Source organism: Lynx rufus, unplaced genomic scaffold (assembly GCF_022079265.1).
Source record: "Lynx rufus isolate CCGP_SWC_20201006 ecotype Redwood Valley unplaced genomic scaffold, mLynRuf1.p SCAF_9, whole genome shotgun sequence".
Lineage (NCBI taxonomy): Eukaryota > Metazoa > Chordata > Mammalia > Carnivora > Felidae > Lynx > Lynx rufus.
The window spans coordinates 57,480,950-57,551,452 of NW_025814897.1; the positions used below are offsets into that span (position 1 = coordinate 57,480,950).

Consider the following 70,503-nt stretch of genomic DNA (forward strand, 5'->3'; position numbering starts at 1 on the left):
CTGACTTTTGAAAGTGAAAAGGAATTCACTAGATAGAGAAGGAGAAAGATGATGCAGGCAGGAGGAAAGCATATACAAACATGTGAAGGTGTGGGAAATCACAGCCAATTTGGGGAAGTGAGTAGTGAAGTGTAGGGTCGATGGGAGTGGTAAGTAGGAGCCAAAATGCCCACAGTCCTGAATCCAACGTTACCAGTTTTGGATTTTATTCTGTATATGATAGGAAACCAATAATTTTTTTCTGTTATTTATTTAATAAACTTTTCATTTTGGAAAGGCTTTTTTTTTATTTTGGAAAGATTTTAGATTCATAGAAGAGTTACAAAGATAGTAGAGTCTTATCTAAGAACCCTATATCCTCTACCCTACTTCCCCCAATGCTAACATCTTACATAGCCAGGGAACCTTTGTCCAAACGAAGAAACCAAGATTGCTACATTACTATTAACTAAAGTATAGACTTTATTCACCAGTTTTTCCACTAATGTCCTTTTACTGTCCCAGAATCCAATCCAGGGTACCACATTGCATTTAATGTTATATATTTATCTATTTCCAATCATGGATTTTAAGGGGAAAGTGATGTGATCAGATTTGTCGGTCGAAATAATCAGAATAATTCTTAGGGCACATGGGAGGAACATAAATTGAAGGGGCCCAGTTTAGGGGTGGCAGCCTTGCTTAGAAGCTGTTGGCAAAATCCAGGTAAGGGATGACAATGGCCCCAACTCTGGGAGCAGTGAGGATGGAGAGAAGGATTGAGACATTTTGGGGTTTCATGGTAGAGACCTTTCCTGAAGTAAAATGGGCAGGATATAGGACAGGCCAATCTTAATTCGTCTCTTACAACTAAGACACAGATATATATGTATAGCAGACTTTAAATAAAGATGGAGAGGGGCACCTGGGTGGCTCAGTCGCTTAAGTGTCTGACTCTTGATTTCAGCTCAGGTTATGATCTCATAGCTTGTGAGATCAAGCCCTGTGTCAGGCTCTGGGCTGACAGCACAGAGCCTGCTTGGGATTCTCTCTCCCTCCCTCTCTCTCTCTCTCTGCCCCTTCCCCATGCACACTCTCAAAATAATAAACATCTAAAAAAAAATAAAGATGGAGAAAGGAAAAGATCTCTGACTCAGAACCTTGGGATGAGACTATTTCTGCAATTAAGCACTAAATTTTACTGTGCTTCCTGAAAGGCAAGGCAAAAAGGGAAGCACGATGACACGCATAGCTCTCATTATCTGTTAAAATAAGGTATACTCAAGGGAGAGAAAGAGACTGGCCGGATTGGAGTGGGAGAAATTAAGCCTGAAGGGCACCTTTGGGGCAGATCATGCTTGTCCCTGATTCGGAGAGCCCCGGGGAAGTTCTGTCTCTGAGATCACTGGTTCCTCCCCCCTGCTCTCTGTTCTGGAGGGGATGGCCTGGCAGCACTTGGGAATGGGGAGCCCAGCCTTATCGCGGGAAGCTATCTTTCCAGAAGTGTGCAGAGCTAGAAATGATTCTCTACCAGAGTGGGATGTGGCTTGGCCTCCCATCTCACCTCTCACTCTTCTGGGTGCTCACTGGGCTTTCCAGTAGCTCTGCAAGAGAAGCTGGGCAGGAAGCTGAGATCCAAAGCAGGATGGATGAACTTCACCAAAATGGCCCAGCAAGCTAGGGAGAGAGCCGGGAGAGACCCAGGCTTTGGATTTCAGAGCCTGGGTGTTTCTTATCTGGAAAGCTCAAGCGTCCTACTAATTCATGCACTCATTCCACACAAGGCATGGAGCATTAATCATGGGTTTCAGGGCGGCACCCACAGGGAGCTCACGTTGGTGGGAAAGGTGACTGACAATCAGCTCTCACTGAAGAGGAATGAAGGCGGTCATCACTCTCAGAGAGGTGGGAACCTTACCTGCAGAGACAAAGGAGAGACCATGTCCTCCTTTGGGAGTGGGAGGGGGAAAGGTAGAGAAAGACTTCCAGAGGAAGGGCCAAGAATCCAGCTGGACTGGATTTCAACCTAGGCACCTAGCGTGTGGGTAGGAAGGGGAACTGGTAAGGGTATTCTAGGTGCATGGGATTACGACCCCTTCTTTTTGAGATGTGAGTACTTTGACGTTCATTACCTCATTTCATCTTCGCAAAAAGAAGTGGGAAGATATTAAGATCCGCATTTTAGATCCTGAGATGGCGTGTCCAAGACCACAAACAGAATTAAGAATGGCAAGTGTCCTGCCTGACTCCATCGAGAGTGATGTGCACGCACCGCCCAGAGCCCTACCCTGAGCGCCTCGCGGGTCCCGCAGCTCGCTTCGCTTCTCCCACCCGAGCATCTCATCCTTCCCCGCCCCCAAGTTTCACCTGAAGCCTAACTGGGTTGCGTCCTCCTGCTCTCTGGGCGCCTCGGGGAGTCAGGGGTTAAAGCCCGTGGCCCGGGTGGCCCCTTCCCCCTCCCCAGCCCTCTCGCCTCCTCTCGGCGCCGCGCCTGGAGCGTGCGTCCCAGAGACCCGCACCAGAGAGGAGGGGTAAAGTGGGCCTGTTTCTCGGGTGGCCAATCCACCGAGCCCGCGGTGCCCCAGAGGAGGCGCCAGCGCTAGGCCAGCGCCAGGCCGGGGCTGCCTGCTTCCCGCGGCAAAGTACAAATGCGCCCGAGCGCGGCGCCTGGCGCCCTTGGCGTGCACAGCCGGCCCGCGCTCAGCCAGCCCCCGTGGCCGCCACGCCGTCGCCGCCGCCGGTACCGCCGCCCCGCCGGGCCCCAGGACCCCGCAGCCCGACCCCGAGCCCACCGAGCAGGGGGCGCCGGCCGATTCTAGCCTGCGCGCCGGGAACCGCCCGCTGCTCCCGCGCGCCTCGCCCAACGCTGCGCGCTCTGCAGACCCCTGTCCTCCCCGTCTTTCTCCTCCTCCCCTCCCTCTCACCTTCTCCTTTGCTTTTATTGCTTTCCCTTCTTGCCGTACCTTCCTCCATCTCTCCATCTCTCTGTCTTTCCTTTTCCCTTGTCCTCTTTCCTCCTTCCTCTTATTCCCACCTTGGACCTCTCTTTCTGTTCTCACCGCCTACTCGACCCTTCTCTGACTCTCCACTGTAGCAGCAGCCCCCCCTGGTTGCTTTTGTGCCCCTGTGCCTCAGTGTCCTCATCTCAGTTTCTCCCGACGCCCCTCCTGGCTCAGCGCCTGGCGGCCTGGCCCCGGGGGAAGGAAGGATGGTTCCCGAGGTAAGGGTCCTCTCCTCCTTGCTGGGACTCGCGCTGCTCTGGTTCCCCTTGGATTCTCACGCTCGAGCCCGTAAGTAGGGGAGGGGAGGGCTGGATAAGCAGAGGAGGGATGCGAGCCCCTGGGATGTGCAGGGAAAGTGCCAGGACTTGGGACCCCACACTGTTCTGGCAGCCTTCCAGGCAGCACCTGTGCGGGGAGAGTGGAGACTCCTCTGCCGACCAGTATGGGCTGATGAGTCTGGGATACTGGGGGGAACTTGGCAAAACTCAGGGCCAGGGGGGCTGCTGCCAGGGACCTGAGGAGAGGGGGACTGAGGGCAGTGGGAGAGAAGGCAGGACACTGTGCGCATGTGTGTAGGCTGGTGGTGGTGCTTCATATTCTCAGCAGAGAGCAGGGTATGTTTGGCTGCAAGGGTGTGAAGAAGGTGATGGAGATGTAAAGACTATTGTATTCAAAGGCAGCCGGTGCAAAGAAAGAAGAGCTCGCTAGGTAACCTCATTCTGTTATCCGCTGTGATCCTCACGTGACTCCCAAGAGGTGGGTACTATCATTTGCATTTTACAGATGAGAAAACTTAGGGTAACAGAAGAAACTTGCTGAAGTTTACAGAGCTAGTAAGCCATCCAACGCCAGAGCTCTCCAATTCCAAATCCTATGCTTTTCCCCCTGCTGCACAGCAAAGCATCTGGAAGGAAACCTGATTTGGAGCTGTAAGACCCTGGGAGGCAGCAGGGCACAGGGAGATAGACCAGTCTTCACTATCCCAGATCTTCTGAATACCAGCTGATGGAGGGCACCTCTCTAAGCCTCAGTTTCCCAATCTATAAAATGGGAGTCAAAAATCCCAGGACTGTTGTGAGAATTAAATCGGAGAAAATATAATAAAGCAACTAGCTGGTACATGGTAGCGTCTTAAAAAAAAAAATCAGTTCCCGAATTCATGCTTCTCCACTTAGACAGTGTAACCTCAAACAGTTTATATAATCTCTCTGCAGCTCAGTTCCCTCACTGCCTCTGCCAGAGGCTCCTGGACCTCCTCTCCATCCCCAGTCTCTTAGAATACTGTGAGGATGGAAAACAAAACCAAGATTCTCTTGATGAGAAGGAAGGAGTTTAGTTCAAACCCTGAAATACCTGATAAAGAAACTGAGGACAAGGAGGGGCAGTGGTTTGCTCCAGGTTACACAGCGCAGAGCCTGGGATGAAGACCCCAGGTTCCCAACTCCCCGCCTAGCGCTCTGCCCTCCCCACAGCTCCACTCCCCCATTGCTGCCTTTCTTGGGCACATGACTTTCCTGAGCTGGCAGTGCTGGATTTTGTTTCATTCTTGTCTCTGCTTGTGAGGGCAGGCTGCAAGTCTGGTCGTCTCTGGGCTGCCCTTAGCATGAGACTCATAGAAGTCCTTAGTAACAAGTAATGGAAGGAACTCTGTTGGGTTCAAGTCCTGCCTCTGCGCCTTAGCGGCTGTGTGACTTCTCATAAGTCACAACTTCTCTGAGCCTCGATTTCATCACCTAAGACACATACTTACCTGGAACCCAAAGAGTTCTTGGGAGGATTAAGGGAAGTGACTGTGTTCAGTCAGCCAGCACAATGCCTAGTACTCAGTAAATTCCTCCTCCCCTTCCTTGGGCCCTGGAGGTTTCCTCCTAACACTTACCTGTTGTTTCTTAAAAGGGACTTAGTACAGAATGCCCTTAATGCCTGCCTCCCTTCCTCTTGGCACATCGTTCTTAGCTCCCAAGGTGTTTCTCCGGGTACTGTTGCCCCTGATGCATCTTGGAAAGATGTCCTAGAATCAGATCGTTGTGCATTGCTCTTGTCCTACCCACACCCCTGCTCTTGGCCTCCCATATCTTGCCAGGCCTTCACCACCTTGCCAGGTCAAACTTCTTCCAGCAAACTTTCCCTGGCCACCTGATCCACTCTGCTCTCCTTCCTCTGTGCCTCCACTGACCTTCAGGCAGTGTCTTAGGGAGAGACACACAAGAAAACAACTCAGAGAAGACTTGAGTTAAAGTGAGGTGGACTGGCATTCAGAGGGGTATGTTCAGATTCTGGGATGTCAGAGCTGAAAGAGCCTTTGAATATCACCTGCTTCTGGGGCACCTGGGCGGCTCAGTCGGTTGAGCACCCGACTTCAGCTCAGGTCATGGTCTCACATTTTGTGAGTTTGAGCCTCACGTTGGGCTCTGTGCTGACAGCTCGGAGCCTGGAGCCTGCTTCGGATTCTGTGTCTCCCTCTCTCTCTGCCCCTCTCCTGCTCATGCTCTGTCTCTCTCTCAAAATAAATAAACATTAAAAAAATTTAGAAAATAGTCTGCTTCTACCCCCCCCCCAATTTTCCTATAGTTAAACTGAAGCCCAGAAAGTGGGAGTGACTTGCCCAAGTTCACACAAAGAATAGATTTGTTGCTTATGGGTTGTGTGAATTTGAACAGATCACTTCCCTGCTCGGAGCCTCACTTTGTCTAGTGCTGACAATCTATGAATCTAGGAACAATCCTATTCTTTTTTTTTTTTAACGTTTATTTATTTTTGAGACAGAGAGAGACAGAACATGAAACGGGGGAGGGGCAGAGAGAGAGAGGGAGACACAGAATTGGAAGCAGACTCCAGGCTCTGAGCCATCAGCCCAGAGCCCGACGCGGGGCTCGAACTCACGGACCGTGAGATCGTGACCTGAGCTGAAGTCAGAGGCTCAACCGACTGAGCCACCCAGGCGCCCTGGAACAATCCTATTCTATAGTCATTTGCCAGAGTCCTATTTGGAGGTCTCTTATGATGGTCCTTGTGTTAGTTCAAGTAAGATCTAAGGCCCGTTGTACATAAGAAATCTCCTGGTGACACCTTAGGTGCTTTCAGAAGTGATACCAACGGATGGGAATTCTCAAGTCTGTGTCATGTCAGACTCCTGAGGTGGCTCAGCCCTGCGGAATGCCAAAGGCCTGTGAACACACATGGCAGTTTGCTCCTCAGTTACAGTGCAAAAAGGCTATTCAAACAAAGGTTATTCTGTCCTTGGCTCCGTTTCCAGCCACAGATTGAATTCAACCCGGACTGAGTCTCAGCTCTGGCCACAGGCTGAGCCCTGATCCTCAAAGCCCTGACCACGGACTTAACCCCGATTCCAGGTCTGTGACCTGGTCACTGACTGGTACTGACCCCAGCCCCAGGTGAAGACACATACATGTATGATGTTAGTCAGTTTGGGTATCCATTTCTCTGTGGAATGAGAACCGGCCTAGTATCTTGATTCCCTCTCCGGTGTTCTTCCCCCTATGTCAGCGCCTCTTCCTTGTGCTCCTCCCTTACTATTGCCACCCCCTTCCACCCGCAAGGTATCCGGCTCACTTCTGCTTTCTCTTCCCTCCCGCTGTCCAGTCCTGCTTTCAAGAGACAGTCAGTTATCAGGTAAAACCATCAATTGCTCTAGCCTCTCTCCAAAGGTGATGTGAACTGTGGGAATTGAGGCTCTGTTCCCAAGTGACAGAATCCCAGACTGCAGAAGCAGAGATAGGGCAGGAAGGGAGCTCCCATCGTATGAGTAGTACAGAGGACAAACTTGGAATCAGAAGGTCAGGGCCTCAGCCTGGCTCTGCTACTAATTCCAGCCACGCAGACACCAGACAAGTTGCCTTTCTCTCCCCCTCAGTTTTCCCAGCGGTAAAGAGAGATGGTTGACCCCAAGAGACAATCATTGAGGACACTTCTGGCTTTAATATCCCGTGATTCTAAGACTCTAAGATCCAAAGATGCTGTTGCCTTGATTCTGAGCCTGTTCTGGGCTTTGGGAAAGGAAGTCAGGGTGTTTAGGTCTGCAGCCTTGTACTCCTGTCCTGCTAGGGAGGAGTCAATAGATCCTCAGACACCAGGAGTGGCCCCTCCAGTACTTAGGAGGCCTAGAATAGTGGGTGTGTAGGGGGACCCACCGGCAGGGACCCTGCCCTGCTTTTCAGCTTAGTTGCATCCCCATCTACCTGTCCAGATTTACACGGGGGAGGGGGACACCTGAGTGAAGGCTTGACATCTGGCTCCAGGCAGGCCCCTCTCTGGGTCTGTCTAGGTGGTTCTGCACTTCCTCACTCCCACCAGTAGAGGTCTCTGTCTCACTCACTGGCTAGCTGGCTGCTGAGCAGGAGCTGGGTAACAGCTGCGCAGTTGTTCCAGCTGTTGCACCTGTTCCAGGACTGGCCTCTCAAGTTCCCCCCGCCACCAGCCATGGCGCCGGTCTCTGGGAGAGGGATCCTGAATCCCTTGGACTCCCAAAGAAAAGGACTGGTGTGAGAGCGGTGCCCCTGGGAGATGCAGTGCTGAGATCATTTCAGGCAACCCCCTGGAGGGGATCTCATCCCATCCCAGAGAAGGCGGTTCCAGTCTTCTTATGTTACCCATTCTTACAGCTGGGATTCTTCCTTATATCTCACCTGGATCCTTTTTTCGCAATTCAAAGCCATTTCTTCTGGTCCTTCCCCCTTAGGGAAGGGGTGTTCCTATAAGCACCCCCTTCAGATCTGAAGACTGCCACTGGAGTTTGTGCTGGCATAAATCAATGATCTTAGGCAAGTCCCGACCTCTCTTCTCGGACTCAATTTCCACATCTGTAGTAAAGGATTGGATGTCATCTCTCAGTCCCTGACTTTCTAAGATTCTGTGAATCTAAGTATCTATGTCCAAGGCAGAACACAATGTAAACGGTCTCATCTCTGCCCACCCCCCCCCCCGCCCCCGACACTTGCTGGTAACAGAGCTGCCTTTCCTGGTTTGACAGGTCTCTCATTTCAGGTCCTTCTGTACTCCTGAACATCCATCATGTGCCAGAGAAGAGGAGTCAGGTTCAGAGAAGTGAGGGCCCTTTCCCTAGGTCATACAGCTTAGCTACTGAGGACCTGAGGTTTTCACTTCTGATTCCCTTAGGAGGCCTCCCCCATTGGGTGCCAGTGCCCAGAGCAGAGCTTATGTCTTAGAGGGAAGCAAGTTTGTTTGCATGAAAGGGAACTATAAATAAATAATGGCTGTGTGGGCGCAAGGGAAAAGATGTAAACTTTCTCACATTCCTGCGCAGCTGGCTCGCTCAGGTTTCTTGAGTTCTTGCAGGCTGGGGACAGGCCAGCCACAGTCCCAGGCCTCTCTCCTCACACCCCAGATCCCCTGGTCCCTTCCAGCCTCCCCTGCATCCCAGAAGCTTCTTTTTGGTTGTCTTTTCTGTTTCTTCTTGGAAGAATTCCTAATCACACTACCCACTCCTAACTATCCCCTATGAGGCCTTGATAGCATGAGAGTTTCAAAGCAGACTGTGGGATGACCTTGGATGGAACAGATTGGAAACTTTGACTTACATGTGAAGATCATGGAATTGCTCATCCCCTTACCTACCCGGGCTTCTGCCCTTTTTTACATGGTATTTGGCTTGGGAGTTTAGATGGTGAGGGCTGGAAAGGGGAGGTCAAAGGCTAGTTCCGGTTAGGTGGCAGGGTCAAAGTGCTAAGGGTCAAAGTGCTAAAAGTGCTATCTTACCACATGATGAAGTATTTTCTTTGTTAAAGAGGTTTCCAGGATTAAGGACCATCAATCACCTCCTCTTCCAGAACTTCCCCTCTCCGCTGACTCAATTCTTTCATAGCACGTTCATTTATTGAGCACCAACTCTGTGTAGGACCTGTGCAGAGCACTGGAGACCCAAAAAGTAATGAGATGTGGTCCCTGCTCTCAAGAAGCTCACAGTTTAGTAAGGAAGAAGAATGCACTTAATAAGTACTTCAAACCCAGTGACAGGAGTTGTCACAGAGGGCTGAACTCTGTTCTGTGGGAGCCCTGAGGAAGGACTGGCAGCTGGCCTGGAAGGGTGGGGTGGCTTCACCAAAAGGGCAGCATCTAGACAGGCTTTTGAAGAATGAAAATGAGTTGGCCAAACATGGAGTTGGAGAATCACATTCCAAGTGAAGGAAACAGCATGGGAAGGCGCAGAAGTGCGAAAGAACCTGGTGGGGTGGTGAAAGAGTGAGAGATTCAACAAGAGGAGGGGAGGCTGAAAACGAGGCCACCACTGACAGTGTTGCTGGAAAAGCAGGCAAGAGCCAGCTCATGGCAGTCTGAGGTGACATGATAAGATTTAGAGTCTATGTGGTAAACGCTGTTGCCCTGAAATCAGATGGGACCAACTAAGTCCAGCGACTTTAAGTCAGTGTCAAGCTAGGGAAGAGCTTTGGCTATGGCCTATTCAAGTGGATGCTTCGAGCAGGAAGGGGAGCTAGCACCCGGCACGTCCCAGCCACCTGCAGCGGCCTTGCGTGAACCACAGTCACCCCCACCTCTGTGCCTTTGCACGTAGCTCCTGACCTGCCTGACAGGTCCTTCCCCTCCGTCTGCACCTTGTTAACCCCTCCAACATCCAGGTCAGGCATCTTTTCTGGGGGGAAGCCTTCCCCAAAGACTCTGTGCTTTCACTGTCATAGAGCTTGTCACACTGTATGTACAGTTGATGCTTGAACAATGTGGGGGTTAAGGGAACCAAGCCCCTCAGAGTCAAAAACCTGCCTTTAGCTTTTGACTCACCCCAAAACTTAATAACTGGTAGCCTACTATTGACTTGAAGCCTTACCGATAACATAAGCAGTCAATCAATACATATTTTGTGTGTTATATGTATTACATATGGTAATCTTACAATAATGTCAGCTAGAGAAAAGAAAATGTTATTAAGAAAATCATAAGGAAGAGAAAATACATTTACAGTGCCGCGGTGTAAAAAATCCACATATAAGTGGACCTGTGCAGGGCAAACCTGTGTTGTTCAGGGTCAGCTGTATTATATCTATCCATCTTCTTCATTAGGCTGTGAGCTTCTTGAGAATGGGGATTGTGTCTTACTTAGTCATGGCCCAGGCCCACAGACTTGTAGAAGACTTGATACACGAAAGCTCAATAAATGAATGAATAGCAGGAAGTAACATTACTACACCTAATGATAATAACACTTTCTGTTTTTGTGTCAAGTGCTCCCCATTCACCTGGTTGTTCAGGCCTGAAACCTCAGTCCTACTGCTGTAGACTGTTCCTTTATCCTCCCCGCCCACATCCAGCCTGCCCCAAAGCCCGCCCACCATACCTCCTAAGTGTTCCTCAAATCTGCACTTTTGCCCGTGGGCACAGCTTCCGTCTTGGCCCAGGCCAGCATTCTCTCACAACCAGTGACTGCAACAGCCTCCCTGGTCTCTCTGCCTCCAGTTTTGCCCTCCAACTCCTCCAACCCATTCTCCACTCCTGTGGCCACACTGATAATGCTAAAATGCAAACCTGACCATGGGCATGCCCCGGTTTAAAACTTTTCCGTGACTTTCTTTTGCCCTCTGGATTCTCAAGGCCCCTTGTGAGCCTCTCCCTCCCTCTCCAGCCTCCTGACCCCTTTCATCTCTGTATCCCATCCCTGAGGTCTGTGTAGGCAGAGGGGGCGTTGAGGGAATCTGGCTTGTGAGTGTGGCTAGGAGAGTGTGGGGAGCCACAGGAAACAGGGTTGGTGAGGTTGTAAATGACACCTGGGAGATGTGACCTCAGTGGCAGGTACCCTGATATTCATGCCCTAATGGGTGTCTGGGGGCTGCCCATAAAATTGTGGGAACAAATGGAATACCATGACAAACAGACTGTTAGGGAAGTTTGGAGTCAGCACCCAGATCTGCTTTTTGTTTTTAACCTACCATTTACATTTATTTATTTTTGATAGAGAGAGACAGAGCACAAGTGGGGGAGGGGCAGAGAGAGAGGGAGACACAGAATGCGAGGCAGGCTCCAGGCTCTGAGCTGTCAGCACAGAGCCCGACGCGGGGCTCAAACTCACAAACTGTGAGATCATGACCTGAGCCAAAGTCAGATGCTTAACTGACTGAGCCACCCAGGTGCCCCTAACCTACCATTTAACAGAGCATCTAATACATGTCAGGCACTAGGCACGTTGCATATATTATCTGATTTAATTCTACAATAACCGTGAGAGGTAGCCAAAACTGATCCCGTTTAACAGATATGGAAACTGAGACCTGGAGCGATTAAGTAATTTGTCTAAACTCAGGCTACAGATAAAAGCCAAATCCAGTTTGAATCCTGACCTATCTGACTCCAAAGCCAGGGTCTTTGGACTATATACACATACTTACATGCATTTTGAGGTGTAGGAAGCTTGTCCAACTTTAATTCTTCTCTATCTAAAGCCTGGAACAGGGCCAACTGTCCTTTTCCTCCACTGCTGTCTTTTCCCTGAGTTAGACATCACTGCTAGGGGCCATTAACTCCAAAAGATCCTCAAGAGCAGGCCCAGTTGCCCCCTGAGTTGGGGAGAGGAATGTGGGTACAGGTGGATGGGATGAGGTACGGTGGTGGGTGGAGAGGGGCAGCGGGGCAGGCCCAAGGGCAGGGCAGGTGGGAGAAGGCCACAGAAGATCAAGGGAGCAGATGGGAAAGGAGGGGATGTGAGAGACAAACTTGGCCTCCTTCTTCATGTTACTCACTGGCTCCCTGAACCTTATCCTAGCCCACCTTGGAAGCCCCGAGAGCTTGGGTGTGTGGCACCACCAATATATCCTAAATCATGGAAGCTTGAAATGATCAAATCTTAGAACCACAAAATCACAGAAGCTTCATGTTCTCATGAAATGTAGGCTCTTAGAAGCACAGAATTCTCAAATCTTCAATCTTAGAAACTTGCAGTCTTAGAATTGAGAAATCACAGACTCATAAGCAGTATCTGTGCAGAAACCTTTGGAGATCAAAGTTCGCCACCCCCCTTATTTTGCAGAAGAGAAACTGAGGCTGAGAGAAGGAAGAGCAAGGCTTCCTCATTGTCACAAGGTGATTTGGTGGCAAAAGGAGTTACAGCTCCTCCCAGCCATAAGCAAGGATGGGTGCTAAAGCCAGGACTGCAGGGATGGAAGAGGCTGCAGCCTGGCCGGTCCTCTTTCTGCTTGGCTTTGGCATGGCCTTGGGGCACTCACCTCCCTGGTATAAGAGGGAGCCCCAGGCAATGCCACCCTTCCTTGTGCCTCTCACCTTGGAAGGTGTGGTTGGGTGGGGTTGTGGCCACAGGGCCTCCTGGGGTTGAGGGACCGGCCTGCCAGGCCCCACACGTTCTCAGCCACTGCCAGGTCTGTTGGTGGGGCAACCGGCTTCCTGGCCTGGGCATGGGCTGAGCCGTTCCCTCTGTCTCCGTGCTCTGAGCAGGCGGCAAGGGGGAGGGGTGCCAACTGGCACAGGGGCCAGGCTACAGGGCCGCCCCAAGGAAGGTGGGAGTAGAGGGTTTCTTCAGCAAGGAGGCTCAGACCTAAGGCTTCTTCGAGGTTGTGTTGCAATCGGCCCCCTCCCGGGTGGGGGGAGGGGACTGAGGAAGAAAGACATTATTCAATCCTTGGAGAGTTGGGCTGGCTCTGACAAGCACCCCAGCTGGGGCTGTGTCCCGCCTTCTCTGCCAGCGGGGGCTGAGAGATAAACACAGCTCATTTGATACGGGCCAGCCTGGGCCTTGTTGGGAACAGGATCTGCTGTCTGATCCCCCCTCTACTTTAGGGAGCTGGGGAGGGGGTGGGGAGAGAACCAAGCCTTGTGCTGCTACAATCCCCAGCGGCCACTGAAGCACTCTGAGGGCATCATGACCGGGACTTCAAATCTTTGTTCCTGGAGGCCTGAGAGGCAGAGCAGCAGTCATGCAAGGAACCAGAGGGAGGCCGGTTCCAGCTTCTTACAGGGGAAACTTTCTGCAGGTTAGGAATGGCCCCTGAGCCTCTCTCCTCTGGAGGTGTGTGCCAGGGACCCGCCCCAGCACCCCTGACTTGGAGAGGGGATTTCTGCATTGCACGAGCTGGCCCTGCTGGTGTGCTGCTTTCAGCTCTCTGTGATTCTGTGTGGTCCAATATCTAACAGGAAGACTCTAGGAAGTGGGCAGGAGGAGGTATGAAAGGCACCTTCTAGATTCTAGACCAGTAGGGAACAGGGAAAGAAAATAGAGAACAGGGTAAGGTGGCGGCTGAGGCAGAGAGAGGAGCCCCTAGGCCCTGGGATTGGGCAAAAAGCCATGGAGTGGGGAGGTGAACTGCGGAGGGCTCTGCCTGGGAGTAGAGTCCTGGATTTAAAACACTAGCTGGATGGCCTAGACAAGTGCATCCTCAGTTTTTCCATCTAGTTTTCTCATCATTACGGTAACAACCCCACGACCCTGTTAGAGGGACACTATCATCTATTCAAGATGACCCATCTTACAGGGTCATTGTTACCACAATTATCATAATCCTAGCGCTCGACTAAGTGTTAGGAACTGGGCTAAGTAAGCCCTTGACCAGCATCATCCAATTTAACGTCCAAAACAATAATGCCAATGAGAGAATTAAGTAGTTTATGTAAAGAGAAGATAGTCAATAAATGTTGGCTCCTTTTTCCATAGCTCAGTCTCATCTAATTCCACAAACCTTGGGGACAGCTTAGCTTGTGCTAGGCATCCCAGTTCCTCCCTAAAAGAGTTTTCCTGTAGGACTGACAGCATCCCTTCTGGGTTGTAAAAATCACCAGGTACCTGTGAGGAGGAGATTCGGCGGGGACAGGGCAAAAGGCAGCAGGGTGAGGCACGGGGCTGTGAGCCAGACCTGGAGCCCTGACCCAAGCCTAGGTGGTGATCTGGTAAGAGGTGGGGGCAGGCGGGGAGACTGATTGGCTGTGTGAAGTGAGTGAGGAAAGCAGGATTGCAGGAGATATATCTAACCCACCTGGTGAAACAACCATTTCTCAGTCATTCCTGGAAGCATTCATCTGCATATAGACAACTGACATGCAGATCACAAAAGTAATCAACCATAGTGCAACCATAGTAGTCGCAATGACCATTGTTAAGGAAATTTAGGTGTCAGCTTTCTAAGAACTTTTCACTCCGTAGCCCTTGTTTTCCCAGTTCAAACACTTTCCATCACAGCTTGCTGAGCTGTAAGGACACAGTACAGTATGAACACAGAAAAATTGCTCTGAGTGGCTTTATTGAAAAGGTGGGTCATAGGACCCAGAGATGGTGTGTGTGTGTGTGTGTGTGTGTGTGTGTAGGGAGAGGCTCAGCAGTGGGAAGGGGTGGGGTGCAGAGATGTAGTAAATAAATAAGCAAAATGGGACCAAGGGAAAGGAAGCCAGTGTTATTATGAGGACAGAAGGAACTCTGGACTGAGAGTCAGGAAGCTTGGGCTAGCATCCCTCCTTGGTGACTGACCTTAAAGGTGTAATTTATCCTCTCAGGGCCTCAGATTGTTCATCTAATAACATTTATACCACAATTTAAATCTGTAAACACTTTCACTGTCTGATCCCCCAACTGCCCTATGAGAGAAATGTTAAGGTTCAGAAGGGGGAAGTGACACATCCAAAGTCACACGGCAAGTGTGTGGACAAGCTAACAAACTCAGATATTCTGGGCCCCTGACTGGAGAGCACTTCTGGTGGATTCCCTTTCACCTAAGTGGTCCAGATGACGTCCTTCCTAGAGCCAGAAAGAAGAAGGGATGAAGCAGGGTCTTTGGGCTGGAGACTCCTATAGGACTGACAAAGTACTGGTTGGTTTGCCAGGCCCAGACATGTTCTGCCTTTTCCATGGGAAGAGATATTCCCCTGGTGAGAGCTGGCACCCCTACTTGGAGCCACAGGGCCTGATGTACTGCCTGCGCTGTACTTGCTCTGAGGTACGTTCCTTTGGCCACGTGACCACCTGTGACAGGTACGTCCGGGAGACCCTAGAGAAGTCACCCCAGAGAGAGGGTGGGGCCATGCTACTTCCCTAGCGAGTACGCAATACGTGGGAACAGACAGCTGTGTGCGCCTCCCAGAGATCAGTCACACCACGGGTCAGTGGCTGGGCTGGGCTGGGGACCCGGCCCCTCCATCTTTCAGCCCAGCCTTCCTTCCATGTTGGCTGCTGCCAGCCTCCTTGTGTCCCATGCAGCAGAGGACAAGAGCCTCCCTGTTCTGACCTCCCATTCCTTCCTTTCCTTGTGCTATTTCCTTCCGGCCACCTCTCTTGCTGCCCTGCCTTAGGATGTGCTCTCCCAACTCCATTGGCTCAAATACTGACTCTTTAAGGCTTCACCCAAATGCCCCCCTCACCATTAGCCTTATTATTGGATGCCTCGCCTGCAAGTGTGTCTCCTTCTTGGATGCCACATAAGATTCTCTGTCCCTTTCTCCTGATCACTGTTGGCCAAGTATAATAATTATCTGTGTCTGTCAGTTACTGCCCCTTCTACATGGGGCCCCTGAGAGCAGGTCTTCCTGGCTGCTACTCATGCCCAATTTGGTGTCCTGCCAGAGGCTGAACAAACTGGGGCAGAGACCAGATCTTTTTGTTCACTTCTGTGTCCTTTCCCCCACCCCACCCCAGCACCCTCCACAGAGCCTTGTACTATCAACTGGGTGGAATAAATAAGATCCCCCGGGTGGCCCAGAATTCTCAGGCCAGGTATGAGGGTGGAGGGGTGAGGATGGAGGGGGAATGATTTGGGAGGCTTGAAACACCCCTTCAGCTGCCTGGGCCCAGCCTGGTTGGTGCGATATCCTCAACAGTCTTTGTCTGGGTGCTGGTGCTTGAGGGGGACAGCGTACCTAGCTCCTACCTGGAGCCAGCCCCTTGGCATCTTTCCCTGAACAAAAGCCAAGAGAGGAATGCAGAAAGCCTATAAGGGCCTCCCTTGTTAAGACAATCCTCAAAGTGGGAGCACAGAAGAGCTTCTGAGAAGACATTGGGAGGTGGAGGGGGGTGGACCAGCTCCTCTCCTGACTCTGATCACTGGGGTCTCACTCCTCCTGGGATCTTTCCCTCTGATTTCCCACTGCTTCTACCATGTTGGCCTGAGGCAGAACACTGCTGCCAACGGAGACACAACCCCCCACAACTGCCCCCCCCACCGGTTCTCCTTAGCACATCTGAGGCCAATCAGGCTTTACAAAAAGAACTTTATGAAATATAGCCAGAGAACAGAAAGAAAACCATAACAGAAAATTCCAGACATATCATGCGGTCCAGTTGACAAAGTCCAAGTTTTGTGATCCACTGGAGCTAATTTGTTTCTCCCTCCTCTGAGTTTCCCCAACCCAAGGGATCGTGCCGGTATCTCCAGAAAATATCCTGAATTCCTCTACTTCTCTCCACTGCTCCCCTTAATGAAAGCCACCTTTGATCTCTCCCTGGGCTGTTACACCAGCCTCCCAACTGGTCTCCCTGTTCCCCCTCTAAATCTGTCCTCCACACAGCAGGTAGAATGATCTTTTCTGAACATAAAACTGATCACGTTATTCCACTCTTTAAACCTTCTCATTGCACCTAAAGTAAAATTCTAATTTCCTGCTTTGGGTTCCACAGGAGCTGCCTTCAGCTTCTTTCTCAGACCTCATCTCCTACCTGTGCCAATGCTTCAACCTCATTCCTGCCTGGTGGTTCCTCCGCCTGAAATATGTCCCCCCAGTTGAATCTTCTCAAATGGTCCCTTTCATCTCGCAGTTTCTCACGTAAAAGTGACCTCCTTATGAGGCTTTCTTTGGTAGCTGTTTCTAAAACACTCTAACTTGGTTAGCCCAAGCACATCTCCCTATTTTATTATCATTATAAGTTTAACATCTGAAATGACCTTGTTCCCTACTTGTTTATTTTTTATAGTCTCTCTCCTATTCATAGGATGCAAATTCTGCGAGAGCAAAAACCATGTCGGGTTCACCGCTATGTCCCTAGAGCCTAAAAGAGGGCCTGGCACCCCCGTAGTCGTGTAGTAAATCCTGAGAGAATGAATGAGTCCCCATCCCGTCCACCAGGGGCAGCTCAGCATCACGGAAGTGCAGGGACCCTGGAGACAGTGCTCACCTATTGTGTGGTCTTAGGCACTTTAACCTCTCAGACAGAGGCTCTTTTCTCATTGTGAAAGTGTGGATAGCAGTACCTACCCCTAGGATTGCTGAGCAAATAAAGTGAGATCATATATTTATATATACAAAATAAAGTCCCTACCTAGTAGCCCCTCAGTAAATGGTAGTGATGACTTTCTTGAGAGGCAGTCTGGCTGCATGGCCTTCCACCTGGTCACCTGCCGTTCAACCCCTTGCCTGTCTCTACTTTATTCCTGGCTGCATGTGGCTGATCATCTCTATCCCTTGGCTCCTCCAAGGCTGGAATCAAGAAAGAGATCCTAACTCTTCAGGTCACACAGTTCCTTGCACTCTGCCCTAGTTTCTCATCTGAGGGACTTAGTTCGCCCCTTAGTTCACCTTATTAAGCACCCATGTGTGCCAGGCCTCTAGAAGGCCCCTTTTGGAGCTCAGACCAATTCTGCGGACTCTGGAATGCCCCTTAGCACACTGATTAGTCCTTGCAATCTGGCCGTCTTGAGAAGCAGTGGCCCCAGAGGGACTGGGGTCTGGTCCAGAGTTTTCCATGGGGCAAGAGGTGCTGTCCGGGAACTCGGTGGGCAAGGGGGCTAGAAGCAAACCCGCTGACTTCACAGTGGAACAAAACTGGCTCCCTCCCTTTATCTAAGAAAGAGGCCCTCTATCCCTTCTTTTCTGGCTCTTATTTATTCACTCACTCCTTTGTTCATACTGTAACAGGCAGTAGCCTGGAGCAAGGCCCTGAGCTGACAATTCAGAGATGAACAGACGAGGCATGACCCTTGTTTTTGGAAAAGAATTCGTGGATGAATGCACTAGACAGATGTAAATGGTCTGTGACAACATGTGGTCCAGTTGACAAAGTCCAAGATTCGTGATCCACTGGAGCTAATTTGTTTCTCCCGCCCCCGAATGCCATGACCCTTATAACAGAGGGGAGAGTAAGGTATGGGCCACCTAGGTCGGGCTGACAGACTCTGCCTGGTGAGCTGGGAAACCTCCAGAAGGGGCGGTGGCCTCTCTCTCTTTAGCTCCTCTGTTTCTGCTCATCACTCCCCCTCCCCCATTTCTCTGCCCCATCCCTTCTCTTCCATTTGCTGCCCTTGAAAAAGCGTAAAGAACTTTGGGCCCCTCCTTCTCTGGTGCCAGCTCCAAGGCTTTGTGCAAGGTTACCCAAACCTCCTAGAGATTCAGGGAGTGGATCGCAAAGCCCCGAGTCTTCTCCACATCAGGTTTCTAATCTTGTCCTCATCCCTGTCACCTGCCCTCCTGTGTCACATTTCTCTTGTAACCCCAAAGCTCAGGCTCAGAGGCAAAAGAATGAAGCCCCAGATGTAAGACAACAACAGTCAAGATCAATGTCAGAATAAGTCCAGCCTTTTACCTGTATTTCTCAAACACCGGGAAGGGGACACAAGGTCTGTGCAGGTCCGTGCACACTGTGGGGCACATGAGCAGGGGAAGGGGAGAGACTGGACAAATTGAGTTGATTGTTTTTGTTCTGTCACAGGCTGAAAACAAGTGTAGTGTCCCACAGCTGGGATGGGGTTTTGGGAAAGGTCAGGTTCAGGTGGGAGGCAGTGGTTCTTTGGAATCAGGACCTCCCTTCCATGTCCCCTTCAGAGTGCCCATGTGAGCTGTTACCGCCTCCACTGCCCGCCTGTCCACTGCCCCCAGCCTGTGACCGAGCCGCAGCAGTGCTGTCCCCGCTGTGTGGGTAAGTGGCCTCTCTCTCTTCGGCTCCTCTGTGTTTACTCATCACCCTCTCTCTCTGCTTCTCTGCCCCATCCATTCTCCCCCTTGCCTGCTGACCCCATCCCAATGCAGGCTTCTGGCTAAGAGGCGCCTCTGGCATGAGAGGGGGCAGTCTCTACTATCAGAGGTGTTGAGATGACAAAGGTATTCAGGGGAAGAAACATCCCAATCCCCACGGAGGGCTGGGGTAGCAGCAAATTTCTCATTCTTAAGTAGCTGGGCTTGGCAGAAGGAGGGAGAAAATGTGGAAAGTGGCTGAAGGTAACAGGGGCGTGCTTGGCCTGTGGACAGCACACTTGGGCTCCAATCTCTCTCTGGTTGGCCGGAGCTGGAGGGGGTGGACATGCCCTGTGTAAGTGGGGGTGACTAAGCAGGGGCCCAGAAGCCCTGGAGGGAGATGCCAGGAGTCCCACCCTGGGGCTGGGAATGACTACAGGAGTTGGAGTACACGTATTTGGAGATTTCTCCCAGTGCCGAGGTTCAGGGACCCTATGTGTCTTGATGCTAAATGCTTATGATTCTATGATTTTAAGATTCTAAGAGCCTCTGAGACTGGGATTCTAGGAAGTGAAGGTAAAAGAGAGAAGAGGAGAGGTGGTCTGAGAAGGAACTGGCATTACCAAGTGTATATGTAACCACGTGGCCAATGAGGGGCAGCCAGTGGGGAGACCAACATAATGGTAGGGAGATACTGAGAGGAGAATTAATGCTTAGAAGCATCAGGAAGGTGATAAAAGAGGGCTCCAGACTATGGTCTCCGGCTCTGGAACCAGGGCTCTCCTGGTGAGCTGGGGACCTGTGTGGAGTATGTGTGCAAAGGGGCTCATTTTCCATGCAGAACCCCAGTAGAGATCTGACCACGGCCCTGGCTTGGGTCGCAGATGTTCCTGGCTCTCGGTCCCCTTGGGGAGTAGCGGCTCTGAGCTTCATCCTGCCCCATGAGGGGGTCATCGTGCCTCCTCCTTGGCAGAGGCTCACTCCAGGAGTCCTTACTTCTCCTTGCTGATTTTGTGCATTGGCCCCTTCCTTCTTACATGCTCCTCTCTCCCTCTCCGTGCCCTGCCCCTTTGCCCACCTGGCTGTACATGTTCCTCATAACTCAGCTCAGCCATCCCTGGATGGAAAAGCCCTCCAGGGGCCTCCAGGGGCGGGGGGAAAGGAAAGACCCCCAGGAAAGCCCTCCCTGCCCAACCCCCCACCCCACCCCACCCCCGGCTGAGTTAGGGGCTCCTTCTCTGTGCTGCCATGACTTCTGTGCTTCCATCTGCCCTAGCCCTTACTTCTACAGCAGCACTGCTCGTAGGGTATTTCTCTAACCGCTCAGAATGTGAGAGTCCTGCTGGGAGGGGCTGGGTCTTACCCAGCACTCCTATGCCTGCTACAGAGAAGGTGCTTGGTAAAGGTGTCTTGAGGGAATGAGTGGGTACTGTCAGGAATAGAGGCTTATCCTGCTACCTGGCAGGATGAGGACTGGCTAGTTGGCAGGTGCTGACAAGTGGGGCTGTGGTGGCCAGTGAATGACAGGAGCTTACACCAAGCACAGGGATAGTCTAGATCATTCCAGCTGACTCTACTAGGATATAACTCTGTGTGGGGCCTCGTTTTGTTCACTGCTGTATCCCCACCACCTAGGACAGTGCCTGGCACTAGAGGGGACTCATGGATATGCTCATTGAATGTTAAGTGAACTAATGCAGGTCCCCACTGAGTGGGGCTTTGTGGAGCTGAGGCTTCTGGCACTTGTCAGGGCCAGCTCAGATACTGAGGGGCTGAAAGGCCTTGGTGGGGACCCATCAGAGGGAGCAATCATGGTCAGATGTAGTTATCAGTGAGACCTCTCAATTAGCTAATATGGGGACTGGCTGGGAGGGCCCAAGCCGGAGCTTGGTTTAAATGCCAAGATAGGATAAGATGCAAAATCTTCGGAAAAGTGGCCCAGTGAATTTTGACAAAGCTTTTGGAGTAATGTGAAACCTCAACTTTTTCTTCTTCCTGCCCCGCCTCCACTTGAAGAACCTCACACCCCCTCTGGGCTCCGGGCCCCCCCAAAGTACTGTCAGCACAATGGGACCATGTACCAACACGGAGAGATCTTCAGTGCCCACGAGCTGCTCCCTTCCCGCCTGCCCAACCAGTGTGTCCTCTGCAGCTGTACCGTAAGACCTTCCGCCTTCTTGTGAGCACAGGCCGGCACAGATCGGCCGGCAAAGCGTAATGGTGTGGTATGGTGGGGGAGAGCGGGGGATTGTTCCTCTCTGGTCAAAGCAAAGTGAGAGTGAACGGGCTCAGTGGGGAGGGAATCTCTGAGGTTTGGAATCTCTGGGCTTCCGCATCCTCCGCACGGTTACCACAGTTACCTCGTACTGACATTTGCCCATTTCTGTTTCCCCCAGTAACTCTACACTCCTCAGATAGAGGGAGCATACCCAATTCATTGTATCCTCTGCTGCTACTAGCCCAGGGCCTGGTACACAGATGTGTATAATGATTGTTGAATGAATAAGTGAATGAGTGAATGATCAGCCCTGGGGTACGGAGACAGGGTCAGACTGCTTGTTGCAAATGGATTTAATCTGAAGTTGCTTATACTCCACCTGCTGGGGTCAGGGTTGGGCCTGGGGACAGGCAGAACTGACCCTGCAGTGTTATCAGGGGACAGAGACTAAAGCCAAGCGGGGCCGGATCTGGAAAGTCTTCACCCTTCCCCTCAGTGGGCTTAAGTGTGGCCCTGCTATAGGTTTACAGGTGGCTTTCGCCATGGCATTCTTACCCTGGAGTTTAACTCATCTGTGCATTGGTCGGAGAAACTCCTGCTCTCCTGATTTCCATACTGTCTGCTCATCAAACTTCTCTGGGCCTCACTTCCTCCCAGTGTGGGAGGGAGTCTGACCAGGCGATCACCAACATCCTGTTTAAAATAATAATCTGATTTAGCAGTGACACAAGGGTAAGAGGCCTAGATTAGACGTCAGACACCCATGTTTGAGCTCCAGCTCTGCCACGGTTCCCTGTGTGACCTTGATCTAGTCACTTCCCTGGGGCCTGTGTCCCCATCCATCTTTTCAGGGACAGGATCCTATCAGTCTGAGATTCAGAATCTTAAAGTATCTGTGCTGCAGAGCAAACAACTTACAAATGACAAAGAGTGACCACTTATAAATCAACCTAGAGAGCAATTATTTTTGTCGGGCTTGAGCCTCTTCCAGAGGTCTGATACATTATACCTGCTGGTTCATGGGAATGCCTTGTGTTTATAAACAGTACCCCAAAGACCCTAGGAAAAGGATATTACTGTACTTATTTTCAGATGAGGAAACTGAGGCTCAGATCAGTTAAGCAACTTGCCTGAAATCACACAGCTAGTTAAGTGGCAGAGCCAGAATTCAGATGTAGGGCCACATGACTCCAAAATTCATGTTCCTTTCCCCGTGCTGTGCTGCTTCCTGTAAAGGGACAAGGGCCTGGATGAGGAGGAGTCTGTGGAAAGAGACAGAAGTGATGGCATGGCCTTAGGGTGGTGACAACATTCTTATGATTCCTTGTCCCTTCTCCTTGGATACTTGGATCTCCCCTTCTTTCTTCTCCTTCTTGTTTAAATGGGACTGGCTTGACTCCTGGCCTCCTGAGGCTCACTGGAAAAGGAATAGGGAAAGGACTCAAGGTAATATCACTTCCTCCCAGGTACATCATGCCTTCCAGTTTAAGAAGGGTTTTCACAACCATTCCCTCACTTGATCTTCACAACCTAGATGGGAGTGTCCCCATTTCACAGAGGAGGAAATTGAGGCCCAGAGAAGAAAAGTGACTCACCACAGGTCATCTGGCTTCTGATTCCCAGAAGGCTCTTTCCTCTACAGTGTTGCCTCTCTAGGCTGGGTCCTGAAGCTGGGGACCTAGGGTTTTCAGTCAGAGCAAGATGATCCCAGGATGTATCCCATTGATCCCCCTCCTCTCTGCTGGGCCCCCTGTTCCAGGTCAGGGGGAAGGGTGTTGACTTCAGCCCGTAGGCTGGGCTCTAATCCATTCTGCTGGGTTGTGTCTCTGACTTCAGGCAGTTCAGGCAGCTCTCCAGGCTCTCCACTTCTATAGGATGGAAGAATCCCACCTCCCCAGCTTGCTGTGAGAGCCTAGGCAGAGACAGGGTCTGAGAGCACTTTACAAGCTGAAGGATGAATGCTAACTAACGTGGGGCCAGGGGAGGGGGAGGGATTGGTTAGGTATAGGGGATCCTTCCTCTGAGTTGGCTGGGCCTTGCCCAGGATGCTTGGCTGCTCCCTCCCACCCCCACCTCAGGGGACACCTCAAGGCAATTTGCCCTCAGGGCAGGGGGGGGCTCTCCTCACCCCAAGGCTGCCCCTCATCACTCATCTCCTATTTGCTCTGTCAGGAGGGCCAGATCTACTGTGGTCTCATGACCTGCCCAGAACCAGGCTGCCCCGCACCCCTCCCGCTGCCTGCATCCTGCTGCCAGATGTGCAAAGGTGAGTCTGTCCCTAGGTCTGGCAATGCCCACCCCCCCCACCCAAGGGACCTCGCCACGGGCTGTTAGAGGTGGAGGAACCTCAGCTAGGGAAGGACAAATGGCTTGAGCAGAGTGAAGTGCACAGATGGTCAGACTGTTCCCTGTGGGTTGGGTTAGTCCAGGAAAGCTTCCTGGAGGAGACAGGACTGGGGGAAGGGAGTACTTCACAGTAGAATGCTTCCCCAGATATTGGCATTGTGGAAGGGCACTGGACCAGGAGCCAGGTGACTCCAGTTTAGTCCTGGTTCTTCCAGCAAATTCCTACAGATCCCTGTTCCTCTTTGAGCCTCAGCTATGTCATGTGTGCACTGAGAGGTTGGCCTCAGTGATTTATTTATTTATTTATTTATTTACAATTAAAAAAAAATTTTTTTTTAATTTTATTTATTATTGAGAGACAGAACATGAGCATGGGAGGGGCAGAGAGAGGAGACACAGAATCCAAAGCAGGCTCCAGGCTCTGAGCTGCCAGCACAGACCCCGACGCAGGGCTCGAACCCACAAACTGCAAGATCATGACCTGAGTTGAAGTCAGACGCTTAACCGACTGAGCCACCCAGGCGCCCCTGGCCTCAGTGATTTCTAAGGGACTGTCTAATTCCAGGGTTCTTGGTCTTTGAACCAAGAATGCTTGGAAGGAGCCGGACCGTGTGTGAGGCAGGGGCTAGAGAGAGAGAATCCCACTCGGGGCCTTGTGTGCTGGCACCCCGGGGTGAGTGGGAGACAGAGGTCTAGGGTGTTCCAACTAGGACACAGGGGACTGGAGGCGGGTACCTGGGAGGGTATAGTATAGACCAAGGCCTGATGACTTCATATGTGGCTGGATACGGTGGCTCCCCAGGGGACTGCAGCTAAGCAGGCTGTAGGGATGGGATTCCGGGCCCTTGGGTCACCCATGATATGCACTGAACAAGAATGTCTGGCCCAGCCAAGAGGGAGTGTAGGGAAACGGAGGCAACAACCCAGTGTAGGGAATTTGTCAAGCCAACGGTGAAAAGCAGCTGTAACTAGAAGTGGGAATAAGTCCCCACTGGGGCAGAGGGCCCTGCCAGTGCATAGGGACTGCAGAAGTGTCACTAGGCCTGGGAGGTTGAAGGCCTGCAGGGCCCCTATCAGCAAGGCTTAGCAGGTGGAGGTTGACCCAACTTCCCTTTGGGTTTCCAGATGAGTCAAGTAAGAAATCAGCTGAAGAGGACACCACACAGTCACACCGTGAGGCGGTGAGTGCACAGCTTTACTGACAGTCTAGGGAGAGGCGGTGAGGGGGGCTGGTATCCAGGGCCTAAATGCCATGACTCTGGAGCAGACAACACCAGTCGTTGTCCTCATTTCTGTTTTTGTCCCCTAGGTCAGCTCCACGCCCTCCACCACGTCCCAGCCCCTCTCCCTAGCCTCCCATCATGGCTGGTTGGTCAGCAGGGGCTGGGAACAAGTGCCGTGCAGGGCAAGAGCAGGCTCTAAACTTCCCAAGTTCCCTCCTGAGCAACATTCTGACACTGACACTGTTCTATCTGGAGCCTGTATCTGTCCTTAGTTCAGCCTGCCTGTGGGCAGCACATTCCCCAGAGAATGTGGCCTCTGTCCTGGCCCAGCCTTCCCCACCCAGCTCCTGTGGTACTGGTGCTTTGTCTGGGGGTTACCTCTCTGTCCTCCCCTCTGTCTTGGCCCCTCTCCGTCTTAGTCTAGAGTTAGGATGGGCTAAACTTTCCAGCTTTCTCTGGTCAGAGAGGAAAGAGGTGTGAGGATGGGCTTACACACTGACTCAAGTCACCATCCACCCTCTGTGCTATGTCTACAATGTAAACAACTTCACCTTCTCCTTTAGCCTGGGTCACCTGGATCCCGGGGGACGGGAGGCTGACCTCCCCTGCTCAGGGACTCCCCAGGGGTCTGGCCTATGAGCTCTCCCTTCTCCTCTGCTGGCTCATCCTCCCTTCTCAGGCTGGGCCTTTTCAGGCGGAGCGGGGCTCTGTGCCTCAGAGCCTGAGCCAGGCCATCTCCTCGCCATCCCACCCTCTCCCCAGGAGGCAGCGTGCTAAGCAAAGCCCACCCAGGCTTAGTTCCAGGCCCTGAGCAGCTCCTTACTGGATGACGTGAGCAAGTCCCATCAGAGGGTTGGGCTTTTCAATTCCTTCTTGCTACTGTTCCACTTGACAAGCATTTCCTGGAAGCCTCCTATGTGCCTGGGCCTGTGCTGGGGCCTGAGACGGTTTCCTGGGAGCTCCTGTGGGCTCCGTTGGGCCATCAAAAGGCTGACTCAGACACTGTATGGGGCAGGAAGGGGCTGTAGAAGAAGGACTATGAGTGACTTGGTATTGGTGAGGCGGGTAATAAGCCCACCTGCTCCTACCCCTTGACCTCAAGCGCCAAGCCTCTTAACTAGGAGCTGTGATGCGCCTGACCCATTACACTGCCCTCACCCCTTTGTTATCACTGCTAGCCCTGCCAAGACCTGGTCTGGAGGGGCAGGGTTTCAGGATCTTGGATTCCAGGGGCTCAAGAAAGGGGGCTCTGGAGACTTGGTCTCCAGATGGGACCTGTTCTTAGTCTTCCTGCCCTGTAGGATTCTGGGGCCTGGTCGGACCTTCAGAGGCCCATCCCCTTATCCCATCACCTAAATCTTCTCAAGGAATTTCCTGACTGTCATCCTCACTACAGACAAGTAGTTTCTAAGTTTCCCAGGTTCCTAATTGCTGTGTCTCCCAGGTCAAGACCTCAGTACCTCTCTGTTCACCCCAGCCCCAAGGCCCTGGCTCTGATAGTCCTGAGAAGGGGTTGGTGGAGACTGGGTTTCCAAACCACTATCCTCTGAGAGTTTTCAAATATCCATTGTCTGAAAACATCTTAGACCCCATCCAGATCTTTCTATCCCTAGCCTGTGCCTCTCTTTACTAGGAAGTCATGCTGGTTTCTACCTGCAGACCTCACTGCAGCTCTGTCTTGCTGCTCTTCTGCTGACAATGGCCCATCAGTGATCTTCATCCTTCCTGCCATTTGCAGAGACATTCCCAGGATCCGTGTTCAGGGGACAATGGAAGAAAGAGGGTCCTGGGCACCCCAGCTCCCACTGGCCTCAGTGCTCCTCTGGGCTTCATCCCTCGCCACTTCCGACCAAAGGGGGCAGGCAGCACAACAGTCAAGATTGTCCTGAAGGAGAAACATAAGAAAGGTGAGGACGGAACCTCCTCTGATCCCTGAGGTGGGAAAAGGGGGCCCCGACTGCTCCCACCTCCCACCCCTGCACCCCCACCCCCCACTCAGTGGTCCCCTGATCTCAACTTGGCCATGAGCTTGTGGATTCACAAAATATCAAAACTGAAGGTGTCCTTAAGGGCATCAGGTCTAAGCCCCCATTTCACAGATGAGGACCCTGAAGTTCAGAGTACTGAGTGAGAGCCAGAACCAGTCCTAGAACCAGAACTATGGGTCAGCACAACAATATTTTTTGAGCCTCTGCCATGTCTTTGCTGGGAATTGAGGGGCACAGAACAGAGAGATGAAAAATGGTCCCTGTCCTCGAGGGGCTCCAGACATGCAAATAAATTAATATAAGGAAGTGGTGAGGGAAAGTTTTTGACAAAGAAAGGAGGGAGCAGAGCTAGGCTGCAGCAAGATGGCCAGGATGCAGCAGGGAAGGAGGCCAAGTGGGCATTGGTGGCAGCAGAGGGGGAGGAAAGCAGGCTTACTGCGGGGGGACCCCCCCCCCCGCCCCCGACCGGTGGAGCAGGAGGAGCTGCTGTCCCAGCCCCTTTTGTACAGATGGGACACTGAGGCTAAGAAAGGGGAAGGGACCTGCCAGAGCTCACACAGCCAGGTAAGTGTCCGAACTTGATTTCAGCTCTCCTCCCACCAGACATGCTGTGACGGGCAGGGGGGGAGTACTCTCCCTCTTCAGCAAGAACTTTCTGGGCACGTGTCAGCTCTGAGTGCTGAAACAGGGGAGAAGTCAGGGACAAGGGGCCAGGTCTGCAGCTGGCCTCAGCTTTACAAGCAGTGTGGCTGGGCCAGACTGGTGGAGCAGGGGGCTCCCCAAGGCCCCGCCCCCACCTATCACTGGACTCTGGCCCAGGTCTGAGGCACTGACCCTCCTCCCTTCCTGCCCTCCTTGGCCTAGCCTGCGTGCACAGTGGGAAGACATACTCCCATGGGGAGGTGTGGCACCCAGCTTTCCGCTCCTTTGGACCCCTGCCCTGCATCTTGTGCACCTGTCAGGATGGCCGCCAGGACTGCCAGCGGGTGACCTGCCCCACTGAGTATCCCTGCCATCACCCTGAGAAAGTGGCCGGAAAGTGCTGCAAGATTTGCCCAGGTACAAAGAGATGCTGGAGGCAGGGAGGGCACTGCCCTGAGTGGGCCCTGGGTCCCTCTCCCCAGGGCACAGATACTTGGAACATCTCCGACACAGATGGGGCAATGGACTCAGAGCCATAGGATGCAGGGTTTTTAGATGCACTCGAGTGGAAAATGCCAGACTCACAAAATATTAGACTTATGGAATATCTAATGTTATAGTGACAGATTCAGAGGCTCTCAGTCAAATACACAGAATCAAATAACGTTCTGGGTTCTTTGAAATCATAAAATCATAAGATGTTAGGACTTTTAGGAGGAATAGCCAATGTTTATTGTGCATTTACCATGAGCCAAGCAGGTATTTTACATGTGGGAGTTCATGTACTCCTCACCACAAATGGACAGGGCAGGTATCTTTGTCTCCATTTTACAGACCAAGAAAATAAGTGCCCTGTCCAAGGTCACACAGCTCAAATGACAGTTGGAATCCGAACCCAAGTCTGTCTTACTCCAAAGACAATGCTCTTGACCACTGTTGTCTTCTTTTAACCTTCATCTACATATGGGTAAACTGAGACCCAGAGAAAAGAAGGGACTTTCTAAAGTCACAGAGCAATGTAGTCGTGGAGCTGGAATTAGAACTCAGGCTTCCAGACTTGCCAGCTGAGTTCCTCTAACGCTGTCATGTGACCCTAGGATTAATAAGTGTGCAGAAGAAAACATCAGAGTATCTCATTGGGAGGAACAGCCTGTGATTGTCAACAGTAGCTGTTGTGAGGAACAGGCCCATTCCCTCAATCCTGGAAGGAGAGCAGGTGGGGTAGAAGGTGCGGGCTGTGTTGTGCCTTTACCACTTCTGGTTAGAGGGCTGGGTTGGCAAAACAAAAAGGAGAGGAATGGGGAAGAAAAAAGGGGAAGGAAATGTGTGTCGAGAACCTACTGGCACCAGGTATTGTCCTGTGATTTCACCTAGTTCAATTAATCCTCATCTCTCAGCTGTTTTACAAATGAGATCACAGAGTGGCTGCAATCATCTTAAGTCTGCACCTACCCCAGGCTTTGACGTCAGGAAATGTGAGTCTATGTTAGCTTGCTTACCGACGGACTTCCCTAACTTACTGTTGTGAGCTTAGACAAGTTACTTTCCTTTCGGAGCCTCAGACAGAGTTGATGAAAAATGCTTTATAAATTGTAAATCAACACCCAAACAAAATCCAAATATAAGAGGTCACTATTATTTTTCAGAGTAATATGCTATTGGGACAGGGTTAGGGACAGAGCATGACAGAATGGCACCTGGAAGAAAACGAGGGGTGGGGCTTCAACTTGGATTCTCTTGGAGACTGGCTGTGGTTCACTGCTGGGCTCCCTCACAAACACACTTGATCTTGGGCTCTGCCACTGGAACCCAGTCCATTTCCTCTTAAAAGTATGGAGACTGTAGCCTTACAACTCTTAGCGGAACATCTCTAAGAGTTTTATAACTAGGAAGAATTTAGAAGGAAGTGTGTATGTTTAGGGACTTAGTCCTTTAGTCCCTGAAAAATAGGGAATGTTGGTACATGGAAAGTTCCAGGAAATGTCCTTGGAATGCCAACATGTCCAGGCTTTAGGACTGGATCCAACCACTGTCGCCATCACCGCTCCCCGCTACACCCTTACGGTCCCCTCCACCGCTACAGTCACGCCATCACCTCCACCACCCTCCGTCACAACCATGATCAATCATCACTATTGCCATCATCACCTCAACCCCTCCTAAACCTTTCACTCCATGTATGGTCATGAGAATCTGTGTTTGGTGATGTGGGTGACTCAAAAGACTTGGAGGACATGGCTCCTGGCCTTCACCCCGTGGGTCTCTTTTAGAGAAGAACATACCCAAGTGAGACAGTTACAAGGCAATGCGTGTCAGTGAGACTAAGGGCATGAAGGGCTTTAAAGGCCGCGAGTGGAGAAAAAACAGGGTAGGCTAAGCTGTTCCAGGTCGGCTGCCTGGAGAAGGTGGAAGGTGAGCTGAGCCCAGAAGGATGAGAAGGTTTTAATATGCTAATCAATGGGAAGTGAATGGGAGAAATGCCCCATCTCTTTCCCAGGGGTACCAGAACTTTCCCAAAGACCTTAAAGACCGGAGGGGGGTGTCAGACCAGGGGCCCAGCTTCCTGGACATACCAGGCAGGGGTCGGGAGGAGGGGTACAGAATGTTCACAGCTCCTTGTCTTTCCCAGAGGACAAGGCAGACCCTGGCCACAGTGAGATCAGTGCTACCAGGTGTCCAAAGGTGCCAGGCCGGGTCCTCGTCCACACATCAGTGTCTCCAAGCCCAGACAACCTGCATCGCTTTGCCCTCGAGCATGAGGCCTCTGAGCAGGTGGAGATCTACCTCTGGAAGCTGGTAAAAGGTGAGCATGGGCCCACTCCCAGTTGGGCTTACCTCTGGCCTGTCCCCCTGTTATCAGGGGCCTCCGGGGCCTATTTTGTTGATCAGGTGCCTCTAGCCCAGGGAGACCTGCCTCTGGCTACCCTTCCAGATTTGAGTCTCTGATTCCAAGGTAGAGGGAGACGGAGATTCTGTCTGTGATTCTCTGGCAGTTCTGATAAGCTCATCCAGGGCCTCCCAGTGCTCCCTCTCCTGGGGGGAAGGGGTTGTTGCACTTGCAAGGAGCCAGGACAGGGTAATGCCTACAACCATGAAGCAAAGGCCTATCAGTAGAACTTCAGCACTCTGTGAGGGGAGATCTTTTCAGGCAGAAGGACATCCACAGCCTCCTCAAAGCAGGAGGGCCTTCAGGCTCATTTGGCCTTTTCTATTGGGTGGAGTCTATCCCTCTATATGAGAATATATTTCTCATTCTGTGAGAAACTCGCCCAATTCAACACGATGCTCCTATCACCGGCTGAAGGTGAAGAGGAGTTTTCATTGATGAGGAAATTGCTGAGAATTTGGTTTTCTGGGCACTTCTTGCCAAATATAGATCCCCTGGGTAGAGCAAAACAAACTAAACCCTTTAAGTGGGGATTAGCTGTAAGGTCACTTTTCTCTACTGATGGGTCTTGCTGAAATGGGTGGGGGTGGAAGAGGGAATGATAATAACGATGATAATGATAATGACAACCAATGTGTGAAGCACTTTAGAGTTTACAAAGTGCTTTCACATTCATTATCTCATTTGATCCTCAATGATCCTGAGAGTTAGGTATTATTATCCCCATTTTACAGATGAGGAAACTGAGGCTCAGAGAGGTGAAGTACCTGGCCCAAGGCCACACAGCCAGTAAGTGGAGGATGGGAGCTAGAGCCCATGTCTTGTGACGTCAGATGCGGCTCTTTCCCTGCTCTACTCTGCCTCCTGTCCTAGGAGGAATGGACGAAGAAAGCGGAGCTGTTCAGCCTGGAGAAGAGAAGACTCAGGGGGACAGGACTGCTGGCTTCATGGCTCTGAAGGACTGCCCCAGGAAGGGGGAGCTGTTGTGTTCTGAGTGAACAACAAACAGGGGCTTTGGAATCAGACAGACCTGAGTTCGAATCCTGGCTCTGCTATTTCTTAACTGTGTGGCCTTGGGCAATCACTTGACCTTTCTGGGCCTCAATTTTTTCTTCTGTTAATTGGAGAGGAGGGTGTTTGGAGGATTAGATGAAATCACATAGGTACAGCCCTGACCTATAGTAGGTGCTAACGACGTTAGTATCCTCATCCCACATCCTCTTAGAATTGTAGAGAAGCACATTTCCACCAATGAGAGGAAGCACTTTGTCATACCTTGACAGTTGCTGTCAAAGAAGGGAGGGAGCAATCTCCACTCACAGGAGTGTGCAAGCAGTGGCGGGGTGGGCCTTCTGCCACAGCTGAGGAGTTAGCTTCAGAAACCCTTATAATTATTTTATGCCTTGAAACTCCATCAGCCCCTGGACAGGTGCTGGTTTACTCCAGACCTCCCCTCACCCCCAGCAAGGACTGGGACCCCAGGGAGTAGTAAGCCCCAGCCTCTGTCTTTGGGAGCCCAGGACTTAGTGACTGGGGTGCAGTAGGAGCTCACCAGGAGCTGAGTTGTTCAGGCTGGAAGGCTTCGTGGAGGAGGGGCCTGCAGCTGGTTAGGAGTTAGGAAGGCAAGAGGAACACATTGCAGGCAGAGGTGGCAACGACAGCCTCAGACTGGCCCAAGAGCCTGTGCTGACATACCCCGTGCTCTGTGATTGGTGTGGAGCTCGCCCTATGCATAATGTGTTTCATTTCATCCATATAAGAAACCTGAGGCATATGTATTAATGCACCATTTTGCAGATAAAACGGAGTCTGAGAGGTAAAATGACTTGCTCAAAGTCACACAGTTTATTTAAGCACTAAAGCAAAGATTCAAACCCAGGTCTGACTGCCCCCAGTGCCACCTCCACGGAGGTGACCTAATGCTTTCAGAGAGGGGCCTGAGGAAGGTCAAGGTGTGTCCAGGATGGCACAGACCGGAGAGTTGTAGCTCAAGGCCGGTCTCGTTATGACCAGGCCCAGCAGAAAAAGAACAGGTGGTGGGGACTCTTCAACTTCACAATGCCAGGCTGTACCATCCTGTCACTAGCAAACACCTCCTCTCCATCTCCTGACCCCCTGGGCGGCCAAATTGCCTCATTAGCCTCTCTGTTACCTCCCTGTCCCAGACTGCGGGGGTCAAAACAAACACTCCAAGGGCTGACTATCAGTGGGAAACCCTGTTTCCTCACCCAGGGGAGCAGAAACAGCAGGCCTTGGGGGCAGGGAGAGGAAGGGGAGGATTGGCCTGGAGACAAAGGCACCAGGTGGACACCAAAACCTGGGCTAAGTGAGGCCACATCACCGTGGAGCCAGCCTCAGGCCCCAGAGGCTTGGCTTAGTGTTAAGAGCCTTTTAGATTCTGGAGTTTCAGAGTAGGAGGGACCTCAGGGGTCTCAATTCCAGCCCCTGTCTAGGAAGGAAGCCCCCCTACAGCCTCTCTGATGGTCTCTAGCCCCTGATGGCACATACCCCACCCCATCTCCACTGTGGATGGCTCCACTGAGAAAGGGTTTGTTTTCACATTGAGCTGAGCCTGCCCTATCTCCTAGGACTCACCTGCCAGTGCCGTCTCTGCCCTGGGGGTCCACAGAGCCCAGCTGCCCTCAGACCTGGCATGCCCTCAAAAGGCATGACCATGCCCCTCAGGCTAGCTCTTGATTCCAAGTCCAAGAGCTCAGTCATTAGGATCGTGCTTTATAGGCTATGGTACGAAGACCCTCCCTCATCCTGTCATCTCTCCAATCTGTGTTCTGGGGTATGTGCCATGTCAGGCCTGGCAGAAGAACCATCTGAGGTTTGTGATGTAGCCTGGGCCTTTGGAGTGAGTCTCTCCCATATCCTGGTCCTTGGCATCTGGGCTGGAGGGTCCTGAGAACAATGCTGGACATTCCCAGCCTCCTAGACCTTAGTGCTGCCCATTCTCCTCTGTGGGATCCTACTCAGATTTCCACAAGCAAGGCCAATTCTTAGTTTTCTTGAGGGCTGTGCTGGCCTAGCAGAGACCTTGCTGTCACATCTGTTCTTTCTGGCCACAGACCCTGGTGCTAACAGCTGGTGCAACCTCCCAGCCCATGTACTCAGGGCCTCAGTGCCATGCGTGGTGCCTGTGGCGAGCTCCCCATGGGATGCAAACATCAGGAGATCCAGATGATACCTTGTTCCTCTCTAGGGCCTGGCCTAGATTGGATATATTTACTTATCCATCCATTCATCTAGGGATTCATTCATTCATGTATTCATTCACTTATTCATTCATTCATTTATCCTACATGCCTAATGTGGGCCAGGCTCAGGGGAGCCAGAGAGGAAAGCCTTCCATGAGTAACCAGTCTAGTAGGGGAGGCAAGAATAGACACAAGGAGAGGACATTAGAAATAGGCCCAATCACAAACACAAGCTAAGAGCTGTGGGTGCCCCAAGGAAGGGAAATCAAGGAAGACTTCCCAGCTAAAGCGCAGAGGATGAGCACGAGTTTACCTGGTAGCAGCAGGACAAACGGAAGTCAATAGGAGAAGGAGTTGTAGCAAAGGGGGCAGCCTACGTACAGGCTTGGGCCCCTCAAGGACTTTAAGTAGTTGGTTAGAGCTGGAGCACAGGAAGGCCTCTCAGGGGTTGGGCAAACAGAGCCTTGTGCTGAAAGGGGGCCCTACCACTCTGACACCTGATGCTCTTTGGAGTCTGATAAACACACCTACTGATTTTTATCACACATTCTGTGCCCAAAAAACAGCCTGACCTGTCCACACAGCACCCCCCCCACACACACACACATTGTGGACAGGTGAGTAGTGTGAGAGCAGGATGCTGAGGGTGACAGGTGCAGGGTCAGCAGGGAGGTGATGGGAGGTCAGGGAAAGGGAATGACAGGTAACGTATGTTTTCGAATGACTGCAGTTAGGATCACAGACTGGAGGGGGAGTAAAAGGGGCCAGAAGTCCAGTGTAGTGACCCAGGCAAGATGTGATGGGGCCCGGATGGGGAGAGTGGCAGTGGAGATGGGAGGATAGATTCAAAACCTTTAGGAAATTTAGTCTACAGGGTTTGATGTCTGGTCAGAATAGGGGAGGGGAGGGCGGTGACTAGGTCCAGTCTAGGTCCAAGTCACCCTGTTTCACTGACCGCACGGCCCTACCTTTCCTGCTCATGCCCTTGCCTCTGCCCTCAGGAATCTTCCACTTGATTCAGATCAAGAAAGTCAGGAAGCAAGACTTCCAGAAAGAGGCACAGAACTTCCGGCTACTCCCCAGCACCCATGAAGGTGAGACGTCGGGCTGAGGACTGGGGCCTGGGAAAAGAGCCCGGCCAGAGGCCAGGGCCTCATGAGGAGTTCCAGGCTGCTGGTGCTGGGAGGGGGGCAGGGTGGTTGTCAGCCACAGACGTCAGTTCCCGGCACAGGAATCCAGTGGGCGTCTGGGCCAGAGATTTCTCAACTCAGGGCGCTTGGGAGCGGGAAGGTGAAGCAGAACCATCTGGATTTGGTCCTGGGAGTGAGGGAGACAGGACTGTGGAGGAGGGAGGCCTGAGCCCTCAAGCCCCAATGCTGCCTACCCACGCTGTATTGGAACGTTTCCCGCTGAAACCCTCCTAACCACTTTCCTTCTGATGCCCTTAATTTGCTCTACAGTATCCCAGGGAAGACGGATCCAGGTGGGGCTTTAAGTGGGGGAGAGGAAGCCACAGATGGGAGTGTCACTAACAGGTGTTAGGAAGCCAGCCCAGCCCCCAGATGCTGGTTGGTTGAAGTTGGGGTCACGTGCCAGAACTGATTAGGATGTGGGGTTATGATGGAAATATCCATCCCCTTCCTCCTATGTGCTCCAAACTCAGGCCCTCACCGTTCTTCTTGTCCCAAGTTTTTCCCACCCCAGTCACTCTGCCTCTTTTGTGCACATGCATGCACCCCTGCACACACACATACACACCCCCCTCAGGCCCCACCCCCACACACACACATACACACACCCCTCTGCTTTCCTCCATGCAGGTCACTGGAATGTTTTCCTAGCCCAGACCCCGGAGCTGAAGGTCACAGCCAGTCCAGACAAAGCAACCAAGACCTTATAATAAAGACCTAAACAGTTGCAGATATGAGCTTTATCATTTTTGTTGTTATATATTAATAAATAACAAGCTGCATTACCCCTCAATCCTGCCTGCTGAGTTTTATGTCCAGTCCCCACATGTTCCCACAGGGACTACAAGGCGGGCCTGCCCATCCCCATTTTGCAGGGCTAGAGACTGAGATGCAGCCGAGGCAGAGACAGGCCCTGTCCTCATGGTGAATTGTTACTGGAGCCAGGGCTAGCTCCCCCAGCCTCACTGCCCAGGCCTTTGTCTGCTGCCCGTGGCCTCCCCCCTGCTCTGTACTGCTTCTGTCCCTGGCCCCCCAGCTTTTATGGGCGGCCCCCCTCCTGGAGCTCCCTTTCTAGAGGAAAGGGACTGCCTCTAGATAGCCAGTGGAGGGGGAAATGTAGCCTCAAAGCACTTTGCCAGCAAATCTTCTGGGGATCCTTACGATTGTCAGCCCCATTCTACAATGAGGACACTGAATTTAGGGAGCAGCAGTAATTTGCCTGAAGCCACAGAGCAGGGCGGTGGCAGAGGTAAAACTGGTGCCAGGTCTCTTGCTCCAGGCTAGCCCTCCCCCCCCACCCCCGGTCCGCCATGACCAATGTCATAAACCCAAATATTCTCACCTCCGAGGATTTCCAAGACTTGGCAGTCAAATTGCCAACCCCGGCACCACCATCTGGGAAGAAAGCCTAACAGTTACAATGAAAGACAACATTAATAATTTATCCTGCCTACATGTACAATTACTTGCAATTTCAAAGATGTTTTAATGCTCATGATTCCACTTAAGGTGAACGAACAGTATAGGAATCACCCGCACCTTAGAGAGAAGGAAACAGAGGATCAGGATCGGCCAGTGTCTTCCCTCAAAACTTCACAGTGACAACAGGTGAGGCCAGGACTAGACCTCAGCCTACGGACTCCCAGACCCATGGTCTTGCTCCAGGACAGAGCTGCCCTCCACCCCAAGCCTGTGGGAAGCTGTGGAGAGGTGATGTAAAGTGGCCTATGGGCTGGAGTTCTGCCACCTGTAGTCACTTGGAGGGCTCTGACTATTGTTTCCAGAGCCTTGCTCTTTGTACCCGGGTGTCTGAGGGAGGCCTGGGAAATCTGCTAAGCAGCCTATCACTGCTGCCCTCACTGAGCAAGGGCCAATGTCGCACTGCCCAAACTCCCCCTGCGAGCTCCCACGGGCCTGGTTTGAGAGTCTGGGGTTTGAGGAACATGGCTGGAATCTCCCCCTCCTCCCCTGAGTAGGAAGGCGTTAGCTCTTCACAGCCTCCACCTGTCCATCCAAGAGAAGACAGCATTCTGGCCTTGCTCGCTCACCATGTAGGGTTAGCTCGCTCACCATGTAGGGTTAGCTCGGAACTCCGGGGACGATGAACTCTGAGCATCTCACATTTAAAGCGCGGGAATCTGAACGCTCAGCCATTTACGTCGTGAACTCCGTCAGCCATCAACTTGGCTCAGGTGTCTCTTCTCAGGAAAGTTTTCCTGGATACCCCCACCCCCGCCCCTGCACAATGGCCCCTCCCCTCTGCTGGAGAATGGGGTTGGAGGCAGGACTCTGTAATCAGAAGTGGCTCCGGGCCTCAGCATGGGAATGGACTTTCCTGTATACTTTCCCTGGTATTGCAGGCCAACTGCCTTCCTGGTTTCTTTGAGGGGCTTATCCAAAGCCTGTGTGGTTCACCCCAAACCTTTTCCGCCATGGGAGACACGTTCAGCATATCAGCATCTCCTCCTTTGGGTCCAGACGTTTCTGAGTGTGCACACGCAAGGCTTGCCTTGGGAACCGCTCAGCAGCTTTCTGGTGGTTTTACACCCCTCTGACTTGTCTTCCCCTTTCGTGTGTTCGTTCGTAAAACACTTGCTAAGCTGCTCTGTGATAGGACATTATGCTAGACGACCCACACAGTGTAAGGAACCAGCCCGGCTCTGCCTGTCCTTAGGGAGCCAAAGTCTTGAGGAGGAGATGGGGCATCACAACACCTTGTCACCTGGTGTGACAACAGGGCCATGGGGAGCACAAGCTTGCCCAGACTGAGGACGCTTCAGCAGGCTCTGAAGGATGAGGAGGATGTGAAGAAAAGGTGGAGGGAGGGAGACGGCGCAGGGAGAGACATGCATGGAAGATGTAAAAAAGCATGTCATAGGGAGAATCACCAACAGCTCACTGGACAGCTTGAGGCAGAGCTAAGGGAGGTGAGGCTAAAGACCCAGCTGAGAAGCTCTGGCTTCATCCGAGGGCAGCCGCGAGCCGTGGAAGGGTTTCAGTGCCTGGGTCAAGTCTGTGGGTTAGCAAGCTGGCTCTGGTTGCTGGGTGAAGACCAGTATGGCCGAGCGATGCAGACACCAGGTTCGAGGCTGTTGTGAGAGTCCTTGTGAGGGATGACGACGGCCTGGGCAGGAGAGAGGCGGTGGGGCTAGAAGGGAAGGCCACACTAATGACGCTAATGGAGGACTGGATGAGGGAGAGGGAGGAGGGTAGGGCGCAGCTGTGTTTCACATGGGGCCTGGGGAAAAACTCAGAAGATTCAGCTGAGCACACATTGAGTCTCAGGAAATACCCCTGGCTCGTGGGGTATATTATGGATCTGGGAGAAGGCTTGGCCAGAGACAGGGGTTTGGGAGCCATTGGCCTGCAGGTGGTAACTGAAGCCAGGAGGTGGGTGGCACCAGCCTGGGAGAGACTGTAGAGTGAAGAGACAGACGAGCATCAGCAAAGGAACCACCGTGGAGGCAAGAGGGAAGCCAAGAGGGTATGGTGGCGGAGAGTTCAATCACACAAGGCCTGGAAGGGTCTCCCTCCGCCCCCAGGGGTGAGGGGGCTTCTGGTGCCTGTGGAAATGGGCAATGTCAGGAGAGCTGGGAGGCAGGAACAGGTTTTGGGGGGCTGAGGTGGTGTCAGGGAGGCGGGGAAACAGACAAGTCTTTGAAGAACCTTGGTGGTAAAGGAGAGGGGAGAAGCAGAGCAGTGGCTGGCAGTGGACATGGATGGAAGAAGCGGGTTTCTCAGATGGAAGAGATGTAAGCAAGTCTTGGTGATGATCCCTCATCACCTCCTCACAGGACAGGGGAAAGGAGAAGGAACAAGAGAGTGGAAGAAGGGAGGTTTGAGGACAAGTTAAAATCTACTCTGCCTCAGCCACTAATTAACTCACTGTGTAACCCTGCTGGTCTCCCCGTGTGTGTGATGACAGAGAAGGAAATGGTGGTCTTCCAGGACTACCCAGACTTCCACTCGTGAGGCTCCCAGAGATCCCAGCAGGGAGTCCTACTTGGTGGCCAGGCTAGGCACAGGCTGGGCTCTGGATGCAAGAGTGACGTCCCCTCCCCCATGCCCGGCCATTAGATAACAAGGCACATTCAAGTCTGTTGTTTCATCTGATCCTTAGGACAACCCAGTGAGATGGGGACTGTCAACCATATTAAGAGATGAGGAAACTGAGGCACATACAGGGAGAGGAAATGACCTAACCAAGATCACATACTGGTAAATGGAGGGGTTGGGTTCCAGCTAAGGTCTGTCATTCTGTACCCTGATGGATCCCAGAACACTGGAAGTGCCAGGTCCTGGGCTGGGGCAGGTGCAGCTGACCTGGGCTCAGAGCCTCCACCTTCCCAGGTAGCTTCCTGGCCCCCAAACCTGATAGTGCAATTATGATGCCAAGCCTGGCCTCCGGGTTTCCTCCTCTTCCAGTAGCTATGAAGCCACCTCCCCCTGTCCCCCCACGAACCCTGGGCTCTGGGAAATGGCAGTATTTCTGAGAAACAGGACGTGGCCTGTGGTTTGGGGCTGGCTTGGGGGTAAGGGAAGGCCTGGGGCCCCACCAGGCACAATGGCATCTCTCGGCAGGGCAGGCCCAGCCACCCCCCTTCCCCTCACCCTGGTCCCTGGAAGACACCCTGCCTGCCTTCTCCTCCTGTAAGGCCAGTTTATAGAAGATGAACAGGAGGTATTGCAGGAGGCTGACTGAAGTTGGAAGGGGGTGGGGTGGCATGGATTTCTGAGTACAGAAAGTTATCTCAGACCTTCTAGAGTGGGAATTAGGACCTGGATCTCTGGCTCCAGCTCAAGGCTGCTTGAATGACCACATGACATCAGAGGTCTTCCCCCAATCCTACCTTTATCACCTCTGGCACAAAACAGAGCCACAAGATTTGCCCAACCTACAGTTGGGCTCTAATGGAGCCCGCAGGGTCTGACTCCCACATTCACTCCCCTCTCCGTGCCCCATGATGTTGGGGCTAGGGGTGGAATCAGCCTTCCTATCAGCTCCCCTGCTGCCAGCAACCCCCTCCCCTTCCCCTTCCCAGCAAGTCTTACCCACCAACCCAGAATGATCTTTCAGAAACACAAATCTTACCGTTTCCTTCATTAAGCCCCTTCTTCGATACCTTCCCTCCTGGACCCCTGAAGATCTGGTTCTTGCTGCCTTTTTGCCCCCAATTCCCCCATCATCTGTCCCAGCAGCGCTCCAGGGTCCAGTTTGCTGCCCTACCTGACCCAGGTGGGATGGATCTGGGCTCCAAGAAGACCTGAGGCACAGACTCTGACACCATCACGACATTCTGTTGACCCCTGCATACCAATCTGTTCTTCCCAACCAACTCTTTCAAGAAGCAGACAGCACACTGCACTGCTCAGGTGCCTACTAGCTCTCAATCAGACAGGGTACAAAGGATCTGCCCTTCCAATTCCTATAGAAAGATTCTGGGGGAACAACTCTGGTTGGTCCATCTTGGGTACATAGATGGTGGCCTGGGCTGAGGTATCAGAATCATGATTGGAGTTGGGGGGGGTGAGGAGCAGTTCCCTCAAATAAGGAGGTGGCACCCACACACAGTCACTACAGGGATCCCTGTTCCCAGTCACCACCACTACAATTTTGGATCACTTCTTAAACCAGTGTCCTTGCTTCCACACCTTAAACATGCTATTCCCTCTTTCTGGAGTGCCTTTCCTTAGTCCCTTCCTGCAGTATTCCAGCTTATGCTCCAAGTCCTCCTCAGAAAAAGCCCTCACTGGGCCTCCCTGCTGCCCCAACATCATATGCCCTTCGGTAACCAAACTCATGCTTTTGTATTGCAATGATGTGTTCCTGAGCCCTTCTCCCACTGGACAGTAAGCTTCTTGAGCCAGAGACCACGTGGTGGTTATCTTTCCGTCCCCAGCCCCTGGTCCACAGGAGGCATTCAGTGTATGCTTACTGAAGAAGGAAATGAGGGAAGGAAGAATGGCATTAATGGTGAAGACAACAGTGAGACGTGGCTGACTCCTGACATATAGCAGGTGCTCAGTAAGTGGTTGTTGAGCCCTTGAGTGATCACCACTACCATTCTCACCACCATTACCACTGCCACCACCACCAGGGCCGCACCTCACATTGTAGGGTCCAGGAAGGAAAACAAATGGGGCCTGCACATCACACCCTACATATTTAAAAGTTACAAATCAAACTAATAAACTATTAAATAAATACAGTCTATCTTTCTACCTTGACAAATAAACCTTCTTAATGACTTAGAAGGCCAACTTCAAATCTAAAATTGTCTGACCTCTTCTTTGCCAGAACATGGAAACACATGGAGAACTGACCTTTGGCCCCTGACTTCCTCCTTTCAGTCCACCTCGCTTCTTATTTCAACTCTGTCCTGTAGTGTGAAGGGCCTCGTACACACAGGTGTAGACACCCCAGTCTGCAAGTCTTTGATGTTTTTAAAACACGTCCAGAATGCTTTTATACTCCTCCCATTGAGAAGTCTGGCCCATGTCCTCTCCCCTTATATCTGGGTGGGCTGTGACTCATTTTAGCCAATAGAATGAAGCAGAAATTATTCTGGGTGACTTCCAAGCCTGGGCCACAACTGTAGGCCAGTAGGTGATGCAGACACAACAGTAGGTGATGCAGCTACTGGCTGTTTAATGAGATACTTGCCCTTCGCATCTGGAACCACTAGGCAAGAAGTCTAACTAACTCTGAGGTCACCATGCTGTGAGGAAGCCCAAGCACCTGGAGAACACACAGCGCTACTCCAGTCAACAGCCCCAGCTGAGCTCCCAGCCGACTACTAGCATGATCTGATATATGGATAAACAGATGACTTCAGCCCCCAGTCACTGAGTCTTCTCCGTGGAGGCCCAGACATCATGGAGCAGACAAAACCATTACCATTGTGCCCTGCTCAGCTGACCCACAGAATTCATAAGCATTAAAAAAACAACTGTCTTAAGATGCTCAGTTTGGGGGTAATTTGTTACCTAGGGATAGTAACTGAAAAATGTCCAAGCTTCATCCAAGCCCACCTCCCTTCTCCCCACTTTCTGGGCAAACTATCCCTCTGGCTTAAAGAACAGACTTGGAGAAGAGGACTATGCAGTCCTGGAAGAAGACTTGGGCTGTTTGAGTAGAGAATTCTAGGACCCTGGGTTCCCAGAGTGTGGGGAAGGAGGGGAGGGGCACATATCCTCTTGAACCAATGGACTCCTTGTGCTATGGGGAGGGGTGCAGCTGGAAGAAGGTCAGAGAGGGGCCTGGGTCTGAGAGTGGTGCTGGCCTCCACCATCCCCACCACCACTATCACCACCCACTACTACCAGCACAGGTGATGCAACTGTCCTGTGTGTCCCACCGTGCCCTCAGAAAGACCCCAGTCTGGCGAGGGAGAAAGAGACATCAACAATGGCGATTGAGTGACACGTGCTTTGACAGAAGAAAGCACAGGGGCCATGAGAGACCATGACGGAGGAGAGGAGTATCAGAGAAAGTGTCCTGGAAGAGGGGGCACCCAAAATGCAAGTTTTATTTTATTTTTTAAAAAAAAATTTTTTTTTTCAACGTTTATTTATTTTTTGGGACAGAGAGAGACAGAGCATGAACGGGGGAGGGGCAGAGAGAGAGGGAGACACAGAATCAGAAACAGGCTCCAGGCTCTGAGCCATCAGCCCAGAGCCCGACGCGGGGCTCGAACTCACGGACCGCAAGATCGTGACCTGGCTGAAGTCGGACGCTTAACCGACTGCGCCACCCAGGCGCCCCCAAAATGCAAGTTTTAAAGAAGTAGCCAGAAGAAGTGGGGGAATCACGTTCCAGTCCTGGGAAACACATTCAGAAGCCTGGAGACGAGTCATACATCTGGGGAAGGGCAAGCAGATCAGGCCGACGCGAGAGTTGCACTGGCCCAGTGCAGGCAGGGTGGTACAGGCAGCAGAGGATTGGCGGGTGGCACAGTCTCCAGCGAGAAACCAAGGAGGCAGGCAGAGGCCAGCTCTCCTAGGGCCCTCAGAACAGGGCCGATGTGCAGGAAGGATGTGCTGGCATTGCTGACAATGTTGGTGCCTGTTCTGATTGCCCAGGGCCCATCCCAAAACAGTAGTTACTCTGAATATCACTCCCCAGCCTCCACCCAACCCCCATCCCCGCCCTTTTTCTTGAGCCTGGAAGGATTTTCAGCAGGGATATAATTCAATCAGATGTGTGTTTTACAAAGATCTGTCAGGCTTCTGTGGGAGAAAGACTTAGAGGGAGCCAAGAACGGGAGCTGAGAAATCTATGAGTAAGCCCTCACAGCTACCAGTGAGAGGTGATGGCAGTCTGGACTAGGGCGTGGCAACACATGGAGAGAAATTGATGGAGTTATTCTTTAGAGGGTTGAAGCAACAGAAGCAAGGGTAAACCAGACATGGTCCCTGCCTTCCATGAGCTCAACAGAGAAACATCAGAGAAAAAAAGGCGTGGACATACCGAGCAATTAAAATCTGCTCAGTGAATCCTCCCCATGAATCTCAGAGGCAGGTACCAGTATTCTCCTTTTGCAAATGAGGAAGAGTGATGCGCTGTGGCAGATACGCTTGGGTGCCCACCCAGTAGTCATTCCCTTACCTCCTCTGTGCTAACAGAACCCCACTGGACAGGTGCTCAGCACCTGGGGTGAACTACTGAATGACCTAAGCGAACCTTAGCAACCCACTCTCCTCTGCTGGTGACTGGTCTAGGGCTGGGTATGTGATCCAACCTGGTGGGTTGTGGAAGGGGGGATTTTCCTCCTCAAAGGAGAGAGTCCTGTGAAGAGAAAGTCTTTTTGCTACCGCCCTGTTTTGCTTCTTACTTCAGATGCCATCGGCTAAGGATGTGAGATATGGAGCTGCGGCAGCCATCTTGTGGCCATGAGGCTAAGGCTATGAAAACCAGCCATGCTAAGGAAGGCTGAAAAGAGCTGAGTCCTCAGGGACATCAATGACTCACACTGAGCCAATCTGGGGACCACCTACGTTTCTCGTTAGGCAAACAACAGATGTCCTTATAGCTTATGCCACTGCAGCAACGCTGCCAATGACCCTCTCATCCCTTTAACATTTTCATACACACCGGCTCCCACTGTGCTTTCACTCCCAAAAGCCAGCACCTGCTTCCCCTTGTCAGAGGATGGCCTTCAGGCTGCTGGAGCCCACTTTGCCTATGAGCATGAAAAGCCAGAAGAGCCTGGGAATTTACACCCCTGCCCCACCTCAAGGGAGGCCCTTAACCAGTGACAGATGAGTATGGAGGTGTCAGTCCTCCAGCTGCCTTGCACTGACATGGCCAGCTCTGAGGGGTGACCTGCACTGTCCTCGAAGCTCCTCTATAAGATGGAGCCGAAGTTTCTCTTTGTGGGACTTGTCTTGATGTCACCCCCCCCCCCACCTCCAGTCCTACTTCTCACTCTGGCTTCTCTTGGAAACCTTCTTCCTAATACACATCATTTTCACATGACTCCTTGCCTTAAGTTCTGTTTCTAAGAATCCCAACCTAAGACAGCCACTATTGGTCAAGTTTTCTATACTTGCAGCCTAAAGCATCCTAACAGTCATAACATAGCAAGGGGAAGGTCTTACAGCAAGTTTGCTCAAATGTAGTTTTCCTGCTTGCAAATCCTATGGTTTTTGTAAACGAACTAATTAATAAGCTGGTGATTAAAATTTATTTTTGTAAAGTGCTGTGTTCCAAACATAATTAGCTGGCTCATGGCAGCTAATTACTACTGAGTATCTCCCATGAACCAGCACCAGGCTGGCTTTACCTCAGTGGCCCCACTCAATCTTTACCAGAACCCGATGAAGTGAATATGATTTGTATTAGTTTTCTATTACTGGGTCACAAACTACCACAAATCTAGCAGCTTAAAACACATTTATTACCTCACAGTTTATATAGGCCAGAAGTGTGGGCACGGCTTAGCTGGGTTCTCTGCTTTAGGATCTCACCAGTCCACGATCCAGGTATCCACAGGGGTGTGGTCTCATCTAAGACTCAACTGGGGAAAAGACCCACTTCCAAGCTCCCCCAGGTTATTGGTAAAATTCATCTCATTGCGGTTATAGGACTGAAGTCCCTCTTTTCTTGCTGGCTGTCAGCCAGGGGCCAGCCACTCCCAGTTCCTAGCGACTACCAGCTGGTCTTACAACAGCTTCTTCAAAGTTAGGAACAGAGTCTCTGACTCCATGCAGGATCAAGTTCCTCTCTTAAGGGCTCTTACCTGATCACATCACACCCACTCAATCTCCCTTTTGAGTGACTTAAAATCAACTGATTTGGGACCTCAATTCTACAAAATCCCTTCACCTTTGCCACATTCCACTGGCCAGAAGCAAATCACAGGTCCCACCCACCCTCAAAGAGAGGGATTATGCGAGGTGTGAACATCATGGGGAACACCATGGGGGCTGTCTGCCACACTATCGTTATCCTGATCGCATAGTTGGGGAAACCGAGGCAAAGAGGAGTTTAGTGATCTTATTCAAAGTCATGCTGCCAATGAGTAGGGGTGGAATGTGGTTTCCAACCTGAGTACTCTAGTTCAGAGCCTGCACTTTTATTTTATTTTTTTATTTTTTTATTTTTATTTTTTAATGTTATAGTGCATTTATTTTTTTTTATTTTTCAATATATGAAATTTATTGTCAAATTGGTTTCCATACAACACCCAGTGCTCATCCCAAAAGGTGCCCTCCTCAATACCCATCACCCACCCTCCCCTCCCTCCCACCCCCCATCAACCCTCAGTTTGTTCTCAGTTTTTAACAGTCTCTTATGCTTTGGCTCTCTCCCACTATAACCTCTCTTTTTTTTTTTTTTTCTTCCTTCCCCTCCCCCATGGGTTTCTGTTAAGTTTCTCAAGATCCACATGATTCACATAAGAGTGAAACCATATGGTATCTGTCTTTCTCTGTATGGCTTATTTCACTTAGCATCACACTCTCCAGTTCCATCCACGTTGCTACAAAAGGCCATATTTCATTCTTTCTCATTGCCACGTAGTATTCTTTCTCATTGCCACGTAGTATTCCATTGTGTATATAAACCACAATTTCTTTATCCATTCATCAGTTGATGGACATTTACAGAGCCTGCACTTTTAACTGTGACCCTGCACTGACTAGCTTCTGCCCCAAGTACTGCCCCTTTCCTTATGTCCCCTAACCCCCTCAATAATCATAAAGAGGAAACAGAGGCTCAGAGAGGTTAAAAGACTCACCCAAGGTCACAGAGTGGTGGAGTCAGAGTAACAAACCAGGTTTATCAAACTCCCAAACCCAAGATTTTAACCAGTAATAAAAGACAGTCAGTGCCTTAACAGAGGAACAGAGTGCTGAAAAAGTTCATGGGAGGGGCACCTGGGTGGCTCAGTCAGTTAAGCATCCTGGCTCTTGATTTCGGCTCAGGTCATGATTTCAGAGGTCAGGCTCTGGATTGACAGCACTGAGCCTGCTTGGGATTCTCTCTCTCCTTCTCTCTCTGCGCCTCCCCTGCTCGTAATCTCTCTCGAAATAAATAAATAAACTTAAAAAAAAAAGTTCCTGGGAGGTAAAGAACACCCCACTGGGACCGGGGTGGGACAGGAATGGAAGAGGTAGCCTTTCAACAGGGTCATGAGGAAATGACAAAGTCCGGCTATTTGAAATAGAGTAGGGGGGTGGTAAGGAGGAAGTATTTTTCCACGGAAGGGACAGCTTGGGCAAAGGCAAGTAAGCAGGAAAGCACAGATGTTGGGATGAGGTGGAAATGGAGGGTGGCTTCATACCAAGATGAGGGACTGTGAGAAAGCAGCAGGAGATGTGGCCAGGACCCAACCTGGAACACCATGATAAGGAGTCAGAGTCTTATTTTGAAGGCAACTGGCAGCCACAGCACGGTATTGAGCAGCAGCAGCCATTCACCAAAATACCTTTAGAGGTAGGTGTTAATGGCAGAGTGTGGGAGAGGGGACTGTTAGGAGTTTTCCTGCTTCTAATGGCCTTTCCCACTCAAGGACACCTTTGATTCTCAAGGTTGTGCCCATTTTGTGAGCAAGGACACCGATATCCTGGAGGACACAGTACTCTATAAGGGGAATAAAACTAAGTAGTGGGGCCAAATGTCCCACTTCAGTCAGGATACTGTGGGGATTGGAAGCAAAGACTGTATTTTTCTAACAATATGGCTCATTTATCCTTTGCACATGCCACATTCACGCACCAGAATCAACATGGCATTTGTTCAAAATGTGGATTTTGAGGCTCCAAGCCCCAAGGTTCTGATTCAGCAGGTGTGGAGTGGGGCCAGGTTTTGACATTTTAAACAAGCTCCCCAGGCAGACTCAAAGGTCCAGGCTGCCCCTTTAGGAAACCCTGAAGAGCAGGGGCACCGGGGTGGCTCAGTGGTTAAGCGTTGGACTTCTTTGGCTCAGGTCATCATCTCCTGAGTTCCAGCCCCGCGACGGGCTCTGTGCTGACAGCTCAGAGCCTGGAACCTGCTATGGATTCTGTCTCCCTCTCTCTCTGTCCCTCCCCCACTTGCTCTCTCTCTCTCTCTAATATAAATAAACATTAAAAAAAAATTAAGAAACCCTGAAGAGCATAAGGTTCAAAACTTGGGTCATAGAGAGCTGTCCACAACGCAGCCTTTCCCCTCAAGGCCTTCTCCTCCTCCCCATCCTCTAGTGGTTGCTCGCCGAGTCAGACCTCATCAGCCATCCCAGCAACATTTTAGAAGCTGGCTGCCTGAGCTGAATGCTAGTATTCCTGGGGAAACCGAGGCCCGGGGCGCCCATGACGTGCCCCGGGTCCGTGCGCCTTAAAAAGCGCGATTCGAACTCGAGGCGGCGGCTCCGGGAGGGCTCCACTTCCCGCGGCTGCCAGCAGGGGTACGCGGAGCCTGGGGATCCGCAGGCAGGAGGCGGGGGTCGGGGCGGGGGCGCTGGAAGAACGGGGGCTTTGATTTCCATCTCCCGGCGCAGACCCAGACACTAATTAAAATCGCCTGGGCCGCGGGGGCGGCGGGGCGGGCACAAAGCCGGCTTTGACCGGGAGGCGGCGGCGCTGGCGGGCGCGGGGCCGCGCCGCACAGGGGCCGCTTGTGGGACGTGTTTGTTTTTGCTCGTAAAGCGCGGCAGCCGAGCGGTGCCCGGGCGGCGAGGGGGGCCGGAGCCGGGAGAGGGCCCCTGAGGCCACGGCCGTCCGCCCCCGCTCGGCCCGCTGCACGCCACTCCCGCTCCGCTACCCTCGACCCCACCCCCCACCCCCGCTGCCGACCGCTCCCGGCCTCAGTTTCCCCGTGTATTACATGGTAATGATGATAACCTAGTGGCATTACTGAAAATGTTTATTGAGTCTTTACTGTATTCCAGGCCCTGGGCTGAGACCTTCTTCCACTTCGTTTTTAGTCCTCCCAACTTCATTAATATCCCCATTTTACAGATGAAGCCTGGAGAGGTTGACCTTGCCCAAGGTCACACAGCTCTAAATGAGAGAGCCAGGCCTGGAATACAACCCTGTGTCTCCAGAAGTTATAGGAGGCCGTCTTCCAGCAGAAGGAGTGCAAGGCTAGGGCCAGATGGGTTCGGCACAGGAAGGTGGGTTTCAGCAGGAGGAATGTTCCTAGTCAGAGTTTGCTCACTCCCTATCAAGCTGTCCATTAGACTGGGCTCCCCAGCACTGGGGTGTTCAAGCAGAGTCCTAACACAACCAGTGGTGGCACTATGGGGTCCCTTCCAGCCCTGGTCTTTAGGATCCCTGACTATGCACGAAGGCGCTGCCCTGCAGGGGAGGCACTTCCATCCTGGGCTGCCCTAGGTATTGGGGGTGGAGTGGGGTGCAGGTCTGTAGGTGGGTGGGGACCAGGAAAAGATGGGAGCCTCCTCCTTGGAAGCCTCTGTGGTTGGAGGGATCCCCTGCCTCATGGTCAGAGAATCACTGAACCTTAGGCTCGCCCTCTGGGCCTTTACACTCTAGCCTCCTGTGATCAGGATTTTCTCCAGCCGTACAGATCTCTCTTCCACCCACTTCTCACCTGACTTCTGCTCACACTTTAGTTATCAGCTTAGAGCAAGTTCTACTCTCTCAGCACCCACCATTTGTCCTTTGGAATCCCCCTTACAGTGGTAATAATGTGCTCAATGACCTTGCCTTTCTTGTCAGATCAGGGCTGCTAAGGGTGGGACCGTGTGGGCCTCGCTCACCTCTCTGCCACCTGCCAGTCCCTTCCCTTGATGGATTGTGCCAGGAAGATGCACTGGGATCAGAGCTCAACCGAGATCAGCACAGGCTCAGTTAAGTCCTGCAGGTGAGGGTGGGTGTCATCAGAGACATATAGAACCTGGTGGGGGCTCTAGTTCACTGCTTAAGGTGGTGACAGACCAGGCGACTGAGAGTTCCCATCCAGTGACGTGGGCACTGACAGAGGTGTCCTGTGGTTAGGGGTCCCACCACCCCTCTGAGACTGGACTCAAGCAACCTGAGCTCTAAGCTTCTCCACCTCTCCCCCACCCCCGCCCCATTCCTACCCACCATGTGCTGTACACAAATAGCTGTACCCCACTAACCCCAGCCACCTGCGAGGAGGAGAGCACGAATGACGGGGAGGAGAGCACGAATGACGGGGAGGAGGAGAACAACGCGGGAGGGTTTCTCTAAGGCTCTCCTCCTCTCTAAGTCCTGAGAGCCAGAGCTTGGACAGAGACACTATTAACACAAAATTTGCAAACATGGCTTCTAAAAATAGCTCTGGCTGGCAAGGCCCACCTGGCACGGCTGCACCTTTGCGGCTGCTGGCCCCCTCCCAAAGGAGCACCGCCTCAGTCTGTCAGCAAGCATGTCACTCTGCCCTCCCCCACCCGTCGTGAGGGCAGCAGCCACAGCTCTGGGTCTAATCGTGGGGAGAGACCCAGCAAGAAGATGAGGCCTGTCCCAATCTGAAGGGGGTGGGATGTGCAGGCTGAGGAGGAAGATGGTCTTGCCTATAAGGTGCGGTGGAGGACTGGGCGGGGGAAGGCAGCGCTGCCCAAGGGAGCTCCCCCATTGGGCTGGGAGGTAGGGTACATATATACAAAAGGCCAAAGCAGCATTTAAACTCCTGCAAATGAAGATAGCCCAATCCAAGTAAAAAATACCAAGAAGAAAGAAAACACACGGGGAGAAGGGCAGGGCCAGGAGAATGGTTTCCCTGGTCACAAGGAACCCAGATGGGGGTGGGCACATGGTCACCCCCAGCAAATCCTCAGGAAGCTACCTGAGAACTCTTCTTGTCCAACCCTTTCTTTGAACAAAATGAGGAAGTTAAGGCCCAGACTAGTGATGTGACTTGCCCCAGTTCCCTCAGCAGGTCAGTTGCAAGAAAGACTGAGCTGAAAAGTCAGTTCCAAGACTGGATCTACCGACCTGATGCCCTTTTCAGAGGCCTGCCTCTCTGCTGGCTCTGATGGAATGACTGTCATTAATAATGAGTCTCAGAATTGTCCTTTTCCATGTTGGTTTATTCAGAAAAGATTCACTGAGCACCTAGTATGTGCCAAACACTGGCTACACAAAGGTAAACTGGACAGCTAGGCCCTGATTTCTGGTAAATTCCTTTCCAATCTAATAGCAAGAACTGCTCAGGTGTGCACAGAGCTCTGGTGTTGTTCAAGGTGCCTTCAGGCAAACTCACAAAACAGAATAGGTATTTGTGTTCTCCAGGTTGCAGTTGAGGAAACTGAGGCTCAGGCAGTGAATAACTTGTCTGAGGTCACCTGGTAAAGTTGGGACTAGAGCCTCCCATGTTGCCTCAGGAGGCCTCGGATTCCTTCTAAATCACTGGGGATGGCTTGAAGGAGGCCAGTCACTTGCTTCTGGAAGCCTCCTATTCTGGATGACTCCATGGATAAGAGCTAAGAGGGTACTGGAAGGCCCCATGACCAGAAACACCAGATTACCCTGTAGTGCTTTGCTTTCGATTGGATTCAGCGGCATTCCCCGGACACATGATATAGGCAGATCTCGGTCCTCACAGAGGGCTTGGGAAGCCTGGCTGCTCCCTACTGGGTAGTTTCTACCCAGCTCTCCGTAGCCCTCCCCGTGGATCCATCCAACCAGACACAAATGCTTATTCCTGGAATGGGAAAGGAAAGCCAGAGCTATAATCTTCCTGGCTTTCATACAGGCCCCATTCGGGCTTCACAGCAGGGAGGGGTCACGGTGGTCGGCAGATGTGAAGACACGTGACCTCCCTCAAGGGAGTCCTGGCTGTGCTGGGTCCCTCACAACAGCCTCTGGGCATTGGCCGCCTGTGGTCTCTAGACCCCAGGCTCACCCTGGATATGGACCTGGGTGCCATTTCTTCCTGTTTTGATGCCACAACTAATTCTACTCCTTAATGGGCTCATTCCGGGTGAGCTTATCCGGGGCCTGAACATTCACTCCAACCATTCCCCAACACCCACAGGGGCGCCTCACTGCATCTACATCTTTCCACTTGCTGCCTAGAACTTTCCATGATGCAATGCTTGCCTTGAGTCCCCATCTATCATACACCTTATGGGCTGACAGGGCTCTGACCGCGGGCCCAGGGAGTAACTGGCTGTTCCACTCTGCCCACAGACTCTGAGATCCATCTGCAAGAGAGAGGCATCCCCTGCCTCAGAGAGCCTGCTGCCTGCACAGTGCCTTCTGATGCAAGTGGCCACTTTTGGGGCGCCCGGGTGGCTCGGTTGAGCGTCTGATTTCGGCACAGGTCATGATCTCACGGTTCGGTTCATGAGTTCAAGCCCCACATCGGGCTCACTGTTGTCAGTGCAGAGCCCACTTCAGCTCCTCTGTCCCCCTCTCTCTCTCTGCCCCTCCCCCACTCATGCTCGCTTGCTCTCTCTCTCTCTCTCAAAAGTAAACATTAAAAAAAGAAAAGAAAATGGCCACTTTGGGGACATACATTGCCAGCTTTGAGTTTATAAACCCCTTCCACCCTCGTCACGCCTAAGGCAAAGGCACCCATCTCTAGGCTGGATCTAAGAGAGACTAAGTGCTCTAAGAGGTGGCCTGGCTCAGGAATACTGCCCCCGAGGGACACTCCAGGGTAAGTAGAGACAAACCCAATCTGAAGGCACTAAGGATATTCACAATATTTTCTTCTGGTGAAACAGCTATGCTACCCCATCCCCTTTCAAAAAAGCAGAGCTGGGCAGGTGTTTGCACAGGGGAGGCCACTGATGAGACCAGAGGTAGGGAGAGCAGCAGCTCAGTTTCCCTAGAGCCTCAAGGTGGCCTCTGGGAAGAGTCTGTACAGTGAGGTGATCAGCTCACCAGGGGTAAATAGCTCAGTCTGTCGGAACGTTCCCTCCAGGGATCCGAACTGAGGCCCACCATGGTAATGGGCATATAAAAATGGAGGAGGATGGGGCATGTGTTTGCCTTGATGTCTGAGCCCTTCCCAGTATGAAGCCATGTGTTTCCCGTCCCACCCACCCAGAGAAGGAATCCTGAGATGGCCTGAGAGAGCCCATGCTCCTTGCAACCAAAATGCTTGTCTAGGTAATAGATTCTGTGTCTTCGAGGTTTAAACAGGAGGCCCAGAGGGTGGGCAGAAAAAAGAAACAGACAAGTAGGAGGCTGAGTCATGGGACTAGGAGAGCCTAATCGGGGCGCTGGGGATGCTCCTGGAAAGGCCTCTGGAGGGGCTGCCAGGCCATCAAAGCTGCAGGTTAGACACTGATACTGAAAAGGCTGTGCCGCTCTCGCCATCCCCCATGTCCCCACAGTATCTCAGTGGGCCTCGATTCCTTGCAAACTGAGCAACCCAAACCTCCCACTGGACTCCTGCAAAAACCCTCTGGCTGGAAGGGAGCAGCCCCTACCATGGTGTCCACTGCCAGGTGACCCAGATAAGTCCCTCGGCCTCTCCCGAACTCAATTTTCCCATCTAGAAATTGGGGAGACCAATCCCAGCTTCTCCAAATCCTCCAAATGTTGGCAGAGGGCAGGGGCTGCGCGAATAAAATGAGCTCACGAATTGGAAACCACACCGAGGCTCAGCATCCAATTACACGTGATTCATCGTTTATGACCTCATCCGCATGAAAACACCAAATGGCAAATCCTCGCCATTCTCCCTTCACTCAGGTTAGCAGATCATTCAGTCATTTGGTCAACGGATACAGAAAAAGCCCCGCGTGGGCACCTGGCGCCATTTGGGTCTTGGGAGGCACAAGAGAAAGAGCCCCCGGCATAATAGCCCTCCAAGGGCTCACAGTCTGTCTGGAAGGTGAGGTACGCACAAAACCGAATCACCACCATTTGCTTGGGCACTCTATGCCCCCACTTTGCCATGTGCTCTGTAGACGATGTTTCATTGAACAGATCACCCCGTCACAGGGGTACGAGTATTCTGTCCGCTAAAGAGGAACCTGAGATTCAGAGAGGTGCCGGGGAGGCTTGTCCAATGCCACGTGATTCGTGGCAGTGAAGCATCAGCACAGTGGTCTCTGCGGCTTCTCTGGCTGCCCGTGGATGCTGCTGAGAGGGGTCGGTGTGCACCAGGAGGTGCTGCCCACTGTCACTCCCTGAAGTCTGCTCTGGCCTGGCCCTGTGCTGGGTACTGGCATCCGGAGCAGAGTTTTGAGCAGTTTACTGAAAAACATGGGGTCTGGCCAGAACTGCGTTTTAACCCCACATCTCCCGGGGCTCCCTCTCAGCGTACCCACCCCACCCTGGCACATCTGTCCCCTCACTGCTGAGAATGGCAGCTCCTGTGTGTCATGCGGCTAGCTCCTCAGAAAGACTGGGAGCTGTTTGACAGGTTAGGGAGAATGAATTCCCTTCACCTTTGATCTTCCCTGGGGTCAGGCCCCATGGGTCTAAGAAATCGGGGGCAGCTCTCGGTCTTAGCAACAGGGGCCCAGCGTGAGCCCAGGATGTCAGCAGGAGTCACACAGCTGCCATTTACCATGGTTAAATGTGTGTGCCTAACTCTGGGCGGGCTACTTGCCCTGCATTGTCTTATTTAATCTGCACATGAGATGTTGTTGCTCTCCAACTTTACAGATGAGGATATGGGGGCTCAGAGAAGCTTAGTGACTTGCCCAAGACCGCACAGCTAGTAAATGATGGAGCCGGGCCTCGATCTTGTCCCCTGACTCCATACATCCCACAGCAGCCTTTTAGGTAAAGATCCAATTCACTGTCTGGCATTTAAGACTTTGAGCAGGATGACCTCAAAACCATCAGCCAGATGGGCCTCCTCCTCACCAGACCCACATAGGCCTGCCCCTGCCTCCCAACATCTCTTCCTACCCTCCATCACCGGAGCTGTCCTCCTGCTCCTCCCCTTCCCAAGGAACTCTAGCACTTAAAGGATGGGGGGTGGAGACTGAGAAGGAGAGTTAGAAGGGGAGGGAAGGGAGGAAGGGGTCTCAGCAAACAAGGAAGTTAGGACATATGGACTCGGGAAGAGAGGCCAGCAGGACCAGTGGGTTTCTTTCTCCCCTTCTGCATGCCACTTGGGCAGACAATCAGTGTAGTCAGCTAAGTGCCACAGACTGTACGTGTCACCCTGGGCAAAGCAAAGCACAGTCCCTCTGAGTTCCGGCTACCCCGCCCATCCCCCCACCCCACCCCCACCCTGTCCTTGGAAGGAGCGTGCTTCAAGACCTCTCCAGCTCTGACACTCTGCCGCTGAATGGCAGCTGCTGGGCCTCCCCCTCCACCCCCTTCATGCTCCTGCTGCAGATGCTCCCTTGCTCCAGACGGGACAGTGGCAGTGACCAATAACCCACTCACCTACACGACACACCAGTTCCCCAGAAGCAGGGAGGGGTCCAGCCTAGTGGGTGCTGCTACCCAGTGAGAGGGGTCTCAAGAACCCTGGAATAAGAGGCAGGACGCCTGGCTTCTGGTTCTACTCTGTTATTCACTCTGCCTAGTGATGTTGGGCACATTAGTTCTTTCTCTGCCTATTTCCTCAGCCATGAAATGGGGGTGGGGACCATGCTTCCAGTCCCGACAATGAAGGAGTTAGCTGCAACAGAGGAATTCCAGGCATGGGCAGGGGAAGTTTTGGGGAGGATTTTGGGGACTGGCTGCTCTTTCCACCTGGGTGGCTGTTGGGACTGGCTGAGGAACATGAAGAGGAGGGACAGGGACCTACATAAGGAGAAGTGCCCGGCAGGGGACATGAGAATGACGAGGAGAGACTGACAGGAGAAGGCTGAGCGGAATAAAGGGAGAGGTGGAGACATAGAAGGAGGATGGAGAGCATCCCGGTCAGACAGGGGGGGAGGCGGGCGGGAGAGGGGCTGAATCAGGTCCACAGCTGCACACCTGGGGCAGGAAGCACCAAGGGTGGAGTGACCACTAGGCCACCAAGAGCCAGGGGTATGAAGGTGGAGCCAGTGCAACACTGTTTGCTATTTTTCATAAGAAAAAAATGGAGGACCACCGACTGTGGGAGGGCTAGGGACCTTCTGATGTCTCTCCTGAACTCTTCTGTGCAAAATTGCAAAATCACACTAACATCAACTAAGTAAGAGCGATATGCATAGAGAAAAGCCTGGAAGGACCTCTCCTCTGGAAGGAGGGAGGAAGTACGATGGGAAACAGGTATACCAGACATCAATGATATATGTAACTGCATATTCTTAAACCGGAGAGCAGGTACACAGGTGTTGATAATATTATTATTATACTTTTTCATACGTCAACATATCTTATTTTTTAAAAAATCCCTGTAAGGGAATTTGCCAAAGTCTTCGCACTGGTTCTTTGGGAGAATGGAATTATCACAACTGTTATTATCTTCTTTTCACTTTTGGTAGTTTCCAAATGTTCTACATTGGGCAGATATGGAAAAATAACTGAACCCTTTAAAGTAAACTCTTGCTGCTATGACCATAGTTTTAAGTCTTCAGTGGAAACTAAACACAACTGTTTGAGCCCCTCATCCTCATGCCCTTCCTCTCATCAGTTCACAGGCTCAATAAGCCAGCAGCTCCTCCACATTCTTCCTCCCCACCCTGCAACTGATGCTTCTCCAAAGCAAGGCTTTCAGCTCTCTTAGTTCCTTGAGCCCAAGATTACTAGGTTTATAGTGGAAAGAAAAGGGCCTGAGTCTTAGTGACCTACTGGTTTGGGCACTTGACCACTCTAAGTCTTAGTTTCCCTATTTGCAAAATGACCCAAGATTTTTGTGAGGATCAAATGAGATGATACAGATAAAGCATTCAGCATGAATTAACAGTGCCTGGAACATAGGAAGTATTTAATAAATTTGCATCATCATCTTCATTATCATCATCATTGTTGACTGCCTACTGCTTCCTCTAGGAAGTCTTGACTTCACGAGAGAAATATTTCAGCTTGAACTGGGCACCAAGCTGGCCTTCTCCTGATCCAAAAAAAATCTGGATCCCAGTCTCCACTCTGTCAGTAACTGTGTGACATTGGGCGAGTTCCTCCCCTTTCCAATGCCTTAGTTTCCTCATCTGCAAAATGGTAGGCTTAGACTTCCTATTCCAATAGTCTATGACTGGGGTAACCATATAAACCAGAATGTTTTTGAGAGAGAAATGGGCACTATCAATAATCATTTCAGGATGACAGGTTTAATGCAGAACAATCCCAGGCACACTGGGAAGTCTGGTCACTCCATTCTTAACAGATCCATTATCTCCTTGCCCACCAGGGTGGTAAGCAAAATAATTCCCCTTCCTCCCACAGACAGCCACTTCCTAGTCCCCAGAACCTGAGGATATGTTAGATGACATGGCAAAAGGAATTAAGGTTGTAGTTCAATTGACCTTGAGATGGGGAGATCATTCTGGATTATTTGGGCGAGCCCAGCATAATCATAGGATCCTAATAAATTGAAGAGGGAAGTAAAAGAGGGAATGCCAGAGTGACACAATGTAAGAAAGGCTTGACCAGACCTCACCAGCTTTGAAGATGGGTCCAAGGAATGCGGGCAGCCTCTAGATGCTGAAAAAGGTAAGAAAATGGATTTTCCTGGGGCGCCTGGGTGGCTCAGTTGCTTAAGCATCTGACTTCAGCTCAGGTCATGATCTCGTGGTTCTTGAGTTTAAGCCCCGCATTGGGCTCTGCTCTGACAGCTCAGAGCCTGAAGCCTGCTTCAGATTCTGTGCTCCTTCTCTTTCTCTGCCTCTTCCCCACTTGCATTCTGTCTCTCTGTCTCTCAAAACTAAATAATAAAAACATTTAAAAATTTTTTTAAAAAAAGAAAAGAAAATGGATTTTCCCCTATAGCCTCCAGGAAGGGATGCAGACCTACTGAAGCCTTGATTTTAGCCCAGTGAGACCCATTTTGAGCTTCTGACATCCAGGACTGTAAGATAATAAATGTGTGTTGTTCTCAGCCACTAAGTTGGTGGTGATTTGTTATAGCAGCAATAGGAAACTGATACACCTAGTATGGCTCAGTGGGTCCCTTTGGCTGGTTGTTCCGTAAATGCCATCCTTGGAACTTAAGAGAACTGATCTAAGCACCAGGAGAGCTGGAATCTGGTCCCTGCTCTGATATTAACTCACCCTGGACCCTTGGGCCTTGGGCCTCTATAAAATGGGGGATAACATTCCCTGCCTTATCTATCCCTGTGGTGGTGGTTGGGGGGGAGGGTTGTCCCACATTCAATGACTCATTCTATGCTTAGCTCTGTGCTGGGCGCTGGAGCACCAAGATGAACCAGACCTAGTCCCAACCCCATCCCTGCTCTTGAGGTGGGTACACAGACATGTAAGCAGGTGATTAAAATACAATGTGATGAACAGAAAGTTTTGTATGAGTATGCACAGAGAAATGTATAGGCCCACCTGCTGGGGGTGGGAGTGGGAGGACAGTCAGGGAAGGCTTCCTGGAAAAGGTGATACCAGAGCTGGGTCTTAAAGTTTGAGTAGGAGAAGCCAGGCAAAGCAGATAAGGAGGGCAGGGAAGAAGGAAGAAAGAACAATCCAGACAGAGAAATCAGCAGAGAAGCAAGCCCCCAGAGATGTGAATCAGCACGGCACGGGGGACAGAGATATAAGCAACTTGGTAGTATTGACCTGGAAAGCCTGAGTATAAAGGGGATGCTATGAGGATTCAGTGGAATGAAGGGTGAAGGCATGATGTGAGCACAAGTTTGTATTATCGGTCTGCATGTCCCCCAGACCAGTGCTGGGTCAGGAGACGATCTGTAACGTACGATTCCTCTTGACCTGGCTCTTCTGGTTGTCTCACCCTCACATTCCCCCCAGACATGTGCCAAAGGCCTGGCAGCTGCCTCAGCCTACTGTGGGGGATGGGGCCGTGCATAATTACAGCCACTGAAAGAGGCCGGCGTGACCTCAGCAGCTAGGTTTCATCATTCTGAAATCATGCTCCTGGCCTTAGTCAGAGGCAGAGAGGTCGGGAGGAGAGGGTGGGAAAGCAGAGCGGGTGGCAGTAGGTTTGGGCGAGGTGCCGGGACTGAAGGAGAAAGCAGCTGGCACCAGCAGGGGGTGAGACTCCAGCTTGGCTTGCATCCATCATGCTGTGTGACCTCAGGCCAGATCCTTGCCCATTCTGGGTCTCTCTGGGCAGCATGGGTCCTTGGTGCTGTTCCCAAGGCCTGTCCCCGGTGGAACCTCCTTATGGAGGTAAGAACCCTGGGATCTGCTGGTCATTCCTGTGCATGTGGCTCTTTGTGGATAGTAGGAGCCTGTGCCTGGCCTGTCGGGGTTTGGGGCAGGGCTCCAGCAGTAGGCTGCTCCATTGGATCCACATTTCCCGCAAAGTCATGCCTTTGTGCAGCACATGAAGCTAACTGGCTTCTGTCAGGGCCAAACCTATACGGATGTTTCTAAGCGTTGGGTTACCTAGCTCACACTACCCAGGCGTGTTCCATTTGCATTCTGCATCCTTGTCCAGTCTTTTAAGCAGCAGTGTCTGGGTGAGGCCGAATATCTTAATTTGCTAGGGCTGCCATTAGTAAGTACCACAGACTGGGGAGCTCAAACAATAGAAGTGTATTTTCTCACAATTCTGGAGGCTAGAAGTCCAAGATCAAAGTGCTGGTAGGGCTGGTTTCTTCTGAGGCATCTCTTTGGCTTGTACGTGGCCACCTTCTCGCCTTGGCTTCACATGGTCTTTTCCTCTGTGTGTCCTAACCTCCTCTTAATAGAACACCCAGTCATGGTGGCCCAGCCCATGATTTCGTTGAACTCAATTACCCCCTTTAAAGGCACTATGTCCAAATACAACCACATTCTGAGGTACTGAGGGGTAGGACTTCAATATACGAATTTTGAGGGGGACACAATTCAGCCCGTAACACTGGGCTTTGGAATTGCTCGCGGAGTTTTTTTCTAAATACAGCTGTCTGGGCCTGTCCCCAGAGATTCTGAGGGTAAACTCCATGAAGGCGGGCCAGGGGCTTGCCCACTACTGTATCCCTACCGCCTAGAACGGTGTCTGGCACGTGCAAAAATATTTGTGGAACGAAAGGATGACTTAATAAGCTTGGGATGGGGCCCACGTGTTTGTCATGTACGAAGTTCCACAGTTGATTCTGATTCATCTAGGGGTGGCATCCCCTCGAGATATGACTGGGTTTCATCTTTCCTGTTGCTGGATGGGAAGCCTGAGGCTCAGCAAGGAGCACTCACTTTGGCAGCACATATGCTAAAGTTTGAAGGAGACAGAGATTAGCATGGCCCCCGTGCAAGGGTGACACGCTAAGGTTCAGTAAGAAAAAGGAATACTGGGCCTGGCACTCCAAAGAATGTGGGCTCTTTGGGTCTGCCCCAGCACCCCTCCAGGACGCCCAGGACATGAGGGAAAAGGGAAAGCGGGACCTAATGCTGCCTTTTGTACCTCTTTATCTAGCTCTTCATTGCATCCTTTGTAATATCCTTTCTAATAAACTGGTAAACGGCAGTGTTTCTGAGTTTTGTGAGCTGCTCTACCAAATTAATTGAACCTGAAGAGGAGGTCGTGGGAACCTCCAATTTATAACCAGTTGGTCAGAAGCACAGGTGGCCATAGTCTCGTGAGACCGAGCCCTTAACTCATGAGATCTGATGGCATCTCCAGGTAGACAGCATCAGAATTGACTTAATGGCAAGCTCAAGCCCCACATCGGGCTCATCACTGATGGTGCAAGGCCTGCTTGGGATTCTGTCTCTCTCTCTCTGCCCCTCCTGCACTCTCTCTCTCTCTCTCCGTCTCAAAAATAAATAAACTTAAAAAAAAAGAAAAGAATTGACTTAATGGCTTGGTGGTGTTGGAAAATACACATTGGACCTGCCTTCAGCACCCTTCACATATGGCCCCTGCCAACCCCCCGCCTCACCCACCCTCACCCCTGCCCAGCCTATGGTTTAAACCACATGAAATCCAGCACCATTCCCTGATCCTGTCAAGCCACTTACCTTCTCATCTTAGCATGGGCTTCCTGGAATGCCTTTCCCTGCCTTGTTTGCCTAGGAAATGTCTCCTCAAGCTACACTGGAGCTCGAGGCCTTCTCTGACTGCCAAGGCTGGGGGTCGTGGGGCATCTTCTGGGCCTGTAGAGTCCCCTGTGCTGCCTTCATATCATATGCTGATCACACTGGGGACAAATGCCCATTCTGATGCTGCATCCAACAGACTGGGACCACCTGAGTGCAGGGCTGAGTCAGTTAGTATCTATGTCCTGATGCCTCGCCCAAAGCAGGGCTCTGAGTCTGAATCCTCAGCAAGATTTCGGGGATTAAAGAATGAATGCTGAGGGGAAGAATAAATGCTCCAGAGGCAACCAGAGGAGGAATAGGAGAAGCTCCAAAACAGGGTCTCAATGCAAGAATCATTTTTCAAAAGGTGACATTCTTCCGATGCCCGCACATCACCATTAGTGGCAGACCTGGGCTTGCTGTTGCAGCTCCTGACCTCACCTTCACCTCCCCTATGTCCCAGCCCCACTCAGGCCTACGGAGTGTCCGTGAGGTGGCCTGGCACAGCAGGTGAGCTCTTGGAGCTGGCCAGTGCACAGTAGAGGCCGGGAAGCAGAATCTTAGCCTCAGGTGGAGACCTCAGGCCGGTTGGGCTGGCCAGGAAGCTCAGAGAGGTAAGAGAGCAGTGGCCCCAAGGAGAAGAGACTGGAAAATACCAGTAATGGGGAGAGATGGAGGGGTGGGGAGAGATGGACAGCTGGGAGGCCAGAGAGACTCGACTTCTCAGCACCATTGTTCGGCCTCAGAGAAGCTCCCCTGATGTGACCTTTAGGCAAGTTCCTGCCTCTCTGGGCCTCAGAGTCTTAAACTGAAAATGGGGGCAGGCAGGCTGGACTAGATGGTCATTAATGTCTTCTCTAGCCCAGGCCAAGAAGATCTGGGAGAAGTGTAGCTGCCTTAAAGGTGCCATTTGAAAGGACTGTCTCCAGGCTGGCACACAAACTCTAGGGACTCACATCTAGCCAGGCATTGGGGGAACGTGTCTCTGGGCCTGGAAAGAACTGGAAGCAGCCTCCCCTCGCCTCCTGCTCTGGACTTGGCTCGAAGTTCTGGCAGGCCCAATGCGGCCCTCAGCTCTAATGAGGCTGGCCACCTGGGGAGCCATAGAAACACAGCCTGGCCTATTTTGTGGTGAAGCCATGGTCACTTCTCTGCCTAACCCTGAAGTGATGCTCCTGAATGTGGCCTGGGGGCTGGCAGCACCCTTCATGGGCCACCTGGGACTCGAAGGAGTACATCTGGTTGGGTGGGGACTGAAGGAAGCTCCAAGCCGCAGGGGCCGAGGGACCAAGTCCTGGGCCATGTGGACAACCCTTGTTGGCCCTGCACGCCCTGAGTCCCGCCCCACCAGGACAGGGCCTGCTGTCCTGGGCCCTTGCCTGCAACTATTCCCTGAGCCATGATTTCTGATTCAATTGGTGAAGACAGGCCTCCTGGGATGAGCCAGTTGGCCCCCCTCTGTTATTTGCTTCTTAAAGTTGGAAAAACTACGTTGTGCACCTGGCAGTACTTGCTGCTGCTGCGTTTTTTTTTCTTTCTTTCTTTCCTTTTTTTTTCTTCAAGAAACAGAAAGTAACCCCTGTGCTTACTGCAACCAAATCCATTTTATTGGCCTTCTGCATCTCCCACTGCAGTAATAATAACCCCTTACATTTGATGAGTCTTTTACGGCTTACAAAGCACTTTCTTATCCATTCTCCCTTTTGGTCCATGCAATGGTTTTGGAAAAGAGGGCTGGCATTATTATCCCTGATTACAGGTGAAGAAACTAAGCCTCTGATAGTAAGATCAGCTGCCCAAGGTCACACAGCAAAATGGAGCGGAAGCAAAGAACCTGGGTCCTCTGACCCAAGTCCATGGTTCTTTCCCCAGCACCACACACCCCTCATGCCACTTGAATGACCAGGGTCGCAGACACCTTCTTTTAGAAACAAGGGCAGCTGCCCCCACTCTGCTCTTATTTCTGAACTTTTTCCTTGGTGAAATTAACCATCACCTCTCCTTACCTAACACCTCTAAGACAATGGCTCTCACATCTGTACTTCCCTCTGGGACCTGAGAGCTTTAGATCTTACCCTGACTCTCCAGGTCTCTTTAATGTTCCCACCTGCCTCTCACCCATTTTAGAAAACTCAGCTTTACCTTAGTTTCATGTTTCTTTCATCTTCTAAATCCAGTTGGCATGGGCATTTTACTTAATTATTTTATTTTACTTTATTTTTTTCTTTTTGAGAGAGAGAGACAGCACAAGAGGGGGAGAGAGGCAGAGGGAGAGAGAGAATCTTAAGCAGGCTCCACACTCAGCACAGAGCCAGACACGGGGCTTGATCCCATGCCCTGGGATCATGACCCAAGCCAAAATCAAGACGTTGGTCACTCAACCGAGACACCCAGGCACCCCAGTATTGTATTTAATTTTTAATTAAGTCATTTATTCTTTCAGGAAATACTAATTGTATGCTGTACATTTACAGTCTATTCTGTATCCCTCTGTCACACAATATTTAGCCTTGTGTGTCCGGCTTCTTTTCCTTAGTGTAGTGTTTAATAAGGTTCATCCATGGTGTAGCATGTGTAAGACTTGTCCCTTTTTACGGCTGAGTAATATTCCTTTGTATGGATGTACCACTTATTTATCTGTTCATCAGTTCATGGACACTTGAGTTGTTTCTACTTTTTGGCTATTATGAAAAATGCTGCTACAAACATTTGTGTACATGTTTTTGTATGGGCATATGCTTTATTTCTTTGGGGTATATACGCAGGAGTAGAATTCCTGGGTCATATGGTAACTATAAGCTGCAAAACAGCCTTCAAAAATGGTTGCACTATTTTACATTCCCACCAGCAGGGTATGAGGGTTTCAGTTTATCCACATCCTCACTGACATTTGTTATCCTCTATCTTCTTTATTATAGCCATTCTGGTGGGTATAAAGTGGTTTCTCATTGTTACTTTTTTTTTTTTTTAATTTTTTTTTTCAACGTTTATTTTATTTTTGGGACAGAGAGAGACAGAGCATGAACGGGGGAGGGGCAGAAAGAGAGGGAGACACAGAATCAGAAACAGGCTCCAGGCTCTGAGCCATCAGCCCAGAGCCCGACGCGGGGCTCGAACTCACGCACCGCGAGATCGTGACCTGGCTGAAGTCGGACGCCCAACCGACTGCGCCACCCAGGCGCCCCCTCTCATTGTTATTTTGATTTGTATTTCTCTAATGACTAATGATGCTGAGCACTTTTTTCATGTTTTGTTGGCCATTTGTATGTATTCTTTGGAGAAATGTCTGTTCAGATCCTTTGCCTGTTTTTCAGTCGGATTATTGTCTTTTTACTGTTGACTTGTAATAGTTCTTTATGTATTCTGGACACCATTCCCTTATCAGATAAATGATTTGCAAATATTTTCTCCCATTTGGTGGTCTTTTCATTTCCTGAGAATGTCCTTCAAAGTCCACTTTACCTACCGTTTCTTTTGTCACTTATCCTTTGGGTGTTCAAGAAAGCTTGGTCTAACCCTAAATCACAAAGATTTACCCCTGTCTTCTTTGAAGAGTTTTATAGCATCAGTTATTACATTTAGGTCTACGGTACGTTTTGAGTTCAATGTTTTTATTAAAAAAATTTTTTTTTGATTGTGGTAAAACATCCATAACATAAAATGTACCATCCTAACCATTGTAGAATGTACAGTTTGGTAATTTTAAGTACATGCATGTTGTCGTGCGACTAATCTCCAGAACTTTTCATCTTGTGAAATTAAAACTCTATACTCATTAAAGAATTCCCCTTTTCCCCTATCTTTAGCCCCTGTTGATTTAATTTTTATGTATCCTGTTTAAGAAATGGGCTTATCTTTATTCCTTTGCATGTGGCTATCCAGTTGTTCCAGCACCATTTGTTGAAAAGACTATTCTTTTTCCATGAATTGTCTTGGCACTCTTGTCAAACATCAATTGACCACAAATATATAAGGGTTTAGTTCTGGACTATCAATTCTGTTCCATTGATCTATATGTCTATCTTTATGCCAGTATCAGACTGTTATGATTACTGTATCTTTGTAGTAAGGTTTTAAATCAAGAAGTATCAGTCCTCCAACTTTGTTCTTCCTTTTCAAAATCGTTTTGGCAATTTTTGGTCCTTTGCACTTCTATGTGAATTAGGATTAGATTATCAATTTGGGGAAAGAAAAAAAAAAGCCAGCTTGGATTTTGATAGTGTATTAAATCTGTAAATTAACATAGGGAGTATTGCCATCTTCACAGTATTAAGTTTTTTGACTCATGAACATGGAATATCTATTTATTTAGGTCTTCTTTCAACAATATTTTGTGAGGTTCCAAATATAAGTTTTGCACTTCTTTAGTTAAATTGATTCCTGTTCTTTGTGATACTATTCTAAGTGAAATTTTCTCTTTTTTTAAATGTTTGTTTATTTATTTTTGAGGTGGGAAGGGACAGAGAAAGAGGGAGTCAGAGAATCCCAAGCAGGCTCTACATGGTCAGTGCAGAGCCCGATGTGGGGCTCAAACTCATAAACCAAACTGTGAGATCGTGACCTGAGCTGAAATCAAGGATCAGAAGCTTAACTGACTGAACCACCCATGTGCCCTCTAAATGAAATTTTCTAATTTCATTTTTAGACTGTTGCTAACCTGTAGAATATAATTGGCTTTGTATTGGTTTTGTATATTGATCTTGCTGAACTTTTGTATGTTGGTCTTGCTGATTAGGTCTAATTGTTTTTTAGTGGATTCCTTAGGATATTCTACACAGGAGAGCATGCCATAGAATTAGTTTTACTTCTTCCTTTCCAGCATGGATGTCTTTTATTGCTTTTTCTTGCTTAATCGCCCTAGCTAGAACTTCCAATACAATGTTAAATAGAAGTAGTAAGAGCAAGACATCCTTGTCTTATTCTTGACCATATAGGAAAAGCTTTGTCTTCCACCATTAAGTATAATGTTAGCTGTAGGTTTTCATAGACACCTTTTATCAAGTTCAGGAAGTTTCCTTCTATTTTTTTTCTATTAAAATTTTTTTTTGAGTTTTTAAAATCAAGAAACAGTGTTGGACTTTGTTAAATGTTTTTCCTGACTCTATTGAGATGATCGTGTGGTTTATGTGTTTTATTGAAAAGGTATGTAATATTAATTGATTTTCAGATGTTAAACCAATCTTACATTCCTGGCCTAATTTCACTTGGTCAGAATGAATAATCCATTTTATATGTTGCTGGATTCAGTTTGGTAGTATTTTGTTGAAGATTTTTGCATCTGTATTCATCAGTAATATTTGTGGTTTTCTTTTCATGTCTTTGGTTTCTGGTATCAGAGTAACAATGACCTCATAGAATGAGTTGAGAAGTGTTTTCTCCTCTTCTAATTTTTGGAAGAGTTCGTGAAGAATTGGTATTAAATCTTCTTTAAATGTTTGGTAGAGTTCGTTCCTTTTTATTGCTGAATTGTATTCTACTACATGAATATTAACTTGTTTATCCATCACCTGTGGATGTTTGGGTTGTTTCCAGTTTTGAAATAAAGCCACTATGGACATTATAAATCTTTCTATGGACATATGTTTTCATTTTCTTGGGAAAATATTTACAAGTGGAATTGCTGGGTCATTTGGTAGGTGCATGTTAACTTTATGGAAAGTTCCAGACTAATTTCAAAGTGGTTGCATCACTACACTTTATACTCCCACCAGCAATGTATTTTGCTTACTGCACTATCCTTACCACAGTAGACATGGCATGTCTTTGATTTTAGCCATTCTAGTGTACATGTTGTGATATCTCAATATTTTTATTTACATTTTGCTGATGAATAATGATATTAAACACATACTCATGTGTATATTGGTCATTTGTATATCTTCCTTTGTTCATGTCTTTTGCTCATTTTTTAATTGGATTTTAATTGGGTCTTCTTACTGATTTGTAGGAGTTGCTTACATATTCTAGATAGAAATCCTTTGTCAAACGTATAGGCATAGAGAAAATTTACTCTATCTATGGCTCTCCTACTTATTTTCCTAATGGCGTCTTTTGAGAAGCTTTAAACTTTAAGTTTTGATGAATTCCATTTTATTGATTTTTCTTTCATGATTACTGCTTTCTGGATCCTAAGAAATATTTGCCTATCCAAAGATCATGAAAATAATCTTCTAGAAAAAATTTTCATAGCCAATTTTCTTAGCACTGCATGTTGAACAGACTTTTCTTTCCACATTGAATTGGTTTTGCTTTTTAGATAAAAACAATTAACTACTATTTCTAGACTCTAACTATTCTGTTTTCATTGGTCTGTCTTTTATATCTTCATGCCAGTACCACAGTGTCTTGATTACTGTAGCATTCTTGTAAGCCTAGAAATCAGGTAATGTAAATTCTTCACCTCTGTTTTATTTCAAGACTGCTTATTCTAGATCTTTTATATTTCCATATAAATTTTAGAACTTGTTGGTTTCTAAAAAAAAAAAAAAAAAGAACTGCTAGAAATTTGGTATTGCTTTGAACCTATTAATCAATTTGGGGAAAATTGACAAGTTAACAATAGTGTGTTCTTCCAATCCATGAACATGGTATATTTCTCTGTTAATTTTCAGTTTCTTTAATTCCTCTCTTCAGTATTTTGTAGTTTTTAGTGTTGAGGTCTTGCACATATTTTGTGCAAATATTTTATGTTTTCAATGCTATCATAAATAGCATTAAGTTTTTATTTTCCAATTGCTTATTGCTAGTATATGTAAATACAATTGATTCTTATATGTTGACCTGATATCCTGTCACTTTACTAAATTCGCTTACTAGCTTAAGTAGTTTTTTTCTTTATTTTTGGTAGATTTCTTAAGTTTTTCTATGTCATGCTCTTTGAAAATAAAGAAAATTTTACTTCTTTTTTTGATTTGTATGTCTTTTAAGTTACTTTTCTTGTTTTATTGCATTGGCTAGAACCTCCAATAATATAATATTGAATGAATTGATGATGGTAGATATCATTGCCTTGATCCTAAACTTAGTGGGAAAGTGTTCAATATCTCACTATAAAGTATCATATTTAGCCATAGAATTTTTATAGATCCCGCTTTACAGATTGAGGGTGTTTTGTTCTATTTCAATGTTTTGGAAAGTTTTTTTTTCCTTTTTATCAAGAATAGGTGTTAAGGGGTGCCTTGCTGGTTCGGTTGGAAGAGCATGTGGCTTTTGATCTTGGGTTGTGTGTTCAAGACCCATGCTGGGTGTAGGTATTACTTAAATATACTTTAAAAAAGAATAAGGGTTAAAATACAAATGGTTATCTTCCTTGCATACTTAAAAAGAACAAGCATTATGCAATTATCAAGGGTTCTGTTCTGCAAATGTCAATCAGGTCAAATTTGTTAAGGTTTCTAAAGTCTCATATATTATCGTTTTGAGTGCTCCCCCCCATATGTGGGTCATACTTTCCATTTCTTTGCATATCTCCTTTTTAAATCTTGTTAGGTAATATATTCTAGCAATTCTGAAGTCTGATATTTTCTCCCTAGGGGCTATTGTTGCTTTTGCTTGTTTGGTAACTTGCCTGGACTAAATCTGTGGAGTCTGCAGTGTGCAGTCACTGATGTCTTTCTTGTTTGTTTCTTTAATTCTTGTGTTTATGTTTAAGTCTTGATTGCCTCTGATTCTGCATGGCTAATTAGCTGGCCAATGACTGGTGAGAGGTTCTGCTCAAATACACTGAGCCCATAAGACTTACACCTTCTTCAGTGGCTGTGTGATGAATCTAATGTGTGGGTTAGAGAATACATTCAAAATTCAGGCAGTTTATAAGTCTGCCACAGTTTTTACTTTCTGGTGGGCACTATCATGTTCCTCTACCTGTCTGTATGCCCTCAAGTTCTACCAGGAATATGTGGATAGCCAGGGCACTCTGGTCAGTCCTGCTCATGTGCTTTGCCATAGATATGTGGGAACTTATCAAGACCCACTATGGCTATCTCATTCCCTGTGTATCCCTATTAAATTTCTGGTCCCTTGCTTGCCTCAACCAGGACCTCAACCTCAAGCTAGCCGAGTTGTTGGCCTTCCCTGTTTGTTTTGTCACTGAGATTGCTATTGTTTCTTTCAGTGCCCCTGGGCATGGGGTTTTTCAAATCAAGTAAGCTCCTTCCCAAAATAAAGACATAGTTTTCCATGGCTTACATCTCTATGTAGAACAATTACTGTGATAACCTTGAGCTGGGGTGGTAGTGTGGGGGAAAAAGTTAGTTAGGAGCAGCCACCGGCTAAGACATCACAGACTGCCACTGTTCTTCCCAAAGGTTCAGTAGTTTTTCATGAATGAATGTTTCTAAATTTATTGTAAGCCTTTGATCACTTTTGTTTTTGACAATTTCATACAGTTTTAATGTTTTGGGTTTTTGATTTTTTTTTTTTTAAAGAGGATTTTTTGAGCTCCTTACTCTGCCATTCCAGAAGTCCTGCCCCATCATTCTATATCCATCTAAATTGTGGATTTATCCACTACTTTTTCCAGTTCTGTTAGTTTTTAATTCATGCATGAATACAGCTGCCCTAAACATCCAGGTGTATGTTTTTGTGTGGACATAAGATATTTGTGTGGACATGTTTTCATTTCATTTGGGTAAACATCAAAGAGCACAATTACTGGATTATCTGGTAAGACTGTTCAGTTTTGTAAGAAACTTTCTTCAAAAATGGCTGTACTGTTGGGGAGCCTGGGTGGCTCAGATGGTTGAGCGTCCAACTCTTAACTTTCTGCTCAAGTCATGATCTCACGGTTTGTGAGTTCAAGCCCCACATCAGGCTCTGTGCTGACAGCATGGAGCCTGTTTGGGATTCTCTCTTACCCTCTCTTTCTGCCCCTCCCCACCCCTCAAATAAAGAAATAACTTAAAAAAAATAAAACAAACAAAAAGCAGTGGCTGTACCATTTTGTATTCCCACCAGCAGTGAATGAGAGTTCCTAATGCTCCACATGTTCACCAGCATTTGGTGTTGTCAGTATTTTGGATTTTGGCCACTCTAATAGACGTATGGTGGTATCTCATTGTTATTTTAATCTATAAGTTCCTAATGATATATGACGTGGAACATCTTTTCATATGTTTGTCTTGTGTATTATCTTCTTTGGTGAGGCATCCAAGTCTTTTGCCCATTTTTTTAAATTGGATTTTCTTATTGGTGAGTTTTAAAAGTTCTTCATATATTTTGAGTAAGTCTTATATCAGATTGATCTATTGCAAATATTTTCTCTCAGTCTGTGACCTTTTTTCTCATTCTCCTAACAATATCTTCCACGAAACAGAAGTTTTTAATTTTAATGAAGTCCATCTTATCAAGTCTTTCTTTCACTGATTGTGCTTTTGATGTTTTGATGTTAAAAAGTAATTGCCATACCCAAGGTCATCTGGGTTTTCTATAGTATCTTCTAGGAGTTTTACAGTGCTGTATTTTATTTATGTCTATGATCCATCTTTCCATCTTGAGTTTATTTTTGTGAAGGGTATAAGGTGTGTGTCTAGATTCTTTTGTTTGGCATGTGAATGTCCACTTGTTCCAGCACCATTTGTTGAAAAGACTGTGCTCCATTGTACTGCATTTGCTCCTCTGTCAATAATCAACTTATTTACATTTAAAATTAAATTTAGGGGCGCCTGGGTGGCGCAGTCGGTTAAGCGTCCGACTTCAGCCAGGTCACGATCTCGCGGTCCGTGAGTTCGAGCCCCGCGTCAGGCTCTGGGCTGATGGCTCAGAGCCTGGAGCCTGTTTCCGATTCTGTGTCTCCCTCTCTCTCTGCCCCTCCCCCGTTCATGCTCTGTCTCTCTCTGTCCCAAAAATAAATAAAAAACGTTGAAAAAAAAATTTTAAAAAAAATAAATAAATAAAATTAAATTTACATTTATGTGGGTCTACTTTGGGGCTCTGTGTGCTGTTCCACTGATCTATTTGTCTATTTTTTCACCAACATCACACTGTATTGATTACTATAGCTTTATAGTTAAGTCCTGGAATCAGGTAGTGACTCTGAACTTTGTTCTTCAACATTGTGTTAGCTATTCTGGACCTTCTACTTCTCTTTATAAACTTTAGAACTGGTTTGTCCATGTCTACAAAATAAATAACTTGCTTGGATTGGGACTGGGATTGCATCAAATTTATAGATCAAGCAGTGAATTAAAAAATTGTTATATTCTTCAGTTCTATAATTTCTTTTTTATAATTTCTGGTTCCCTGTTGAGATTTTTCCTCATTATACTTTTCTCTAATGCCTCGAACATGTTTATAACTAATTTAAGCTCATTATCTGCTAACTCCAAACATTAATGTCACTTATGGGTCTGTTTCTACTAAATTATTTTTCTTCTGATTATGAGTCACATTTTTCTGTTTCTTTGCAGGTCTATTAATACTTTATTTTGTGCTGGACACTATGGATGCTACGTTGTTGAGTGTGGATTTTGTTGTCTTCCTTAATAGGGTGTTGAGTTTTGTTCTGGCAGACAGATAACTTAC

At 49.8% G+C, this 70,503-nt stretch overlaps 1 protein-coding gene and 1 non-coding gene across 3 annotated transcripts; both read left to right on the forward strand.

Moving 5' to 3' along the window:
- Positions 1–3,131: 3,131 nt before the first annotated feature.
- CHRDL2 (chordin like 2) lies at positions 3,132–35,257 on the forward strand. Of its 2 annotated transcripts, XM_047072546.1 has the most exons (12): positions 3,132–3,269; positions 14,787–14,899; positions 18,711–18,804; positions 20,856–20,998; positions 23,230–23,323; positions 24,529–24,584; positions 26,365–26,533; positions 27,479–27,673; positions 29,886–30,059; positions 30,878–30,932; positions 34,348–34,424; positions 35,151–35,257. In XM_047072546.1, exons 1-12 carry the CDS (start codon positions 3,188–3,190, stop codon positions 35,255–35,257), a joined length of 1,359 nt encoding a protein of 452 aa, XP_046928502.1. In that variant the 5' UTR covers positions 3,132–3,187. The 2 variants fall into 2 exon arrangements, with proteins under 2 accessions (XP_046928502.1, XP_046928503.1); XM_047072547.1 differs by lacking the exons at positions 3,132–3,269; positions 30,878–30,932 and adding an exon at positions 12,838–12,949 and having other exon boundaries at positions 34,348–34,440; positions 35,167–35,246.
- Positions 35,258–59,149: 23,892 nt separating this feature from the next.
- LOC124506555 (U6 spliceosomal RNA) lies at positions 59,150–59,254 on the forward strand. The gene has a single exon (XR_006960806.1). It is a non-coding gene; the product is annotated as a U6 spliceosomal RNA (small nuclear RNA).
- Positions 59,255–70,503: the final 11,249 nt, after the last annotated feature.

What these genes read in the sequence shown, in the direction of transcription:
- CHRDL2 (XM_047072546.1), top strand. Translation starts at nt 3,188, where the DNA reads ATGGTTCCCGAGGTAAGGGTCCTCTCCTCCTTGCTGGGACTCGCGCTG. An exon ending in GAAGGAGAAACATAAGAAAG is followed by an intron (nt 26,534 to 27,478) that starts GTGAGGACGGAA and finishes TCCTTGGCCTAG; the next exon opens with CCTGCGTGCACAGTGGGAAG. An exon ending in CACAGAACTTCCGGCTACTC is followed by an intron (nt 34,425 to 35,150) that starts CCCAGCACCCAT and finishes ACACACCCCTCT; the next exon opens with GCTTTCCTCCATGCAGGTCA.